Source organism: Struthio camelus, chromosome 12 (assembly GCF_040807025.1).
Source record: "Struthio camelus isolate bStrCam1 chromosome 12, bStrCam1.hap1, whole genome shotgun sequence".
NCBI lineage: Eukaryota > Metazoa > Chordata > Aves > Struthioniformes > Struthionidae > Struthio > Struthio camelus.
This window is the reverse complement of record NC_090953.1, coordinates 25,708,419-25,775,720: the sequence shown is the minus strand read 5'-3', so window position 1 is coordinate 25,775,720 and position 67,302 is coordinate 25,708,419. Positions and strand designations below refer to the sequence as shown.

General features: G+C 51.8%; 1 protein-coding gene across 3 annotated transcripts; it reads right to left on the bottom strand.

Annotated features, from left to right (window-relative positions):
• Positions 1-26,731: 26,731 nt before the first annotated feature.
• RBPMS2 (RNA binding protein, mRNA processing factor 2) lies at positions 26,732-60,114 on the bottom strand. 3 transcript variants are annotated; one of them, XR_011143751.1, is made up of 9 exons: positions 59,775-60,100; positions 43,450-43,527; positions 41,743-41,781; positions 41,073-41,135; positions 39,816-39,966; positions 38,959-39,107; positions 35,834-35,996; positions 27,302-27,371; positions 26,732-27,150 (listed from the first exon to the last, which is right to left on the bottom strand). XR_011143751.1 is itself a non-coding variant. In XM_068958605.1 (8 exons), exons 1-7 carry the CDS (start codon positions 59,832-59,834, stop codon positions 27,309-27,311), a joined length of 603 nt encoding a protein of 200 aa, XP_068814706.1. In that variant the 5' UTR covers positions 59,835-60,100; the 3' UTR covers positions 26,732-27,150; positions 27,302-27,308. The 3 variants fall into 3 exon arrangements, 2 of the variants coding, with proteins under 2 accessions (XP_068814706.1, XP_068814707.1); XM_068958605.1 differs by lacking the exon at positions 35,834-35,996; XM_068958606.1 differs by lacking the exons at positions 35,834-35,996; positions 41,743-41,781 and having other exon boundaries at positions 59,775-60,114.
• Between the last annotated feature and the right edge of the window lie 7,188 nt (positions 60,115-67,302).

Sequence of the window (67,302 nt, the reverse complement as noted above, 5' to 3'; positions counted from 1 at the left end):
AAAAGTCCTTTCTGTTCTGCTATCAGTTTTGCTCCCAAAGTGCATTGCAGGGTGTTGAGGGCTCAGCTGAGAGCAGTCACAAGAGTCGTCTTCAGCTCCTGCAACGCTCAGTCTCACTCTCCTGACTCACTCTGTTGCCTGGTCTGCTCAGCAATATTGCCAGTTTTCAGATAAAACCATGAATAAGCGGAGCAAAATTGCCCAGAGGTAAGCATGTCTGGGAATGCCTGGGAAGCTGGCAATTTGCATGCTGCCTAATCCCTCCCTTTGTTGAGGGAAATTTCTTTTAGGCTGAATGTAGGCCCCCAATAATTTCTCTCCGTTTGAAGCTGCCTCTGTTTCTTGCGGACAAGATACAGACTGCCATTGGGAAACTCAGTTGCAAAAGCAGCACTTGCTCTTTACGCGCTGTGGCGCACACTGAGATTTCCTCTGTGTGGAACAAGCAGGCCATGAGCTACGGGCCAGGCCAACAGCAGGTGCGTTGTGCAAGCCAAAAAATGTGTATTTAAATCACCAGCGGTCTTATCCTGCAGTGAAAGCGGCTTTTCTGCTGCTTTTGAAATGCTGTTGCGCAGCTAGGGATATTTTGAAGAATCCAGGCTCAGTCTGCTCCTGTGCCAGGGTGTCCTGCCTCAGCGCAGTGGGGAAGCAGCTTTTCAAGAGATTTGGTTCTGTATTCTCCGAGGAGGAATCGATGTCGCTGTCTTTTCTTCTTAAGGTGCAGTGATGCCCTCAGCTGACATGTCCCCATGGCCAGACAGCCTCTGCTCGCTGCCCTGCAGCAAAATGGGAAGGTGGGTCCTTGCCAGTGTTTGTGGCAGACAAGTGGCTTTTTTGTTGGGGTAGGAGAACTGGTTTCTTCAGCTGTTCTGCTCCTCCCTGTCATGACTGTCTGCATTGGGGCTTCGGTTTACTCCCCTTCGCCTTCCTGCTTTCCTTTTGGATCAGATCCACTTCACATTTTCCATCTGTATTTTCTTCACCACTATTTGCTGCCAGGCAGCTAGCTGCAGCAAGCCAACTGGGCCTGCTCTTGCTTCAAGATCACAAGGACTTTGCCAGCCTCTGCAAGTCCTCTGAGATCCTGATTTCAAAGCACTTTTGACACTCTTGCCCTGGTCTATTTTTCTTTGCCTTTAACACTGCCTTGCAAGCTCTTTTGACTGTGACCCAACGAAAACTCTAAACAAAACGGACTTAGGACTTACCTACATATTTCTTTCTTTCTCTCTTTGGTTAGTGCTTATGTGTATCCAACTTCCTGCTGACCACACAGAGATCATTCACATTTACCTCAAGCATGCATTAGCAGTGCCATAAAGATCATGTCATAATCTTATTACCAAAATATTTCACATTGCATTAACTCAACGAAAATAAATCTTTTTCCCTTTTTAATCAATGATCGGGATCCCTGTTGCCTCTCTAGGTAAGAATGCAGGTTCCTTGTTGACATGCCTAGAGGTCAGTTCAGTTGTATCAGTCAAACTTTGCATATATTTTCCTGTGCAACCTATAAGACACAGTGATGAGTTCTAGGTCTTTGCTGTACTTGGGTCAGCTCTGACATACCCAGTTTCAGCCCTGCAGCGTGAGCTTGTCCTGTGTCTGACTAGCAGAGTGGTCTATAGCATCATGTTGGTGTGCCCTACCTTACCGCAGAACCGGAGTCCTAAGCGTGAGTGTTAGTTCAGGCCTGCGCCAAATGCTTCCTGGTCAGCAGGAAGGCCTACGAGTATGCTCTTGGACGTAGAGGGAACTGGAGAGGACGTGTTGGTGGGTCCCACAACAAGACCTTGAAGATGGCTCCTGTGGATTGTCTCAGGTGCGGAAAGCAGTGGCATGACCTCAGAGGGAATTATCTCCAAGTCCCCAAGCAAGAGCTCCCCGATGTCTGTGACGGAGCAAGGGGAAGGAAAGGGCAGTATTTCAGGTCACAGACGTGCTGGCTGTCCATGCTGGGGGTGAGGATGTTGCCTCTGACTCCAGGATCTCTGCGATGATCCTTCAGCAGAGTCCCAGGTGGCAGGACAGCCTGGAGGGTAGTGTTGGCTGGCAGATCCTGGTGGAGCAATCTAAATAGCTGCTGCAAACTTGGATTTCACTGCAAGCCACTACCTGCTCCTAAACATAGCCGAGGGACTGAATTCGCTGTAGCCTGAGCCTGATTTCCCCATCTTCTTAAGTCCTCTAGCACAGTTGTCTTGAGTAGGACTCACGCTGGAGGTAGCTGTTTCTATTTCCTCCCCTATTTTACCCCAGAAGGGAGTTCTGTGTTTCCCTGGGAGGTACTGTCTCACTCAACAGATTCCCTGACATTTATCACCCACGCCCCCCCCCCCAGCATAACAATACTATTTCTGACAAACTAGAGCAATATTTCTCTTCCAAATTTAAAAATGCCAAGACACCTGTCCAGATCTACCAGCACCTTTGTCAACAATTAGAAAAAGAAATCAATTAAAAATACAGTAATAACTTCTGTCTTCCAAATAAAGGAAATGCTATACTCAGCATCTCAGCAGAAAGTTGTTGTCCTGTGACACCCTTGTGTCACCTCTGAATCAAAGTAATACATGAGTGTTAGGGCTGTGTGTGGTAAGTCGTGGGCCTAGATTCAGGTTAAGGTCTGCCTGGAAAGTTCAGTAACCCTCCCTGAATAAATCCAAGTGGCGGCAATTATTTTCTGAAATAATACCCTGGGTTCTCATTTCAGATGTTAACTCCCTGCCTAGACAAGCCCTCAGATTATTTTATCTCAAGAGGATTTGTTCCAAAAATAAGAACCTCTCTTGCTGAACGTACCAACAGGGCTTCAGCTTAAAATATCTATAAACAATCACTTTTTAAAAAAATTTACACCTCCTTTGCTTGCTTAAATTGCTTTTAGAAGCAATTCCATTGCTGTGTTTGGATTTCTAGTGTTTTATCACATGGCTTGTCCATGCCCTTTGTCCGCTGATCAGTTCGCAAAATGCTCCATTGGGAAGATATACAGAGAAACATAGAAGGGTCTAACATATCCAGCCTCCCCGTCAGCTAAGGACCAGAGAAGATCCTGGGAGTCCTTCTGCCTGTTAGTTTATAAATTTTTACAACATCTTTCTGTTTTGGGTCAAGACCTTTAACCAGCCCTGCACGTACGTGGCAGTCACGCCACCACTCCCTCTGCCTTTTCCATGGATGCCGTGATTTGATAAGTCAGAAATCTCCTAAGCACGCAGTAATTTGCATAGCTCTGATTTATGATTTTCTCAAAACCACTCACCAATTACTTGCTTCCTTGTTTACACACATTCATGTTTACTGACATTGTGTACTGACAAGCCCTCACGCTTCTAATGTCCTATCAATCAATATTGAACATCATTTTGCCCAGAATAGTACTGCACAGGAAATCATTTTCATAAATATTCTTGTGAGATAATGCCTTAGAAATCTTCTGTCAACTTCAGAAAGTGTGAAGGGATGTGATTTTCCTCCTCCCGGGAAAGGTAGCTGTACCCTTCCCGTCACATATCCAGGGCCATCCCATCCCCCAGCCTGAGGCAGGGCCAGACCTCCAGTGGCAGAACAGCCCATATGTGCAGCAAGTTTTATTCTCACAAATACAGATCTTACGAACAGCCTCTGTTGCAAATGACTTTTGATTGATGGCAGTAGCGGGTCTGGGACATGGGCTGTGTGGCTGGTACGAGGCATCTGTCCACCTCACATTTTTGCGTTCTTCAGTAGAGTATCCTGAGCCCACATACACAGCCATATCAGTCATCCAAGAGGCTTGCACTGTGCACTGAGGGCAGGGTGCAAACAGCCATATAGTCACCCAAGACAATTTGCTGGAGTTTAGGGGTTCAAGGCCAGGGCAGCAAGCTAGAGAAGCTCTACTTTACTCCCATGGGTACCTCACAGTTCCCATGCCCAGAAACACCCCTCTTCAGCCAGATTTGCCAAGCCAGCAGATGGTGGCAAAACCCTCTCTCTTTATGCAAGTGTCTAGTGTTTAAAGCACTGGCTCAAGTACAAGGCACTGCTTAGCCTGAGGGGTTTGAACCTATGGTGCATGGGAGCAGAGAGTCCCAGGCTCTGGTCCTGCTCCCAAGAGCTTAGACGGGCAAACTGCTTTCCCAGGCACTTGCTGTCATAGAACAGCTTTACAAGCAGCGAGAGCTGCTTGCTAATGTATGTAGACAAGTCATACTGCTTCCTTCTTTGCTCCGACATTGTCATCCCAAGGGCAGATAAATCCCATGCTAACATGCCCATGCGACACCATCACTTTGTTAACAACGTTGCTGAGATTGTGTCTGCTTGCCCCAATCCCCTTCTGCTTGAAGTACAATTTTACTGACTTGATGGCCACTTCTCACTCAAGAGACTGTCAGATCTCCTCTAGCAACTGCCTTCCCAAACTTATTACTGTACATGGGAGCCAAACACATCCATTCCCCTAGGCTAGTTGCCATGTGTGTGCTCCTGTTGCACGCTGATGGACGACAATCAGATTTGCTTCTTGGTCAAAACCAGCAGAATGCGACATTTGGACAGCAAGTGTTTAGTCCAGGAGAGTAGCCTATCTATTTAATCCATTATCCGCCCCATGCCACAGCCATGCAATATCCTACTGAAAATCCTTTCAGACTTCAAATCTGATATTAACCGTGCACAGGTCAGCAAGAGACACCAGTGGAAAAGTTTGTAATGCCCCTAAGAGCTCGCTGTCCTTTGCCCATATCCTCTCTCAAGCTATGGCTAATCTGCAAGGCACCAAAGCAGCAAAATAAAACCCAGTTACCCAGTCCGTTCGGGCCCCACTGGCACTTTATGCTTGGAATTAACATGAGATAAGAGGAGCAAAGAAACATAACCATCTCATCCTAGCATCATGCAATCACAGAAAGGTTTAGCCTTGGAGAACCCTCGGGGGGGGTGGGGGGGGAGGTCTCTCTTCTAGCTCCTGGCCAGAGCAGGGTTAACTTCAAAGCCACATTGGGTTGTGCAGGGCCTTTTCCAGCCTGATTGTGACGCACTCATAGGTGGCAATCACTTTCCAACTCTTTGGGCCTGTCCCACAGCTGCACCATGCTTACAGAGCACAATTTTTTCATTATGTCCAACTGGAATGTTCCTCCTGCAGCTTGTGCCTTTTGTCCTTTCAGTGGGCACCTCTGAGAAAAGTCTGATTCCATCTTCTCTATATCCACCCTCTAGTAAGGAAAGTAGCAATTACATCCCCCCAGAAGCCTTCTCTTCTCCAGGCGAAACAAGCTCAGCTTCTTCAGCTTCTCCTCATATGCCATGTGCTCCAGCCACAACCATCTTAGTGACCCTCCACTGGACTGTGCAGTCAACCAACTGTGATTCCCTTCCAACCCCCCTCTGGAAAGATACCATCCAAGTCCAGCTTCCACGAACACAGGGGAAATCAAGCAGTCAGTGATGTTACTTCCCCGCCATTGCTGCATCCCTTTCTTCAGGTACCACCCTGAAACTACCTGCCTAAATGAGTTTGATTACTTTGCTCATCTCTTTGGCTTTTTTCTGGTTCTTCGGATTCTCTTCTCACACCATCAACTCCAGAATGGATTAGGCTGCAGTCAAATGGTACCCGTATTCGCTCCCAGAGAAATGCCTGGGGCCAGACTCTTCAGCAGTGCAGCCAGCACCATGTGTTTTGGGCTCCTAGTATTTCACCATCTCTTTCCATAAGAAAAGACCATTACTTTACACTTATGATGAAGGAAGGACAGAGAAGATACCTGGATGCCTTTCAGAGCTTTTTCCAGGCTCACGGCATAGCCCTTTCTGAAATCACCATTAAATGATTGTGGCATCTGAGCTCTGGTAGACAGAACCATGTAGGATGGATGATGAGCTATAGGCCAGTTTGGGGGGAGATGTTTCATACTTGTGGGGCAGGCTGAAAGAGCAGAAGGCTCCATGCGAGCCAAGCAAAAAAATGGGACAACAGAGCACAAAACAAATGGGAGTCGGTGAGAAACACAAATTGGCAACCAGAGAATGAATAGTTGCAAGGAGGCTTAAAGGGAGAGAAAGGACACTGGTCCATGCTGTGGAGCAGCAGGAAGGTGGTGAGGAGCAGCAGTGAAACTTGCATAATGCATGAGGAAGCTACTACATTCTCTGTACAGGAATTGGACTGCACAGAAAGTCCAGCTACTTCTCAGCAGGAATCAATACCCCTGATAAGGTACTAGGTGGGATGAAACTTTGTGCTTTGTCTTTCCCTTGTGCTGGGCCATTCCCATGGGTGTATTTCCTGGAAAAGCCTAATATGTTGAGCATTAGCAGCACCTGGCTGGAGGCAGTTGTTTACTTTGGTTTATAGTCATATCTTTTCCGTGCCTGTGCCATCCACCAGTAAGTTCAACATCACCAATCCGAAGGTTTCCTATGAAAGAAACAACACGTCTTTAAACACATCTCAAATAACTAAGTGTTGCAGAATGAGTCACAAGCCACACCCCCTCGACAGATGAGGAAACAGGGAAACAAAAACATCAAGCACAGCAATGAAGCTAGGTACTAATTTTTTGCCCTGCTCTTTATGGTTTGCTTAGAATTTAAAAAAAAATGTGTTGACCTTCTTTCTTGTTAACCAAGGTGACCTGTTTGCCGTTAAATCAGCCACGCAGGGCTAGAAATGAACGCTGGATCTCGCAGGGAACTGAAAAGCTTCCTCTTCGCAGCAGTGAAGCTCTCATTTCTAATCCAATGTGAACTCAGTTTCACAGACTGCTATGTGCAGGAGGGCAGGTATTGGACCTAGTGGAATATCCCCATCTTGGTGCTTGGATAGCATTAACAGCCCATATGGGTGAAAGAGATACTCTAGAGGTTGAGACTTTAACAAAAGCATGTTAGACTATCTGGGCAAATCCCCAGGGGGAAGGTGCTCAGAAAGGAAACAAGCTCTGCACCATGAGCAGATGAAATGAATGTAAGTGGTCCATGCTCTGAACCACTCCCCCCGACCCCAACCGCTGTCCCCAGGAGCAGGGAAATGGATACTGCTCAGCATTGGGACCTGGAGGGCTCCTGACTGCCTCTTGGCGTCCAGGGGAGACTGGACTTCGGTGGGGGAAGGATGCCACTGGCAGAAAATTCTGTCTAAGACAGCAGGAGCCCTACTTGGAGAGTAAACCCAAAGACAGAGAAAAGTCATGTTACAAGTCCAGTGATAACCTGGAGAGCTGCAGCCTTCCAGGTTTCTCCTTCCTCCTGCAGCACAGGTGCCTGGAGAGCTTGCCACTAAAGAGTGTCTTCGGCAGCACAGCAGCTCCCCATTCACTGGTCACGTAGCCGTGAGGGAAAGGTCACCCAGGGGAGCTTTCCTCCTTGTTTATTCTGATCCTGTATATAGGTGTAACAATCTTGTCCTTCTCTATTCTCCTCCTAGGGAGAGATGTCACGTACAGTAACTGTCTGGGTGGATCATGATAGTGATAGTCTTCTCCAAGCCAGACTGATGTCAAGAGCAAAGTGCACTTCATGACACACATTTCTCCAGAAAGCAGCTAGAGGTTACTCCAAAATCAAACAAACATGGACAAATCCTGGTGTCACCTTATGTCTGCACAAATGTCTGGTTCCCAAAGCATCAGAAGAACTTTGAGAAACTTCTCTTACTGATGGCAGCAGCATGATTTGGAGACAAATAAACTCCTTTCCAAAGGCTGTGTATCTGCTAACAACAGATATTTCCTTGGCTCTTGTGTACTGGCAGAACTTCCAAGGACTTGAGGAGCACTCCTGCCAAAGGGGAAGAGCAGCCTGGGGAGAGGACAGAAGGACTATCCACCTTGAAATCTTCAGCCACAGAGGAAACTGTTCCTATCCAGTCCCTCTCTAGCCTACTGCTAAATGGTCGTTCCCATTTTTTTCCCTGGGATATCATCCTACCCTTACAGATATTACCCTTTGAGAAATTCTTCCCCTTTCCAGTTAACCCCAAATGTCCTTCGTTGCATCCTCCTCTTGTCCTGCAAGCCCCCCTCCTCTTCCTCCTCTCAGCTCTCTTGGCCCTTTGGGGTCTTGTACAGCATGACAGAGAGCCCTGTGTCCTTGGCCTCAATGCTAACACATCTCAGTCAAGCCGTAAACATGTCTGCTTGCAATCACCCACTTAGCCTCTCAGTCCCCACCACTGTGACTTCCTCTGGCTTCCCTTTTTGGTTCCTCCTGATCTTGTCACCCACAAGCATGGGACAGGCTGCCTGTCCCCTCTGCAAGAGGTAGGGAGACCCCAGACCTCTGTGTCTGCTCTATGCTAACTAACATGGCTGAGAGTGACAAAAAAACTCTGCCACCCTAGTCTCAGGTAGCTCTTCACCAGTCTGTAGGGATCATCAATTAGATTTTCCCCATCCAAGTGTTGTTCAACAGTGTGATTTCAGACAGCCTGGGAGTATCTCTAGCATCTGGAAGCTACCATGACGAGGTGTTCTAATGTTCCTGGTTTTCCCACATTCTTCTCTGAATGCCTCCGGAGACCAGAAGCTGCTAAACTCTCACACATTGGCTTCATTATGCATTTGTTCCACCTAATGCCTACTATTTTTCTAAGGTATTTGCATTAGGAGGCAGCGGAGCCTATGCATTACTTTTATGAAAGGTATGTAGGATTTTTCATACTCACCCTCATGCTGTGAGCATCAAGAACGATCTGGAACATCCTTTCTGGGCCAAATGACTAAGAGCCAGGTGGGGCTGGAAGGGCATGCTAGGCATAGTGTGGTTGACCTACTGTCTGCACACAAATGTCTTTTTTTTTTTTTTCAGCGACGCAATGGAAGAGCAATAGCTGAAGGAGGAGGCTGGCTGTGGAAAACTGGCATGAGTTGAATTGGGGAGGAAAGCCTATCACACCAGGATGTGAGAGTGGGAGGTCTCTCAAGGCAGTGAATGGGCTGGAGCCCAGTGAGTCACAGGCCAGAGAAGATGTCGGGCTGCTAGCTGGAATACAGCTGTAGCTGTAATATGGTATAGCTCTTCTGCACCCGCCTGCAGCCCAGCAGCCACAAATTTTCTCCCAGTGGCAGAAGATTACTCATGGGCTGTGGCTCCTCTGCAGCTGCATGGCTGAACTGAGCTTCAGATGCATAGTAATACATCCTGCTCTAAAGCTTACTCTGGGGACCATCTAACAGTACAAGCGAAGCTTTTCCCAGACAACTTTCAGCACTGGTGTGGTTTGCGTGTTCTAGTTTTGCCCATTATGCTCCTTTTGGAAGGCAGTGATGGGTTGGCTCCTTCCCCAGGGAGCAGCTGAGCCTGTTCAGGGAGAAAGCCTCCAGGGGCAGCACAGCAGAGCAGGTAGAAGAGACAGAAGTAATAACCACAACAAGCAGATGGGAAGCTGTCGCTCCAAAAAGGCTGTAAGGACCAGGGAGTGGGCAACAGGGTGATGGGAAAGGACTGATGGCCCAAGGCATGGTTGAACTCAGTGCCATGGAATTGACTAAAACCAAGCCTGGAAGCAAGGATTCCTGCAGGGACACAATGCTGGAGGAAAATTTTTATAGACCTCTTATTTCTATTCCAACATTGCCACTCTGAGTGCCCTTTAGCTGAAGACTGATCTATTCTAGTTTATTCCAGGATTTGCTATGCTAGAAGTCTTTGTGGGGTGTTGGGAAAAGTCTGAGATCCACCTCAAAGATTTGGCTGACTTATGGTCACATCACACCCTGGCAAGAAGCAGAAACTCACAGCCTAGAAAGAAATGGGATGATGCCTCAAGAAACTGTGTAAAGACTATATCAGACTTGTTTGGTGGATTGGTGACACAGGATGGAGACTACTCTTTTAACCCTTGGCGGATTGCCATCTTTCACATCCCAGGCTAGGATGGAAAGAGCCCGGGAAGATGGGCTTTAACTCGCAGACTGTTGAAAACTAATGGGAGCTTTAGTTGCTGAGTTTGGCCAGTTCATTCCCTTCTTCTTTCCAGCATGCCAGTTGGAGATTTCACATTAGGAGACACATTAGGAGATTTCAGAACTGACTCACTCCTGTATTTTCTTGTCTTTTAAAACAGTGATTGAGCTGGAAGTTGCTGGACTCCTTAGTGAAGCTATTCCATAATTGAATACTAGGCCCACCTTCTTGCAAGACTATGCACTACCGCGGCTGAGTCCATCTCGTTTGCTTATCTCCATCACATCTGCATGCTCCAGCAAAATAACTAGAGACCTTTACATATTTCTGACATACATATTGGTGGACACAGCTCTTAAAAAGCTAATCATCACTAACACATTGGCAGCCTCCCATAGATGGTTGCTGAGCCACAGAGCGTCTGTGTTTACCTGTTCACCACTCACTCCACAGAACAAACTCAACAGAGCACTGCATCTCTGGCTTACAGTTTGCATTGCCAACCCTTTTTGGCAGGGCCAAACAACTCTTTCCCAAGACCTGCTCATTTCTGCACACAAGTATTCTTGCAACATTGGCCGTTTAGGGGGAAAAAAAACTCTGTAAACAATTCAGGGAGAGAGAATTTATTTTTCTGATAGTCTGACATTATGGTTGTCAGGGTTTTTGAAAGACTAGTTAAAAGTACACTTTCAGTTTCTTTGAAATGAATATTTGCAAGTGGCTTTTCTCATTTCCTGGGGGCTTTGTGCAACTAGCACAGTGCCAAGTAACCTCAGAGGCAGAGGAACAAAGGGGATAGCATTACATTAAAAACTTTTTAATGCAGTTAGCTCCATAGAGAAATGGAACAGCAAATATTGCATCACTGATTTTCTTTTTTTCAGATGCAAATCTGTTTCTTTTGGTTATGCATTTCTCTGTGAGTTGTTTTAGAACTGCACAAATGCCATAATGTATTGGTCATAGAGAAAATGTAGCTTTAGACTTGAGTACAGTAGGATTAAAATCTCAGTCAAAATGAGCACATGCCTAGATTTCAGCTCTTCTCCAGAGCCTTCATGATCTTTGCAATGTCTCCTCCCATGCAGTGCTTTTGGTCATTAGGTCCCTTCAGCCAAGGGATGGCAGAAGACTTCAACAGGATGATAAAGGGCATTTCAGAGACACTGATGATGCACGATCTGGCATTCAATAGGACAATCCCTTGTTTCCTGCCCAGGACTTTAGCAAAGTCTTTTATAGATAGATAGATGCTTCTTGCCTGAGCCTTGGGGCAATTCTCTACCTTAGCAAACTGAGTTTGCTATAGCAAATTCCTCCAGCAAAAAGGCCTGCAGGACTAGTGTGCCTAGCACATGTGGCGACCCCATGTCCCATGTGCAGCCTGGAGCTCTGCTGACAGCCACGATAGCTCATATGCCATCAGTATGGCTGCAGCTTTGCAAGAGGCAAAGATCCCATTCACATGGACACGTCCGCAACTGTGTTTCTTAGCTGGGAAACATCTGATGGGAAAGGGGAACCTTGTGTGCTTTGCGGGGAGCAAGGCCAGAGGGGGGGCTTTAAGGATGTGAAAGAGTTACTGGGCTGGAAGAAAACGAGGCCTAGGAGCTGTGAATCAGCCCAGGGGCCTCCCCTCACTGCTGCAATAATCCAACAGACTTCAGCCAAGGAAGATGAGAGGATCCTTGTCTTGCTGCAGGCAGGGATGACTCAAAGGGAAAGGCATGGTGTGGCTGCATGGGTGGAGGAGGGTGCTCCCCTCCAAAAAAGTGGCAGGCATTTTTTGTTGTTGTTTCTGTGAGTTGGGCTGAATTACCCTTTGTTTTCATTGGACTGAAACCGAAAGGTTGATTTAAGACATCTAATGAGCAAGGCAGTGGCTGGGAGGCCATGATAACCTAAAAAATATCTGCCGTTCCCCATCACTATTCTGTCAGTTCCCACCTCCACCAGTCCCCGCAGGTCCTCTCAAGCCTCCTACTCTGGCCGCTCACCACGATGGGCCTGGGATGAGCATTTCTGGAGCAGAGCTTTTACAGTGGGGCTCGAACCTCACACAGGAGGTTCAGTTCTGGTCTGCCGGGACAAGCAAGGAGCGATGAGAGCAAGATCAGGGTACCTGCGAAGCAGGAGCTATGATGCAATGGGTCAGGGGTGTTGGCTACGGGAGATGTCGGCTATACATGTGCAAAAGGGACTATCTGAAGTCCAAGCATGGTCTGCATGTAGGAGTCTATAGGAGAGACAACACAAGTAACAGAGAAATACTGAACTGCCTAGAGCAGTCTGAGAGTGCTCATTTGAAACAAATGAAACCCACTCCTACAGCCCTGTATTTTTTCACACTGGAAAATATCTAGAGCTGCCACTTCTGTGTATGTCAGACATGACCTAGGTCCTGCGTAATGTGCCTGACTCAACAGTTTGGCTTTTCCTCTCTGCTGGAGATCTTTGTGCAATTATTAGGATAAATTTCATTTAAACATATAATGGCACAGAGAGGTTATTTTGTCCTAAAAATGAGGAAAATGCGTTCTGTGCGTTTACTTTTACTTTTCTACATTCATCTTCTTGTTTAGAACTAAATTGTACGTGTAGCGTTTCTTTATGAAAATATATGTTTTCCTACTCAACACTAGTCGTTCTTCAGCCCAAGCGTTGCTCCTAATGGCATCAGTCACACAAGCAGCAATAATGGCATAAAGTCTGTGTTTACTGTTTCCTAAAGGAACATTTTCAAATGTTTTAAAACAGCTGACATCGTTTTTCCCCACAAAAAAGTTAACAAATGCATGTTTTAATAGTGCCCAGAAGTACCCACGGTAGCAAAAGATCCTGGGAAAAGAATAAAAGGGTAGGATGCAAGTGATGGGGAGAGCGGGTAGGAAATCTTTCCAAAATCTGTGGGAAGGAGAGGTACGTAGTAAGAAGTACATAACAGCTCGTTCAAATGCTGGAGGTGAGCATGTACTTTTCTCTGGCCCTATTATCTGCCCAGAGCAGGGAGTTTTTTGCCCTTGTTTGCTCTAAGGCCATATCTTAAGCCAAAATGGGATTTCTATGGGCAGGCTGAGACAACTCAAGGCACATCTCAGTAAATAGCCACAAAGACTGTCAAATGCTTTCTCGACACCCATCCCATTTCTGAGGAGTGTCTGCCATGGACTTCAGGTACTGGAGTAAAAACTGGGCCGTGCACGCTTACTGGGTTGATGTGGAGCTGACTTCTCCCCGATCGCTTCCTCTGTTCTGCTTAGGATGGTGTTGTGGGAGGCTTTCTCTCTCATCCTAGGAACGGCATGCATCCCTGCATTATGAGCTCAGGAAGGCAGGTGTCTTCTGTCCCAGTATCTCTCCCTTATCACAGGCTCTGGATAATGTATCCTCACTTGGTTTTGGTAGACCTCTATCATTTGGCTTTTTCCTACCACTGCCCTGAAAAGTTTCTTCACATTCTGCCTTGTCCTTGCCAAAGGATTATACTGGGAGGAGCTAAGGTGAATTTAAATGGATGTATTTTTCCTCTGTATTATTTTCCACAATATTATTTTCCACAGTCTGCTACGAAGAGCATTAGACATGGTGGCTTGGGGATGGTTTTACCCTCAACATCTCGACCCAACTCCCCCCTTTTTCATCTTGATTTTGATTTTGGCCATTTCCTTTCTGTCGTTTGGTGCTACCCCTGCAAATGCTTCACATCTAATGTTCACGCTTAGGACTTTGCCCAGATACAAAAGGCCTGCAGTTTTGACTATCTCCACTCAGAGGATGTGAGAAAACCCATCTCGCGGGACACTGCACAGCACTTGATCTGTCAGGAAGCCAGTTAGTACTTGCCTGGGTCAAACTTCCTGTGTTTCTTAACCAGGGGCTAACATTTCCATGCACCCACTGTTTTTCCCAAGGCTCACCCCCCCCCCAACACTGTGCTCTGTAAGTATCACCGCTCTGTCTGCTTTCTGGTTCAGGATTGTGCATCCCAGCTTTGCCCTGATCAGCTATGCAAACACACACCTCTTAATGACAAAATGTTTTCCTTAGACACCCAAGGCTTTTACTGGTTTCAGCTTTTTTTTGGTGTAATCTTTTTTTCTTTTAGGAATAGAAACCATTCAAAAAGCCATTAGCTTCCAATTTTCTTTTATATAGTGCCTTTTTAAGGGAACGTACAATGAGAAACAAATACTAAGAAGTACTTAAACACTAAGAAGTGCTTAAGCCCTTTGGAAAACGTAGGCTGCATTCAGTGGGTAAGATAAATAAATTTAATCCCTGAAATGATAGATATTTGTTGTTTTGAGTTAGAAACTTCTCTTAAGCAAAAATCTGTTTAAAAGCATTTCATCCACATGTATTAAGTGATGAATGACTTCCTACTGAATGTGGTCAGAAAGGGCTGCTTAGCCCGGATTATCTTTTCTCCCACACAGCAGCTTCATAAATTGCAAGAATTAGAGAAAGGTTCAGGGTTGAAGGGATCTCTGGAGGTCTTGGTCCACACTCCTGCTCCAAGCCAGGGCAGAGGGCCCAAGGTCTTGTCCAGGCATGTTTTGAAGGTCTCCAACAACTGAGATCCCCCCTCCACCTGCCTATCCCCCTGTCCTGCAGCTGCACTATTCTCCGTGTGAAATTTTTTCCCTAGATCTGCCTGGAAATTCCCCCGCCCCCATTCTCAAGGATGCACAGTCAAGCTGCTACCCACCCAGCCATCCAGGTCTTTTCCTGCAGATCTTCTGCCCAGCCTATGCTGTTGGTTATTCCCCAGCTGCAGAACCTCTCCATCAGAAGTAAAAAATAATCATTTTAAATTGCAGCAGGGCCATTTAAGTCAAATGTTAAGAAAGGCTTTTTAGCCATAAGTTTGTTCAATATTAAAATAGCTTTTAAAGTTCCACCACCAAAGATTTTTACATGTATTGGATATGAGAATTCCTGGGTCTAATTAAGCAAAGTCCATCATGTGAACTCAATGCCTCTTCCCAAGTTGCTAGCTTTCTCTAAGGAATGGCAATTTTTTCAGAACTAGTGTTTTTTTTTTTTCTTAGAAAAGAAATGAAGGCAACAGGCCAGTGATCACAGGGATTTCCTGGTAAGGAAAGAGGTCCATGTAAACGTGAGAAAAATGTACTCAGTTCAGGCCAACAAAGCCTAGGTCATTTTAAGATGCATTTGTGGAAAATCTAGTTGCTGCAGTTCAGAAAGATGCTGGCATAGCCAGACTGATCTGCAAAAGATAAATATTTCCCTCCAATGCCCACTGGACTGCCCTGAAACCTCCATCACCATCGAAAGGCAGAATGTACTTACAAGTGGCAATTTACCTGGAGAAACAGTATTTCCTTATTGATTCCCAGCCCATGTCTAAGAGCCCAAACCAGATGAGTAACTCAAAAAGGTAGGTATTTAATCAAAATTTATTCAAATGTTGCCTCATTCAGTCCTCATCAGTATTTGGATGTGCTTGGGACGCAAACACAAGGAATAGTTCAGGAACAGGATAGTCATGACTCATAGTCAGCATTTTGTGTGGGACTAGGGGTTTTTTTTTGCAGAAACAAGCCCCTGGGTTTGGAGATGCTTTCATCAATTAAGTTCTTCCTAGAGACTCAATTGTGAGGCAAATCACAAGAGCCAGGTGGTGGTAGTGAGGCTGGTAAATGCATTCAGTCGTAGGGAAACTTCTTGCACTTCAACCTGCTGCTCTCTCTAACAATGAGAAGGGTTGACTTATGCCAGACTGACCCGCCTAAGCATTCCTCTCCACATCTCTAGGCCCTACAGCTCTGGTGAAATATGGTTACTCGAGCTCCCTATTTGTCAAAGACAAGTCACAGTTGTTATGTAAAGGCAAACAGACCAGTTGGCATAGCTGGAAAAAATAAACCATTACAGCTACAGCAGCACAGCCATATATTATGAGTTGTAGCTGGCCCCCATTCTGAGCCAGGGGTGCATTCCTGAAAACATGGCAGCAAGTTTTCCCATACGAATTAGTGTAATAGAAGGGGAATGTGTGCATGGATTTACAAAATAATTTAAATACACAGAGGCAGCGTATGTAGCATAGAGGATGAAGAAGCGGGAACAGGATTAGCAGGATCATCACCTGGAGGAGATGCTGGCTTGTCAGAGCAGAAGCGGGAACAGGATTAGCAGGATCATCACCTGGAGGAGATGCTGGCTTGTCAGAGCACATCACTGTTCCCAAAGGTCTCAGCTGCGGTCTCTAGTCCGTTAAGGAAAGGATGACACTCGCTTCCCAAACCCCCAAGCATCTCTTGAGCAGCACAAGGGCTGAGTGTTCAAACCTCCATGCTGCAACATCTCAGATGCTGTTTCCACCTGGGTCTGGCTGCTGACCGTTTTTCCAGAAGCATTCCTCTAGCACAGAAGCCGTATTTCCACATGGCAGTCAGGCCTGTGATTGCAAGCTGAAAACCCTCGCTGCAGGTGTCTGGCAGGAGGCTGGTGAAGCCACAAAGCCTTCTGCAATGTAGGGAACGTGCTTATCAGGCTATCAACCCATCAGGCACCCTACCAAGCCATGCATGAGGAAGCAATGCACATTGCTGTTGACTTTGGCCAACGATGGCACCTGTGGCTCAGACTGTCTGCACTAGCAGGCGAACTTGCTCCCAAGGCAAGGGCCTGGGATGAACTGCTCGGTATTCACCTACGCTAGCAGGCACCTTGAAAGATGTGCCCCATAGCCGTCCTCCAGCGCAGAGAGCTTCTGGAAGCATTGGCGGAGCTGTACCAGCCCCAGGCCCCTGGCAGGTAGGAGACTGCAGCCACTTTGTCCTCCTGGAGCTGTGCAGTTGTCCCAGGAGGCCCGGGAGGGGTGGCCGAGCCAACCACAGAGCATCCTCATGCTCTCGTCCCCACAGCACTCCACGCTACGAGAAAGGTTTGGGTGGCGATATAGATGTCCCTGTCACTTATGAATGGGTTCACAATTAACAGCCAGAAACAAATAACAAAGTTTAATATGTATCACTGGTAGCAATAACAATTAAAAACTAGTAATAACAACAACAATAGTAGCAATATACAGCTAATTAATCAGTAACTATACATTCGACTCCCCACACAACACAGAACAGGAACAGTTACAGTGTTTACAAATATATACATGAGCTCAAACCAGGAAGGGGAAAGATACCTGGTGGTTTCACCGGAAGGTGGCGGCAAGGGTGAGGGGGAAGGTGCCACGTCAAGTGTGAGGGTTCCTCAGCAGGCCACAGCGGGCACAGTGTGCCGCCGCCACGCGCGCTCTAAAAGGCCAGCAGGCCACAGCCAAGCTGGTGTGCTGCTTCGGTTACTGCTCCCCGGGGTTGGAGGGGGGGGATGCACTCATGTAGCAGTGCCGGGGCGGGGGGGGGATCCCTAGCTGCCTGACCCAGCGTCCCAGATCAGGGGGCACGGTGGCGCTGGCTGCCTGCAGCCTGCCGGAGCAGAGATTTTCCCTCGGGGTTGGGGGGGGGTGGGGGGGGGAGGCCAAGAGAGCCTTGAAGAAGCCATTCGCATGGTTTCAGGTTCTTTGGCCAAAAGGCTCTAAGCTCACTCGCTTCTAGCAACCCCCTTCTCCCAGAAGGCCATGTACAACCTATGGCAACTGCTGTGGCCGCAACGAACTTATGTTAATGTGAAAGTCAATAAAGGCCCTCACATCTAAGGCCTTTCTCCACGGAGGGCAACTCTGTCACTTCAAGAGAGGCAGCACTAAGTAGCGTGGTCCAGACCTGTGTCCCCAGCCATTTCCCCTCCTGCCTTGGGGGAACAACCATAAAAGCCAATTGCAGAAGGCCTTCCAGCAGGCCATTTCCCGCCTATATGTATGATTTCCAAAATGGAAACACACAACAGGCAATACTGTGCAGCAGTTGGACAATGCCTGGACACATCAAGGCATCACTGCTGGGGGCTGCATAAGTGAGGCCAACATATACAGACCACCAGGCACCTCCAAGGGCTCAGTTGTGCCCACTATGCATCCTATATGTAAAGAGGGTGAAAAACACATTGCACAGGACACAAACCTTTTAGCGTCGTTACACAGGAAATACATTGGTACCTGCATGCCAACAAACACCCTGCAGTACTACCCTGAAAGTCAGTCACCTTTGTACCCACAATTTGGCTCTTCTTGATATGCTGGCCTAAGCTAACACCTCACTTTGCCCAGTGAAATCCCTTTCCAGGGTAAGTGGTGTGGAGATTTGGTCCCTGATGGAGGTTCAGGGGTTCCTCCTCACTCCCATGACCAAGAGGCAGATGAAAGGAGTGTGTCAATCACAGTGAGGCCCAGCAGATGAAGCTCAGTGGATGAAACCCAGCAGATAAAGCCTGCTTGGTCTGACAAGCCTAGAGAGCGCAGGAAATGAAGGGGGATTTCCACAGCAGGACAAACACGTAGGATTTCCATAGCAGGACAACACGCATTTGTCCACATCATAGAGGGAAAGCTGGGATTTCTCCCATATTATGGGCCCAGACCAAGGGAGCAGGGCATTTTGGAGGTGTTTGGAGACACTTTTAGGCTTGTGCCAGGGACCGGCGTCCCCATGATCTGTTTCTGGCCCAGAGGCTTTGGTTTCTGCAGCAGTTTCTTGCCTCTTGGTCTCCCATCCAGCAGCTCCATGTGGAGCTCTGAGGTATGTTCTGCAAGTTCAGAGGTAGTCTCTGCTGCCTCCAGGCATCTCCTACTTGCTCAAAGAGCTTCCTGATCTAATCTCCTAGTGCCATCTGCCGACTTACCCCAACACCATAGTAGGATGGTGGTGACTCACCTGGCCCTCGTCATCTCACTCCTCAGCCTCACATACAGAAAGACTCTGCCCAAGGACCCCACTGCCAAGCCCATGCTGGCTCTCTCTGCCTCATGCCTTTTTCCCTCCTAGTCTACAGGGAAAAGGACTTTAATGAAATCCATGGGATAAGAGGACCGTGTGGCCTCTACTCCGCAGTTTCTAATGTAGACCTGAAGACAGTGATGTGATCACTGGATTTCTCTAAAGCTGTTATATTTTACTTTCTTTTTGATTTGAATGAGGAATATCTGAAGCCACACACAGGGACAGGCATCCAGAGAGTAGAGGGATCTCCATCATCAGGGCATTCCCAGGCTCAGCTAGACAGAGCTGGGACTGACCTGAGCTGGTGACAGTTCTGCTGCCAGTGGGTGGTTGGACGAGGGAACTCTGCAGTCCCTTTTGCAAACACTGCTGTGATTTGGTATGTCTTGGTAAAGGTGCTGTGGCTGACCAAAGAAATAGCAAGAGTTTCCTCTGTTAACTTAATACAGATTTTCTTCATCTAAAATAGCTACAGTTTCCTCATCCTAAGGGGGAGAGGGAGGCACAGGACAAAAAACAAGAGCCCTTTCTCTGCCTTTCCAAGCTGCAACCTCCTGGTGTTGTTAAGCTCCTGCTTGGTAAAGTGTCCTGGTTTCATGTGCTCAGGTCTTGGATGCCACCTCCTGGCTTTTCCACTGTACTGTGTATCTCAGTTAACACTGTGGCTCGAGGCTGCTTGTCTCAGACGCACACTGCAAGGAACTTACCTACTACATCATCAGACGTAACAAATCCACAGTCTTCTTACTGATTCAGAGTAGCTTTTATTCTTTGAGCCTATAAAGACCTGATGGGATCACACGTATTGTGGAAAAAGAATGAAGGAATTTTCTCTAAGTAATAACCCCCACCCCACCAGCTGCCTGCTCACCATTATGCTATGACAGTCTCTTCTGCGGGATCCCACCACACCATCCTCAGCAGGACCTTGATTCCTGAAGCCTCTCTGGGCTGTGGCTGTCTTGCTTTGCGTTTAGATCCTGGTACCTCTTGCCTTTCACCAGCAGTTGTTGCGCAGGGTGCATTTTGTCCCAACATACTTCACAACCTCGTGGTCATTCTCCTAGGTATCAGCTGTGTCTTTCTGTGCTCGTTGTATGGGGGTATCAGGATGTCATTTTCAAGTTTCTAAAGAGTTCCTGCTTGGTTGGTGAATAATTTAACAAATAGGTAGTTTAGGGGGCACTAGCAAAGGAAAGCTATTTTCAGAGCTGTAGACAATGTGACAACATCCCAACCTGGCAGGTAAGCAAAATTGATGAAAGAGGACACTATGCAATAAGGGAATGCAAGATAAGGAGCACACAACATACTCTCTCCTTCCTGCTTTTCCTCTTGTCTTCTATCATTTCTGCGGTTCTTCTGCGCTCCCAGAGACATCTCTGGCCTGAGTAGCCTACTTGTACATCTGCCAGTCAAGCCTGCCTCTTCCAGAGGTATGCTACCAAGTTTACCCACCCTCAAGCAGCTTGGCCATTTGTTTTACATGTCTATATGTACAGCAGCTGGGCTGGGGCTCGTCAGAGCTGGTGCATGCCCCACTCGTCCTGCTGCTCCCCAGACATGGCAGACCCGCTCCATATCCCTACAGAGCTGCTCAGCAACATTACGTGGGCTGCAACTTCTTGGAGATCAGCTGGGATCTGTAGCTGCTAAAGCCAGAAGTTTCAGCAATGCCTGATGGAGCTCGAGTCTGGGGCCATCTGAAACATCCCCTCGTGGCTGTGGTAGTTGGTGTCTGCCCAGTGTATGAACAACTGGAAGGACATGGAAGGCATGGTGTCTGCCCAGTGTATGAACAACTGGAGGAGGATCGGGTTAGAGATCTTTTGTCCAGACTTGACCTCCATAAATCCATGGGCCCTGATGGGATGCACCCACGAGTGCTGAGGCAGCTGGCGGATGTTATCGCTAGGCCACTCTCCATCATCTTGGCAAGGTCCTGGAGATCAGGAGAGGTGCCTGAGGACTGGAAGAAAGCCAATGTCACGCCAGTCTTCCAAAAGGGCAAGAAGGAGGAGCCAGGGAACTCCAGGCCTGTCAGCCTCCCCTCCATCCCGGGAAAGGTGATGGAACAGCTCATCCTGGAGGTCATCACTAAGCATGTGGAGGACAAGAAGGTGATCAGGAGTAGTCAGCATGGATTCCCCAAAGGGAAATCATGCTTGACCCCTCTGAGAGCCTTCTCTGGTGGAATGACTGGCTGGGTAGATGAGGGCAGAGCAGTGGATGTTGTCTTTCTGGACTTCAGCAAGGCTTTTGACACTGTCTCCCATCACATCCTCCTAGGTAAGCTCAGGAAGTGTGGGCTAGACAAGTGGACGGTGAGGTGGCTTGAGAACTGGCTGCATGGCCGAGCTCGGAGGGTTGTGGTGAATGGCGCAGAGTCAAGTTGGAGGCCTGTGGCTAGTGGTGTCCCCCAGGGGTCAGTCCTGGGGCCAGTCTTGTTCAATATATTCCTCAATGACCTGGAGGAAGGCACAGAGTGCACCCTCAGCAAGTTTGCTGATGATACTAAACTGGGGGGAGAGGCTAACACACCAGAAGACTGTGCTGCCATTCCGAGGGACCTGGCCAGGCTGGAGAGGTGGGCGGAGAGGAACCTCCTGAAGTTCAACAAAGGCAAGTGCAGGGTCCTGCACCGAGGCAGGAATAATTCCATGCACCAGGACAGGCTGGGGGTTGACCTGCTGGAAAGTAGCTCTGCCGAGAAGGACCTGGGAGTGCTGGTGGACAACAAGTTAAGCATGAGGCAGCAGTGTGCCCTTGTGGCCAAGAAGGCCAATGGTCTCCTGGGGTGCATGAGGCAGAGTGTTGCCAGCAGGTGGAGGGAGGTGATCCTGCCGCTCTCCTCAGCCCTGGGGAGGCCTCACCTGGAGTACTGTGTCCAGTTCTGGGCTCCCCAGGACAAGAGAGACACGGCACTCCTGGAGAGAGTCCAGCGGAGGGCTACCAAGATGATTAGAGGGCTGGAGCATCTCTCCTAGGAAGAAAGACTGCAAGAGCTGGGCCTGTTCAGCCTGGAGAAGAGAAGATTGAGAGGGGATCTCATCAACGTGTACAAGTATCTGCAGGGGGAGTGTCAAGAGGATGAGGCCAGCCTCTTCTCCGTGGTGCCCAGCAACGGGACAAGAGGCAATGGGCAGAAATTGAACCACAGGAAGTTCCATCTGAACCTGAGAAAAAACTTCTTCCCTGTGAGGGTGACAGAGCATTGGAACAGGTTGCCCACAGAGGTGGTGGAGTCTCCTTCGCTGGAGATATTCAAAACCCGTCTGGATGCGATCCTGGGCAATCTGCTCTAGGTGACCCTGCTTGAGCAGGGAGGTTGGACTAGATCTCCAGAGGTCCCATCCAACCTAAACGATTCTGTGATTCTGTGATTCTGTGACATCACTGATCCCAAGGAGTTTGGCTCCCCAGCCAGCTGAGCCACTCGAGTAGTTTTCCTGCAGGAAAGAAGTTGCCAGCAGGCCTGGAAATAATGATGGAGATACAGCATTTGGAGGCACTCCTGCCCCTTTTGTTGGAAGCCCACAAGGGTTATCCTCTAGCCTGAGGTCAAAAAGGACGTCAGCCCGAGTGAAGAGGGATGCCTCAGGGAAAGGAGACTGGGACAGAGGGTCCCAGTTCTCACGGGGGTGCTGCCAGTGCAGACCAGCAGATGGAAGTTGCTGGGGTTTGCAAAAGCCATTCTAATCATTTGTAGAAGCTCTTTTTAATTGCTCTAATCAGTAGCTGCCACAGAAATGGTTTGAAGGCACCAGATCATGCAATCGGCATGACTGAGTGGCATCTGAGCACCCTCACGAGTCAGCAAAGATATGCAGGACCAAGAGGAGATCATCAGATCTGCAAGACTCTTCTGACCACTGAGCCAAGCCACAGCCAGCTTACGCTGTGCCAGTGCCTGCCCCAAGTACTGGAGCTCTGCGGTCCCTTGCGACCAGCAGGTCCCCAGATGAATGCGGGTGCTAAATGACCCGTCTCCTTCCCTAGTTCTCCAGTGGCAAGCAGGGGCCTGATTTTTTTTTGTCTGGGCTTCCCACTGCCTTCCCTGAAGATGCTCTGGCCTGCTGCAAGCATGTCTGATCCGTTCAGCTGGGGGCCTGGGCCAATTAGAGGCAGGTTGTTCCAAAGCAGCTATGCCAAGAAGTATTTTGTGTATGAGCAGGTAGATTTTCTGTTTTCAAAGTGTTCCTTGCTGTAGTACCTGGGCCATGCACTGTGGTGGAGTGTAGAGCTTTTGAAAGAAAATGATTTGTAAGCTCCCAAACAGATTTTTTTTTTCCACCTGCAAAATGAAGAAAAGAGAGGGGGAGTTCCTAGGGAGCAGCATCTCCTGTGAGATGAAACCATGCTGAAACCAGCCTCCTCCCTTGCCCAGTCCCTGTGCTTCCATCCCTACTACACCCACTCCTTTACCCTCTGGCAGTTTTCTCCTACGGCCACTATCTGACAGGTCCAGGCAGCGCCAGAGAGCAAAGCACCTGGGTAACAGCCACTTGCACCCATTCCCCTGAGATGCCATCAGAAAGAGATGTAGCTGTGGTCCACCTGTGCCCGGTCCGGGGCCTGCTCTCCAGTGGTGCCATCTGGGAGCTTCATCTCATCCACGGACACTCCCCATCCCCCAAATCACTGCCCAGAGAGTGTCCCCTTTTATAGAACATGGGTTGGAGAGAGGAGACCACCAGCCCAGCTTCTCGCTGTACAGCAGACATGGGCTAGAGGACAGTGCTGGGGACAAGCACTGGGTTGAGGGACTCCAGAGACCCAATCTGGGCAGCCACTACATCTCATCTCATGAGCCTAGTTCATGGGCTCTGGTCCTTGGCAGAGCTCAGGCATCCCCTTTCCCACTGAAAAGTGAGATGATCCTACACACAATCCTATTTGGGTCTGATGAAGTGGTTTTTTGAGGTGAGAAATTATTTGAGCAACCTTTTTTCAACCAGCCCCACTCCTCCTCACTGTGACAGCCCAGACCCAGCACGGCAAGGAAGGAGACGAAACTATGCACCGGTTTGTCATCATGAGGAGTGACCAGGGCAGACATGGGAGGGCATGCGTACCAAGTGCCCTTCTCTTTGGGGAACAGACCAGACTGGCCTTTGCAGAGTGCTTCCTCTAAGGATGGTTTTCCATGGTTGGTTTGAGCAAGGACATTGCACACATGTGCACGCACACACACACACCCCCGCACACACTCACACCTCCCTCCGGCTGGGATATGCTCCACAGCCAGCCCCACAGCAAGGGGTGCTTGTGTTCCCACATGGTCATGGACACAGAGGGACTGAGGCAGCAAATGCATGCACACGTGCGCACACCATGCATTTGCTGCCTCGCTTGCACATGGTTACACCAGGCAGGGAGAGGGATGCCCAGGGACCCTTGGAGCAGACGTGACCTACTTTAGCTCCAAGGCGAGTTGTGCTGTGCGTGTCCCAGTGTAAAAGCTTAATAGAGACAGACATAAATTATTCATTGCCTGGCCATGTTAATGCATGTGCTAAAGGGTTTTTTTTTTTTTTTAATCTCCTTTATAATTTAAAGCCCTGCACGTTCCCATTGCCGGGCCCCGGCTGCTCTCCAGGGGTGTTTCCGCTTAGGTGAGCAAAGCTGTGAGATGCAGCTGGAGCTGGCAGGCAGCGTGTGGGAGACCCACCTCACGGCCGACTCACCCCAACAGGATCCCAGGTTTGGTCAGGGGCAAGGAGAGGGCCTGGCACGGGAGCTGGGTGATGGGGAAGCATCATGGCAAGCAAACCCCAGCCCTCTGCCAGCTCCCCTTTCCCAGCACGCATCCCCACTGCCTTTCAGGCAGCCCGCAGCCCTGCTGCGAGACAGTTCCCTGAGCAGCAGACCTCACGAGTCCGTTCCCAGGCACATTGGCCTGCAGGGCTATTTTTAGAACTTTTTTTTCTTTTCTCCTCTCTTTTTGCTCCTCGCCTCTGCTAAGCAACCCTGCACTGCCCACGAAGTGCTGGGGAGAGAGGAAAACACTAAACCCCGAGGGTGGGAAGCCGTGCAGGCGGGTTGAAGACGTCAGCAGGCACAGCCCAAAGCAAGGAGCAAGGCCAGTCCACAGAGGGCAGCTGCACTCACAACCAGCACCAGCACCCACTGAAGTCATGAGTTCTCCAGGTCTCAGCTGAGAGCTATGCTGGCTGTCAGCACAAGCCCCTGGGAACAGTACACCACCTCACCTGAGAGCAAGCAGCAGAGGGCCCCAATCATGAGCTGCAACACAACCGCAGCAGAAAGACCATTCTACATCTGTTTATGAAGGGAAGGGGGCAGGCTGTACCCAAGGATGGCACCAGGTCTTAGAGGGCCCCAGGGCACCTCCCCTCACCACACTTGAGGCAAGTCATCGTTTGGCATGGATGGGGGAGGGAAAGAGCTGCTCTGACACAGCCAGACAAGGGGACAACCATGGGCCACCCCTCAAGCAATTTTAACAAGCTGCCAGTAGTGTAACAGCCCCGGGCTGGAAGCTCCTGCTGTAACATATGGCCCTGGTTTCATCCCATCTGATTTCAGGACCAGTAGTAGGATGGTCCCTCAGCCCCAGGGCCCTAGTTCCCACAGCTGTTTTAAGTAGGTATAGCTAAGGCTACAAAACAAGGCAGCAGCCAGGGACCTCCCCCCCCACCCCCGGGCTCATCAGGAGCCAGGGCTGCTTCCTTTCCGCACCCCGGGGCACTCACCCTGAGCTGGAGGAGGAGCTCAGCAGTGAGGCACGATGCTTGGGCTGCAAAGGATGTTTCCCTTCTATGGGCATCGCCTTACTCTGCTGCGCACTGGGAGGAACAGTCCTGGCCTTGAGGAGAGGCCCTCAGCTTCTACCGCAGCCACCCAAGGAAAACAAGAAGGGGGGGGGGGGGGGGGGGGACACAACAAACCCCCACACACCCCTGCCTGCCATTGCAGCCTCCCCACCGCATCCTACTGCCTCTCCTTCAGTGGCAAACCTAGCAGCACCGTCTGCAGGAAAGGACTCCCCATGCCTCCTGGGGGGAAGGTGCCCCAACATGGCACTGTACATGCAAGGGTCAAGGGCTGCAGCATCCCAAAACCCAGCCCTGGAAGAAGAGACTACAGAAAAGAGTCACAGCAGCCTCTGGGTATATATATATTGGTTTTTTTTTTTTTTTTTTTTGCATTTCATATATTATCCAGTTTCACATTCTCATAGGATCAGCAATTATAGCAACTTATTCTCAACTCTTTTAATACAAGCGAGACAGCCATGGTCGTATAATACTTAAAGCATTTCAATACCAAGCAATAAGATGCTAAAACAAAAATTGCACAATTTCTTGTTTACTATGCCTGTCTGAATCATTGTTACAGAAGACAATCCTTCTCTTTCAAGCTTTTTAAACTAAACATTAACTTATCTTACAGGATTACAATTTCTCTTTAATAATAATAATTAATTGCACACAAACACACAAGAAATTCTTTATGATGCATAAATATTTCCTTATTACACATGGTACAAAAATACTCGTACTTTTTTTTGTTCGGTATTCCCATAAGGATGGCTGATTATTTGGCAGGACTGGATTCTCTCCAATCAGAGGGATGTGAAAAAAAAAAAAGGAAAAAAGTTAGATATCTTACAGCCGTTCTATATATAGAAGTCTGAAGAAAAATAATATAATAACCCTGACTTTAAAACCGGAGAAGAATGGATGAGAACAGAAACCCAGTGCATCGTACTTGAAGAAAAAAAAAAAAAGAAAAAAACATTTTTCAAATTCTTCTGGTCGAACTGGAAAGGGGGAGGGCAGCGGAGGTGGAAGAAGGGGTGAGACAAGGACAGTTAGTATTTCTCAAAAGCCAAGTCTTCACCGAAGCAAGATGAAAACCTTGATGGATCAATCATTGGGCCAAGACCTGTTGCTACGGTTACACAAACGCTAGAACAAACAAACTTACACTCACACATACACAAGTTAAGTGTTTTAATTCATGCCAGAAAACATGCAAAACCAATTGCCTTTCGTTTCCTTCAGCCGAGCTGCACGAGGGGTCGGGGCAAGGCAGGCCCAGGGGAGGCGGCAAGGCCTCGCTCGGCACCAGGCTCTCGCCGGGGAGCCCAGGAGCAAGCCCTCCGGCTGGGTTTTGGCTCGGCTGGACAGCGAAGCCGAGTCGGGGAAGCCGTCCTGGGCATGGAGCAGGAAGGGGAGGGGGAAAAACCAGAGGCAGCGCGGGCGGCCCCGCCACGGCTTCGCAGTCCGGGGAGGGGGAGCCCCGCGGGCGCCTCGTCCGCTGGCCGCAAACCAAACCGAAAGGAGTCTGAGCGATCGTCCCTGGCACATCCCTCCGTGGAGAGGCAGGAAGGAGGAACACGAGCCTAGGAGAGACTCTGCAGGAGAGGAGCGGTGGTGAGTGGGGCCACATCCTCGAGCGAGCATGTCCTTGGCAGCCATGCTCCCCTCCCTCCTCCCCACAGGAGCTCCAGAAACCCAAGGACCAGCCAGACAAGGACCTGGCTCCAAGGGCAGTTAATTACTTACTAACGAACTAACAAAACTGACGAGACTTCCATCCTTGCTGGGTAGCTTCAGAGGGAGGATACCAGCGCATCTGGAAAAGAAAGCCACACCGGAGATCCGTGAGCGGGGGTCACGCCGGCCAGAGCCCAGCCCTTCGGCTCCCCTGTGCCATACAGGTATAGGTATGTAGGGCAGAGACTTCTTTGATGCAGGGAAGGAGGAACCAGGGTTTTCTAGGGCAGCACTCAACCCCAGGCCACATCGCTCTGGCACCGCTCTGCATGCTTTGGCCTGCTCCAGGCACTGGGACACTGGGAGACTCAGGCTCCCCGCACACCAAGACGTGGCCAAATGCTCCCTTGAGGAGCACTGTGGGATCACACAAGCCGTAGGGCTTGCCTCAACATCCCAGGTACTTTCTGCCTGTTGGCATAACCAGAACGCAGTCCCCCGCTTCAAACCTGGCTGCCACTGGTACGACAGCACTGAGCTACCCCTGGGAGTTTGGAGAGGTGAAAGGGGAAGTCACAGGCCTGGCCATAGGAGATGGAGGAGAAAATCCCCATTCCCAAGGGCCCTACCAAGACTGATGCCAGAGCACCTGCGCAGAAAGCACGTGTGACTGGCCACAGCCTCAAAACAAATGCAGAATGACAACATTCAGGCTAGAAAAACTCCTCACCACCAAGCCATATATGAAGTTTATCACGTCAAAGGCATGGGCTGTTTCCCAGCATGGTCCCTATCCCCCATACATCCCAAGTTCACAGCTTTCCCCCATTCAGGCTCAGGCAGGATGAAGGATGCTCATGGGAGGCACGCATCACCCTGAGGTGGTGGCTGCCCTGCCCTTGGTCAATATGGGAAGCACCACAAGACACCACACTTAGGCCAGACAACTTCCCCATGACACACAAAAGGTAGGAACTGGCTCATCTGCCCCAAGAGAAGCCCATGAAGTTTTCTAAGCCACAACCCAGCCATCAGAAGGGGACCCAAGCAAACCTCTACTCGGCTAGATGACAGGGACATTTGGAAGAGCTGAAAACCTGCAAGACTCAGAGGCTTCCCTGGCAGGTCTTTGCTGCAGCATCTACTGCTCAGGCCTGCTCCTTGCTGAGGAAGGACTGCTAGTTGGGACCCTGAAGAGCAGACATGAGAACAGTAACTGAACAGACACTCTCCAGCCTGTCAGTAGATGCAGCAGTAGGCAACATCCAGTTGAATAGCATCAGACATCCAGATGCTCCTGTTCAGTCCACAAGATTGGTATGTCAGGCTGGGCTGAGTTAGCAGCTTCATATCTCAGAGCAGCGGGAGATGAATTTGTGCCACTTGACTGAGCACATATCCAACAGCAGAAGCAGATAGTGGAGCTCAGTCCTGCTGCTGTTTGCACAGAGAGCAGAAACAGCTGCCCTCCCCTTCTCCTCCCTCCCCAGCTGGTGGGAAGAGAATATAGCCTCAGAGCAGGCAGACATCAAGAACAGCAGGTACATTTGGGGGGAGACCAGCAGAAGGGAGAAGTTTGTCCCAAGATGAGTAGGGAAGAGGCAGAAAAACCCCTTAGAGCTCACTATGAACTCTTCCCCTTACCAGACCACCCTGGACAATCCTGGCTAGAATGCTCCCTTTCCAAGCATACGTACCACTCCAGGGTCAGAGAAGAGGGGATTAAAAACAAAACACACCTACAGTCTTTCCAAACCCCAGTGTATTGTATTCTCCCATTGAGGAAGGACGCCCAGCTGGGGACAGATAGACTTTGAGACAAGATCCCAGGTCAGTTTGAGGAATGGGAGAGTTACAGTCACAGGCCAGGCATCTAGCGTGGCACCAACTTTAGAGTTCATCTAACCCCTACATGGCTGTGCAATACTGTAACACCAGCAAGAGTGATCCTGCCAGCCTCCTCCTTGCCAGTCAGGTCTCCCATGCAAGCTGTAAGTGTGCAAAAAAACATCAAGAAACCCACCACAGGTTGAGAGGACAGGAACATGAGCTGACTGTTCAACTACTTAGCAGCCAGTGAGCTGCCAGACAGATAGACTGGATGGTACACGCAACATGAGTCTTGATGCGGAACACCACCACTGGATGCTGGCAGGGAAGTTCAGTAGTGGAGAGACAGACCCAGGCCACAGAGACCACAGCTGCACAAGACCTTCCAAAGCTGGGGCATAGGTCTTCAGAGGAGCCAGAACTAAACACAGAACACTCCAAGGCTCCATATTAGCCCTTGGATTACTCTCCAAGCCAGATGTATCCTCAAGGGTCCCCTCAAACCCTACTCTCCTTACCCCTTGAAGCAGAGGTGATCTATCACCTAATGGAGAAGCTGGAGGCTTTGCACTTGCTCCTGTAACAGAGATGCAGTAATTGTTGAGATCTTGATACCACAGCCTCCTTGCAGGAGGAGGGGGATTGGGGAGGGGGAGGGGGAACAAAAAGCATTGCCTCCCAGAAGACACAGATGCTTTCAACAACCAGCCAAGTCCTCTATCCACTGGCCATGCCAGCACAAGGGCTGTGATGCTCACAGCTGGTGACACTTTCAAGAGGGAAAAAAGCCCAGAATGGACCTTACATTTCCACAGGCTCTGCCCTCATAGGAGTCTCTCATCAGGTAGATGAGATTTACTAGATCCCAGGCTCCAGGCTGTTGTAGAGGCACCCACTCCACGCAAGGCAGCTGTCTAACCAGGCACACTGGATCAGCTGGACTCCCTGCCTGACATCTTCACAAGGTAAGCACATGCCACCAAGTCACCTCCTAGCTGGCCCCGCTCCCCAGTCAGCCCCACAAGCAAGAGTTGGTTCCATGACAAAACAGCTAGGTAGATCCCAGACAGTTTTAACCTTGGATGGAGGAAAGCTGAGACATGGATATTAAGTCCCTCCTCCCCAGTGACAGGTGCAGGTTCTACTGAGTGCCATGACTACAAAGCACTATCTTGGTGCCATGTACACCACCCCTTCACTTCTCCATTAGCTACTGCCTACCTGCAAGAGGGACCCAGCTCAGCTGCAGCCTCACTCCCCTGCCTGGGAATACCACACTGCTCTCCAGCATGGTATCTCCTTGCAGTGATACAGGCCAGAAAGGCTCACAGCCTTCTCCAGGCAGTAGTATCACTGATATACCTTGGGGGGGGGGGGGGGCCACCACAGCAGCAGCCAGTGCCAGGACAGGGGTTGCTTTTCCCCCCAACTCTATCACCAGGGAGGATGCTTGCTCAGCCGAGCCATATATCCTCAGCAGCCAGTGGGCTGCAGCCCTCCTCCCTGGCCGACATCTCCCTCTCTGACACCCCTCCTCTTGACAGCTGGAATTAGTTTCCTCCTGCCCAGCAGCAACAGGAAACTCCCTATTCATTCACTAGGCTGTGAGTGCTTAACCCTGAGAGCAGCCTGTCCCACGCCGTCCGCCCTGGGCTCAGTGCAAGCAGCATAGCTTATATAAGCAGGCACAGCAGCTGTTCACAGCACATCTGCAAGACAACAATTCCCCACACCCCACTCCAAGCCTAGCAGCTCTTACTGGCCTAACTCAGGAGGTCTCAGTTGGGTGAGCCAGCTGCTGCCCCACATGCACCCCTTACCCCAAGCCTAGCCAGAGCCTCCAGCACCTCCACTTTCAACCACAGTCTTGCTTTTCTCCTAAGCCACATATTCTCAACTCTGGCACTAATAGACCTCCACTGCTGCTGGACCACTTCTCCTTGCCTTCCTCCCATAGGTCTCTGATGCTTGCACACACAACCCTGCCAGCCCGACTTACGATAACCCCACCCACCATGCTCCCTGCTTCCACTCTGCTGTGCAGAGGCAACAGCAGCCAGGTGCTCCTCCCAGCACAAGCCCAGCAGCAGCCAGAGGAGTTCAGTGTAGAGGCTGTCAGGAATGCATGCAGATGCAGTGATCTTGGGTACAGGCCAAAGCTTTGAAAGGCTTGCAGGGTGAGGAATAACCTGCCAGGTCTTTCAACCCATAAAAAGATTATGGGCTTGAAGGGTTAAGACAGGAATGTCCCCTCACTAGGAGAGTTGCTTTAGAAGCCAGTATAAAGCACTGGAGGAACCAGATTAGAGGCAGCACCTGGCCAAGAGGAACTTAGAGGACATGTTTCAGACAGTGGGGGCCTGCCAAGACAGTATTCTCTGCATGACCTTCAAAGTGTCTTAAGCACCTTGCTTTAGCCAAGGAGTAGAGAAGCACTGATGAGAGGGCTCCTGGTGCCATTTGCAAGAGGAAACCAGATGCACAAGAGGCCATTGAGGGTTGCCTCAGAGGACTGTAACCCAACAGGTCAAGTCAAAGCACTCTCCACAAGAGGGAGCCACTTTTTCTGGAGAAAAAAAATGTCACCTCTCAAAAACAGTACAACTTCTGCCGAGGCCACTGAGAAAGAGGGAATGGAGACACCGAGACATCCAACACTGGGCTAGAAAAGCAGAGCAAGGGAGGCTTTTACTGGAAGACACACAGTTGTTTCTAGAGCCACATTAGCTCACAGTTGGAAAGGAGTCTAGCCACACCACTACAAACATCTCCTGCCCATAGGGACAAGACAGATACCACCAGCTGACTTCAGCCAGCCTCACACTGCAACATTCAACATCTGTCCCAGAAAATAGCTAGAGAGGAGTAATTTGTGCCTCCATCTGCCATATTCAGGCCACAAACAAGATGCCAGGAAAAACATCCAGAAATTGGAGCTCATCCCTTGCTGTAACACAGGATCAGCACTACCTAAACTACAAAAGAAGTGATAAACAGGTCACAAAAATGCCCCATCGGGGCTTCACTCCCCTTGAGAAGTCCTTCAACACCTCTTAAAATTACACTCAGAGTTCAAGCTTCTGCTTATCTTACCACCACACATATGGAAAGCAATTCTTTCTGCAGAAAAGGCTGTGGGGAGGGAGGGGTGGGAAGGGACACACAGAGTACACACATCCATCCTCAAGCCATAGAGAGCCTGTCTTTCCTCCTTAGTCACTTCTAGGCCTGGTCATCTTTGCTCTCCAGTCAACTCCTCCATCTTGAGGAGATATTCTTGGAGCTATGCCTAACACTGGAACAGATGCAGCCACAGCTTGGCTCAAATGTCTCCCCACATACCAGAAAGGCCTCCCTCTGCAGGCAGGGACAAGCCAGTCCCCTTTGTTGTGCTCCTGGCAGCTGGTAGGACCCCAACCAGCATGTTCAAGAACTGCATCTAGTCACTGCTGACCTGCAGGGAGGTATCTTCAGATTACCTTGCTGAGACAGTCTCACCTTGGCAAGCTGCAAGCACTTCATAGCAGACAGGAATTTGCTGTTCACCCCACTAAGCAAACACAGGCTATGCCATCAGTCACCACTTCCCCCAGGCCATAGGTCACCAGGTGCAGGCCTTCAGCAGATTACAGAGGTGGCCAGCAAGAGCAGCTCTGCTCCAGCTAGTAACACAGCCAGTGGGAACATACAGTCTGCCATCTGACCCATGGCAAGCAAGGACAGCCTGCAAAGGTGCATCCACAGGGAACTAACATTATCCATTAGCACTCTCTAGCCAGGTCCTTCTAGCCTCAGCAGCAGGTGCTTCATTCAAGCCATCTGCCTCCAGGGTCCTTGAGAGGGCTGGGATTTTAGGAGGATGAGGAGACAAGCATCTAATGCTTGCACGCTGTGCAAGACCCAAGCAGCTCAGCCTAGAGCAGGAAAACCTCGCTGCAGTTGAACCAAGCACAAACTGCATGTACATCTCTTTAGGCAGCTGTGGTCAGGGAGAGCTGGAGGATCAGCACACCTTGCACCCTGCTGAGGAGCAGGCAGGAAAGGACAGGCACTGACCCTCCCTGTTGCTCAGAAGGGGCATTTCAACAGACAAGTCATTTCAACATGTAATGCCCTGTACTCCCCTGGGTCTCAAGGCAGCCTATGCTACAGCTTGTGATGACATACCTAGCTAGCAGACCTCAACAAACAAGCATTTCTCCTTTTTCCAGGATGGCAGTGGGTTGTACGACTTTGCTCATTTGGTTTGAGCTAGCTAGGGCAAGTTAGTGCTGACCAGTTTGCAAAGTCACTTCTGACAGCATCTTGGTCCAGTTCACCCATCAGGTGTTTTAGATATAATGGCTACTCAGCAGGTACCTGGAGGAGCCAAGAGCAGCTCCCACCTGCTTTTTTCTGTTTAGAAGAACACACTGGCTTGGGGAGAGCCTGTCAGTGCTGCTTGCCCAGTCAGTGCCACCCCAAAGTCACTGGAGTTTAGGAGAACGCCACAGTCAGGAAGGCCTTGCAGAGTGCATCATGCCTGTCTGAGGCATAGAGATTGCCCTGAACAGTTATGCTGGTGAATCCTATGTAACAGCCCCAATAAACAGGCAACAAGTTATTAGGCACAGAAAGCTTGTCATCATTTCCAGCCTCCCATCCCAAGGTGGGGGTCTAATAGAGCTTAGCTGCCACAACATGAAGTCCAGGAGACTACACAGAGGAGACCCTAAATGGCAGGCGAGGACTCAGCAGCATGCAAGAGCAGGATCTCTGCACTCCAGGGGGTCACACTGGTGCCCACTGCTCAGTGCTCCTGGGCTCAGTCAGGCTGGTGGCACCCACACACTCACACAGCCCAGCTAACAGCAGCATCCTGGCAGGAGCCAGGTACTCAAGGGGGAGCACATCACCTGAGCCCACCCCCTAGAGGAACTACCCCATGTTCCCCGCTCTCTAGGGCCAGTGCCAGGTCACAGCCACTGGGACCAGCCACACGTCAATCCACAACAGCAGCCACTGCTCAGGAGAAGCATTTTCTCCTGAACCAGCCAGGGCAGCAGTCAGGAGGGAAAGGTTGGAGAATTACTCAGGGCACTGACCTCCCCTTCCATCGATGTGCTCTGCCTCCATTCAGTGCTGGGATGCCTTAAGGTTCTGCTGGACTCCTCACCACCACATAGACACAGAGCAGAGCTGGGACTGCACCTTCCTTCCACTCCTCACTTGGGCAGATCCCAGTTTCAGAGGGCTATCTCCACAGTCTACTCACAGCCTCCAGAGAAGGCCACTACCAGGGGCAGCAATGCAGAGGCTGAGGGCACCTAGGGCACCCCATCTCCAATGGCATAGACAGCTTTGAACTTTCACTCCATGATCTGCTCCCTGCCTTAGAAACGTCTACCACAGGCAGGCTCCAGCTACCCAACATGTTAACTTGATCTCCTACAAGCAGCCAGTGGTGGCCACCACCAGCCTCATCCATGTACTTGATCCAGGCACCCACGGATCAGACACTCCCATGTTTAATGCCCTGCTCTGCAGGGCAAGTCCTGCCCATAGCAGAGTCCTGCCTCCAGAGGTGTTGCCATAGCTAGAAGTATCTCTTTGCTCAGAAGAGCTCCAGGAGTGCTGAGGGCCCCTTGTATCTCATCTCCTACTGCCTGCTCAGAGGCTGGGTTAGAGGCACTCCAAAACAAGCAGTTTTACATCAGAAACAACATAACTTGACTCCATCACATAGGCACTACATGCAGGTCTAAGGACAACAAGACAAGCTGTATCCTTGCCTCTATCCTTGTGTCAAGCCCACCCCTTCTCCCAGGGGACCAGCTCAGCATGCGTGCATCCCAGTCTTGCACATCCTCCAAGGACAAAGGCAGCCCTGGGCCCCATCTTTGATGACTCCCCTTGCCTGACATCACTACTATGCAGCAAAAAAGCCTATCCAGAACCACTGCAGGAGAAATACGAGTCTGAGACCAGAAGCATAAAAAAAAAAAAAAAAACACACATTAACCCTAAGACTTCAGTTAGGGTTGGCCACAAAAACTATCCTCCCAGCCAGCTATTGCCAGGCAAGGCCATTTCCATCCCTCCCCAAGATCCCAAGTTCCTACACAACTCCCATCCCTCCCAGGCTGCAGATTCCCTTCGTTATGGCTCACAAGAGCTGCGTCCTGCCTGTGATTTCAGGCTGCAAAGAGAAGCCAAGCTCAAGGTAGAAACTGGCTTCGTTTCCAGTAACTGGAGAAGAAAGAGGTGAGATTAGACCAATCATTAAGGTCAGGTCTGTCCCGGTATGCAATCCTGGAATGAAGTGACCGGCAAGTGCTGTTGTCTAACGTGCCCAGTAGAATTTAGTTGTGTGCTTCAGCTATCACATCACTCACCTCCCCCACCGGGTGCCAGGAGTGAGGTCAGAGTGTATTTCTGGTTGCCCTTGAAGGGTTGTGTTTGGGGAGAGACAAGGTTTCTTTTGCACCAAGCGGCAGGTTGTCTCTGCCCCAGCTCAACCAGGCTACTCCCCTCCCACAGGTGGGACCTGGCTGAGCCTGGCTCAGCTGGGAGGAGCTGATGTAAGATGGTGCCATGCTGTGTGCGCCATGTTGTGTGCTGCCAAGTCGGAGATGTGGGTTAGAAAGAACGCCTGGCATCTCATTCCCCAGGCTCTGGTGGGTGGGTAGCGTGAGGCCCATGCACTGGGTTGCCAAGGAGATATGGGCTACAGAGATGGGCAGAAGCTTGCAAATCCCATGGTGCACCTTGGAGGAGAGATGGTTACCTTACCAGTCTTTCCAGACGTGGCTGCCATCATGCTTAACACTTCTAGGAATGGAGCTGTAGCACAGCCACTCCACTAGCTGTAATAAGGCATCACTAGGGTGTCCCATCTCCAGGGACAGCTCTGAGCTTCAGGGCTAGCCTGCGATGGCATCATGGCTGAAGTTCACTAGGGACATCAAAGGAGGGATTTGAGAGAGGGTGGGAGGAAGGGAAGGCAAATGGGACAATCTTAAAAATCAGTAGAGTCCCCATGGGCTGAAGCTTTTAAATGGGCAGGCTCGGGTCATAGTCATAGCTACATCAGCCTGTTGCCTGGAAGGAGCACTGCCATGATACAGCAACACAGCAGTACCAGGAGTAGCAGTCGTCAGTCTAGTCTGCAAGCAGCCTACCGAGGGCTCCTTGGTAGGCAAACCGAGGCCAGGCCAGCCTCACGCCATCTCCTGCCCCTTGTCACTCACACCAGCCCTCCAAGCAGCTCTTGCTTGGAGGTCGCACGAGCAGATGACAAAAGGCAGCCACCTCCTCTCATGCTCACTACCAGACTTGAGCATGGAGCAGCGAGAGGATGAGCATCCAGGTACTTGAAGCTTAAATCCTTTGCTACAAGCTCTCAGCTCAGCTACTGCCTCTTACTGTGCGCTCTCCCTAGGACTGATGGTTACAGAGCTTCTACGGCTCCAGCCATCCCTCGAACTTCCTCCAGCCAACATTGATCCCAGCAGGATGAGGAGCTGCTGCCCTGGAGTACAGTACACATCCCCCATGCCACTGTAGCGAGGTGAGCAGGCCCCTAAAAGCAAGGGCAGAGGGCTCAGCACACCAAAACCAAGGTTAAAGCTTTTAGCCCAGTTCATGAACAAAAGTCAGCTCACTGACTCACTCCACCCTGCCTCAGCTCTGCAAGGGAAAGGACTCCAGCCTACAGATCAGGCAGCTCAAAACTGCCAGCCTGAGTAATGTTTAACTCCATAAAATTTTATGGGTAACATATACCACGCCAGAACGTCTCCCTGAGAGGTCACCGCCAGCTCAAGTACAGCACGGTGAGGAGCAGCTGTAACTGCTCAGCCAGCCTGGCTGCTCTTCTTCAGGAGAGCACTAGGTCCAGCCATGGCCACAGTCTGGAGGGGCTACTCTGGCTCCCTAGGGCCATGGGGCACATCACTTGTTACAGACTGTTCAGGCCTCAGGATCTCTCTTCAGGCCAGAAAATCTAGATAGTAAAGCTGTCTGTCCTGAATGAGTAACCTGTCAGCTGGATAGCAGGAACTAAAACCCAGATCCCAAGGGGAGAAGATCTGGCTGAAGGCCTCCTTGATACCTCACCATTTCAGTAAAGCAGGACTGTTCCTTCCCCACCATACTCCATAAAGTCTCTGGTAAGGGTCTAACCCTCGCACTCAGGGTCTCTGCATGACATGATCATCCTTGAAGGATCCACAGTAATGGCTTCACCTCCCTCAACTATCTCAGCCAGTCCAGAAAGGGCTTTTCCAGCCCTTTCTGACTGCGGCAATTCAACCACCAACAGCCCCCTTAGCTCTGCTGTCCCACACGAAGGGGCAGGGAAGGAAAGACAGAAGAAAAGCCTGCTCTCCTGGGCTACCCTGGAACAGAGCATACACAGAGGTGCTCCAGTAGCCACAGGCACCATTGATAACTGTTAGACAAGGCCAGCAAGCACAACTCTTCACTAGGTGTTGGCCACTCCCAGCTGAAGGACCAGCTTACCTGGAAGAGCAGTCTGGCACTGGAGGCCCTTGGAACAGCAAGCCAGTACCTGGTCCTGCCCTGGGCCCCACATACTTCTCACCTACCCTGTAGGAGCTTCAGCCCAACGCTAGCTCACTGGCAGAAGGACAAAAGCAGCAGAGGCCTGCAAGTGAATGAGGGGCAGGACAGACAAGCCTAGGCTGGCCAGCAGTTTGCATCCCCTCCGGTTTCTCCATGTTACATCCAGGAAACATGTTTGGGTTGAAGCCAGATAGTAACACAGTCAAGAGGCTTGCAGGAGCAGGAGGATGCTGACTGAACTGTCAGCCAGGTGGACAAGGTGAGGGGATACAGCTCCTCTTCCTTTCAAGCTAAGCAGGGAAAAGTCAAGCTAAACAAACACCCTGCTTAGCACAATGGACAGAGGAAAGGTTAAACCCTGATGCTCTGTAAACTAAGCCCAGAGTCACCACTGCCCTGGCTCCCCATGACACTATTAAAGGAGCAGAGACCAAATCGTACAGAGCGCAGCTGGTGGATATCACCAAGCAAGGTAGGGACAGGATTGACAAGTTCGCCTATTCCAAGTGCTCCAAACCAAGCATCTTAACCTGGAATTAGGACACATCTCAGTCTGGGCTTTCTCCTTGCGTTTCTGGTTTCAGGGTCTTATGTTCAGCAGGGGTGTTCGTCTCAGTACATTAAAGCACAGACATCCCTACACCTCAGCTGTCAGCAAGCAGATCCTCTGGGATACCAGGCAGCCAGATGCACAACTGCTAGCATCTCCGTAGGCCCATACACAAATCAACTCTAGCTTGCATCCAGAGCAGCTAACATACCCCCCTCCCCCCATGAACAGACCTCAGTTCTTTGCTGTGGCAGGGCTCTGCTAAATCATGTCCCCCTTAGCTTCAAAAGTATGTCCAAGTCACTTAGCCCAAGTGGGTTCCAAGCGAGCCTCAGCTTCAGCAGCCCACTGCAACTTCCACTTTCAAAGAGGACATTTCATAGCTATGTTATTCACTGGTATGTAGCATTTCCTCACAGCAGTCCCACAACACGGTTCTTTGGCCACAGAGACCAGCAGAGCTAGCCAAAGTTGAGCATTGACTTCCCCCAGCTGCCTGCCTATAGCAGGGAAGCAGGCTGGACCTGCAGGGCCAGAAATCAGTGCTGAGCTCCGACTGCATTCAGGCTGCCCATTTACTCGGTAGCCAGTGCTTTAATGTTTCCCCTGTGGTTTGTTCAGGGCTGGGGGGCTCATCCACTTCAGCCAGAGTTTTGGCCCAGGAGTCAAGGCGCAGATGCCAGAATCGAACCAGCCAAAGAGAGACCCAAGGGAGCAAGCACCAGGGGACAGTGAGAGAGGAGAGCACAGTTCTCAGCAAGGGAGGCCAGAAGCAACTCACCTGAGCGTGAAGAGCAGCAGCTGCAGCAGCAGCTGCCGGGTATGTGAACGCAGCATGGGGGATGGCAGGGGTTAGCTCCGTGGTGTACAGTGGGTAGGGAGCCCATGCTTCTGGGGATGCTGGAATGAGAGCCGCTCCAGTCAGGTCATCTAGACAGGAGGACACAAGGTGATAGCATTTTAGTAGCTTGCCCCAACAGCCTACTTGAGACACTCTGGATTTTCAGCTCAAAACCAAGATTCTGCACTGCTGTCCCAGGGAGGTTTAAAATATAGCACTGAGATATATAGTACTCCTGCAGTGTCACTGCGACCAACTGCTCCTCCAGCTTCCCAGCCTTGCCAGGAGAGCCCAGGAAGACAGCTCCATCCCCAAGGGACCTACAACAGGTGGCATGGGGTCTTAGGCAGTCTGGTACAAGCACACAGCACAGGGCTGGTGCTGCGGGACAACAGAAAAGATGAGGCTCAGTGCCATGCTGTGGGCTGCCTGACAAGCTGCAGCAGAGCTGTTTGCCTCACTGCACTATGCTGAGTGTGCAGGGGACAGGACCGGCCCTTGCTGCTTTGCACCTAGAGGTGGTTTAAGCACTTGAGTGGCATCACTTCGTCTACAAGAAACAGCTCTGCTTTCCCAATGTTTGCAGCATTGGCCAGAAGCTTTACTGTATGCCGGTTGTTCTCCTGCAACCAGTGTGCTGGCCTTACTGTACTGGGCAGGCTTCAACCAGATTGTATGTGGCTAAGAGGCATCTTTTCCATCCTGGCTATGCCAAGTCCCAACACTAGCACACCCGGTGCTAGGCATCTCCTGGGTTGGACCAGGCACTACCTCAAACTGCCTCCCAGCATACTCACAGGGGTCTCGTGCAATGAAGTGTGCGCCCAGGGCAGGGTGGATATTGGTGGGGTTTGGTGTGGCCATCAGCTTGCTCTTGGCCATCTTTGTGTTGGCTTTAGCAAACTCTAACCGCAAGGTCTGGGGGTTCTCTGGGTCGAAGCGGATGCCCTGCGGCAGGAGAAAGCATAGAGTCTCTCAGCAGGGAGGTTTCCAGTCCAAGAAAAGGCTCCGTCTACTCATGGAGCAAAGCCTAACTGGGGAATGGAGGCCATTGCACTGTAGTTGCATGTCCACTGCAACACTAAAGCTCCCACAGGCTTGTGTTTCCACATTCAGCTGGCCTAGGACCATACAACCAGAAAAGGGCCTACTACTACCACCAAGATGTGGCATACAGCATTGCTCTTTACGTGCAGTTCCCCAGCAGGCATAATAGCAACTGCCACCAGTGGTGGTCAGGGAAGATTTCACTTTGCTGGAGCTGGGATAGGAAGCTCCAATAAAGATTGGGCTATCTGTGGCGCTCCTACACCCACTGCCAGCCTAGGCAGAGGCATAGCCACATGCCCAGCTGCCTGAGGCAGGGTCATGCAGCAGGGCAGGCCTATCTCAGCAGGTTTTGCTGCCTAGATCCCACTACATTCTGCAGGGCCACATGGGATGCAGATAGCTTGGGCCATACCTGCCACATTCCTCATGCCCTTTTTTGAGCTGTAGCAGTTTGGGAATGTGGTGAACACGCTAAGCAATCCTGTACCAGCCAGCTTTGGTCCTGCCATGGAAACAGGCACACGGGAAGGCATGTTTCCTTATTCTATGCCCTCCTGAAGCAGGTACATTCTAGCTGCAGAGGTCCTGGCAGGCCAAAGTCCAGAGCAATGCCCTGCTCTACTGAACTGCCACACGCTTTTCATTAGGGCATTTGGCAAGCAAAGCTTTAACAAGCCAGCACCAAGCAAGTCTTATGGCCATAAGACAGATGAACGTTGCCACAAAATGTTTCACTACCAGACTAATCTGGTGAGCTCACCCTAGAGCCTCAAAAGCTGAGGCTAGATACAAGTTGGCCTCAGTATAGCATTACAGGCTGTCAGTGACATATTGCCCTATGCCTGCAGGTACCTAGGAGCCAGCCTGGCCTTTCCTATATTACAGACAAGGCCAGTGTCAGTCTAGCCCACAGCTGGCTTAGAAGTGGCTCTAGGTCTAGCTACAGCATGGCATACAGCTAACCTCAGCCCTCCCTGGGGCCTCCTGACACATCAGGTACTCACGTTTAAGGCGTTCTTTGCTGCTTCAGCACCAGCCCGGCTGTCAAAGGTCACAAAACCAACTGGCTAGAAGAAATAATGCTGATTTCAGTTTGGGAGTCTCTTCCAACTCTTCAGACTACCCTGCCAACCTCTCTGCCCCGGACAGCAGTCAAAAAGAGACCATCTGAGCTTACAGAGGGCCCTTGCGCAGAGCTAGAGGTCCAAGACTCCTGCTCTCCATCTGTTTCCACTACACCAAATGCTTCAATGTTCCTACGTGTGGGGAAACTTCACATCCCAGCAGCCACCAGCAGCAGTCCCCCTTGCCCACAAGAGTTTCAGTTCTGACCATGGTTATCTTGTCAGAACCACAGCCTTAGTTAGGATGGGATAGGGGAAGCTTTCTGCCAGCACAGGGTTTGAGGCTGAAGCATCAGGTTTCACCCAGCTGAAGACTGAGCACAAGCAGCAGCCCATACAACTCATAGCTACAGAAGATACAGATACATTCAGAACATGCAGAGTGCTCAGGGCCACCAGGACAGGGTGTGTGAACAGAGCCCAGCTGTGTACACGACACTGAACACAATGCTCCACACAGCGAAATAGAGTCTGTTCCACCTCTCCTCTCAGCAAGTTTAGTTTTCTTCTAGCAGAAGCCAAAAATACCCAGGCAGGAGGAAGGAGGTACCTGCTTTGATGTTAGCTTGATCAGTGACCCTTCATAACCCTAAGGAAGGGAAGAAAACAAGTCAGTGTCAGGTTCCTGAAGGAGCAGAGCTGCAAGCAAGACATGATATGAGAGCTTCAGGAGTTCCTGCAGCACCAAGCCCTTTGCAAGGCAGGGTTTGTAGCAGGGGGAGGTACATGAACCCTTCTCCAGAGGAGCTAGCCTTCTCTTCCCCACCAAAAAGAGGCCATTGAAGTTAATCCAGGAGCAGAGCAAGTATCTCAGCTAGTCTGTTCTGCCCCTTTGGGAAGAAATCTGTTTTCCAGCTCTTCCTGAAGCTTCTAAGATAAGTGCCCCCCCAGCTACTGCCTAGGGAGCACAGAGCACCCTGTACTAGAGGGGTGCTAACAACAAGGACTTCAAGTCTTCACTGGCCATGCATCTGGCTTCCCATGTCTCGCATAGGAACAAGCTGGAGGCAACAGCAGGTCAACTTACACCCAATGGGCACATTACTTAATTGGCACAACATGGGTCCTTGCCCAGGTACAGCCTACACAAGCCACTCAGTGAAACACCAAGACAGGCTGTGGCCCTGACCGGGCAGACTGGAAGAGTCGTCCCAGGACATTACCATAGCTCTGGGCACAGACTCGCTCATGGGTCCCAGCACTTGTCAGGCAATGAGCCACCCACTTCCCCCAAGGACAGCCCACGTGCTGCAATACCATGGTGGGTGTCCCAGATCAGACAAGACCCCGAGTTGAAGCATCCCAAAGCAGCACCCTGAGCAAACTGCACTGCCTTCACACCCCAGGTCCACATTTGCAGGGTAAGGGATAACTCGCAGAGCGATCGATATTCACCTCCCCTTACCCAAAGCAGACAGGTACCCTCCAACTAGTACCGCCCAGCTGAAGGTCAGCTGGTGCAGGGTAAAGGACCCTCAGCACAGGCCTTGTTCCTCAAGTGTCCTTTCTGCAGCTTATTGTGCTATCATATGGATTAAGTCCATGTATTCAAGAAGTTGATTCACTGGACCCTCAGCAGCCTCCATGCACCCACACAGGCTGCTTTGAGTGGCTGTGTGGAGCCACAACTACTCTCTGACAACTGGAAGCACCAGCACATGGAAGGAGAAGTGCTACTCCAGTCCTTGGTGTGGCAAGAGGGAAAGATCCAGTAAAGGATGGACAGTTATGCAACTAGAACCTGGTCCATCAGGACACATCCAAGAGCCAAGGAAGTACCCAGGGCTGGCCCAGTTGGGTAGCAGGGCACACCAAGCAGCCTTCACTGAACTTGGAGATGGGATGATTGCACCAACAGGCTCCAAGGGAGGTTACCCAGCTGAGTGCAGTCTGTGAGATACCATTCTGGCTTCCTATCAGATTCCTAAAGCTTTCACAAAAGGTCCAGTTTCCCATTTCATCCTTGCTGCTCTCTCCAATAGGCTTCCTTGGCTGCAAGGCTGGCCACAAGACAGCATCTTTCCCACTAAAGGCCAGGCTTGAATGCACCTAAGCCAAGCCACAGATCTTATTTTCCTCACAGTCTGGCAGAAGAGCAGAGGGAGAAGGAAAGAGCAGGCCACTCCTCCTAGAGCTGCAGGCCTCCAGTTCACAGCCACCGCACTGAATGCGGCCCTGCAGAGGCTGCTCACCCGGCACCCCAGACACTGCTCAGAGCTGGAAGTCCTTGGAACGGCATAGGCAAGATAAACGTTACCTTGAATGGTCGGAAGAGCAGGTAGAGCTCTCTGGGTTTGATGTCCACAGGAAGGCCACTGACAAATAGCGTCCGTACCTAGGAGAAAGGTCAACAAGGTCTAATGAAAGGAGATGTTTAGTTCCAGAGGAAGAATACAGCGCTTCAGAAGCCAGGTCCAATGGAGGTAGGTTACCTCGCATGAAATGCGGCCTTGCAGGCACTAGCTCTCCCCTACATTAGAGGAGTGTTTTCCTCTGTCAGGGGCATCAAGTCCTCTCCTTATTTCTAGGAAAGAATTTAGACCTTTACAAGTCAGATTCAGGACCCTAGGAGAGTAAGTTTGGGTTGAATAGGGTGTGGACAGCAGCCCCATAGTCCTTGAAGTGGACCTTAATGCATGCTAAAACTTGAAGACTACTAGAAGACCATACACTGCCAAATGCACTAAAGCAGAGGTTGACACATATCAAAAAGCTCCAGAAGAGACTGATAAAAGCCCCAGCTACCTTTCTAGCCCTATCTACAGGGATAAAACACAGCCATATGCTAGACCTCCTTTCTTTAGTCCATCCTAGAACCTCATTTCAGCCACTGATTGAAAGTCACCTCACCACCATATACGTACATCTTGGACTTCCACAAAAGCCACAGGACATTGTTGCAAGGATGATTTGGGGCCCATCCCTGCTCCTTCCCCAACAGGAAACAGACCCTTTAGATGTTGCTTCCAAGCCACCTCTTATGGTACATTGCTGTGCCCAACCAGAAGTTGGCTGTGCTGCAGCAAGTCCAAGGAGGTCATTCCTCTTTCCAAGCTGTAGAGGTCATGTATCACCCCCAAACGCACTTGGCATGCAAAAGCACAAACATAGTACCAGAGGAAAACTTTAATAGACAGCTTTATAGCTCACATGAACAGCCAGAAAGAAGGAGGCACATGGCCTAGGAGCATTGTTTGACAGTCAGACCATCACAGCCACCTTCTCCCTGCACTGGGAAATGTTGGCTGCCAGCCTATTTTCATAGGAAGCAGCATGATGCATCTGCTAAGATTTCCTGTAAGTCAGCACAGAGCTGGAAAGGGAAGCTATGCACTATACTTGTGTCTTGGTGATTTCTGTAGTCATTATGGACCAGGAGACTGCATCACAGCTTGGCCAGCACTGACAGAGAAGAGAAGGAAGAGAGAAAACCATGGGAAGATGGTGCTCTATGTTCCTTGCTTTTCGTTACATGGGGATGACACCCACTCAGGCAGTCCCAAACAAGTCAGTGAGAGGTCATGGGATAACACTGATGCCTAAATGCTCAGAATGGCACTAACAGCACCAGACCCTTCCAGGCTGTAGAACATCACAGCCATCAGCTGGGAACATAACCAAACCAGGAGCACAGTGCCAAAGCTCATCTCTTGGCCTGCTTCTAGTCTGAAGTGACCCGCTCACAATTCCAGGGCAAAAGCATTCTGCTCCCACATTTTAGTTTTTGCTCAGCCATTTCCCCTTCCCCAGAGGGACTGGGTTGTATTTGACACCTCATTAAACCTCTTTTCCCACAAAAGCAAGCAGCACACACTTGCCCTGCTCCTACGCTGCAGCCTGAGAACATCAGAACATGCAGCAGAGCTTCTGCCCCCTCTTTGGGGGCAGCCAAACCTCACACAACTACAGGATGCTTTGGGGAGCCTGATTGCCCAAAGCAGGAAAGTTTCTCCTGCTTCCAGGAGGAAACAGGAAGATGAGTACCTCCCCCAAGCTCCTGTACCTAGGACAGTCCTGCCAGGGCAGAGTTACACCCTTCACATCAGCTCAGAAAGCAGCTTAAGCCTGCAGGATAGACACTGATCATGAATCTTGAGATCTGCAGTCCCTCTTTTTCCCCATGCCTGCTGAGACTGAGGGCTGCTACCTCCCCCCACTCACAAAATGCTTTGCATGTCCAGATGCTGTCCTACAATCCCCCCACCCAGCCCCTCATCGGGGACATCACTCCAGGGCCAGCTGTGCCCAGGTGGAGTGGGCAGCAGCAGCAAGCAAGCCAAGAGACTGCACCGCAAAGATTTTGGTGCTTGTAGCTTGGCATGAGCAATGCAGAGGCAGAGTGCCTGCTGCACATTCTCAGAAGGCACCAGGCCATCTCTTGCAGGGGAAGAGTGTGCCACCATCCTCCACACATGTGCCTCAGCCATGTGAAAGTACTGTTCCTTTTCAATATTTCAGGATTTGAGTGTGCTTAGACCTCAGAATGGATGTTTCTTCCAAGCAGATAGAAATCTGCATCCCTGTTGGGTCTCTAAATGGTCCTGTGATGCATCGCTCAGTAAGTCTTTGCGACAGGCGTGATAGAACGGAAGACGTGCAGTTGCTTGGGGAAGGAGAAAGTCAGTTACTCGGAGCCCCTACAAGAGCTTGAACAGAGCAGTGCAGGTGCCTAGGAAAGCTCTTTGTCAGAGGTAACAAGCTCCTAAAGCTGTCTCTAAGTCACTGCCAAGGAAAAGAGAAGGTGTCCTGCTCCTATAGGTGTCCTGAAGAGGCCTGGACACCTGGAAGGCTGGAGGAGGACATCCTTCAGGCCTGGTCTCTCACTATTGAGAGCTTTGGAGAAGGGATGCCAGGCTACCCACAGCACCCACCAAGGACTAGTGTTGCCCTGAAGAAAGTCTGAGGAATCCCAAGACAGCCATTCCCCAAACATTACCAGCTAAGATATTCAAAGAAGGTTTCCCCAGGCATATCAGGACAAATTAAGGAAGGTCCCTGCTCAGAAGAGCTTGTTAAGAGAAGAGATGAGAGTAAGTGGTTGGTTTTGAGACTTCTGCAATTCAGCACATCCATGACCAACCTGGAAAAGGGTAAGTGACAAGCTAAATAAAGTTGTTCACAGAGGTGAGGCTAAGAGAGAGCTGGGTTATACGTTCAAGGGACATGAACAGAGCAAGATAAGTCAGAGAGAGAAGAGATCACCACTCAGACCAGGACCAGGTATAGACATGCGACCAGCAGCAGCAAGAAAAGGAGGCATCTTGCCAGTCTAAGCCTTTGGTGTACCCACATCCTGGGCACTGTAGGCAGTCCTGATTCCTGCCCTCCCCCCAAAAAGAAAACCAAACAAGCAACAATCAGGGGTCTGACCAGCATCTTCCAGAGGAAGAACTGAACAGGGCCTCTCCAGTCACCCCTTTGCAGCCCACAACCCACAGGCTTTGAGAGGTCACTAGGACAACCCAGGGCAGGAGATGAATCCATGGTCCAAGCTCTTGCACACATGCCAAGACAGACAAGGTTTCTGCTTAAACATACTCATCCTGCTTCAGCTCCCTGCCACCAAACACAGATATCCAGCCACCCCATAGAGCAAGTCACAGGACAAATAAATAAATAAAAACCCTTCCAGATCTAGACTAGAAATTGTCCAGGCCAAAGCTCACGTTTAATAGAAGCTTGGAGATACTGCAAAAATAGCTTTCCAGGAATACCTTGTTCATACACCCTTCCTTAGACTTTGCTACTGGCCACTTGAGATGGGATACCAGGTCAGAACAACCCCCTCCCACCCAGAACGGCTGCTCCCAGCTGCCTTCTCCTGTCCCCAGGAGGAGGAGGGCAGCAAAGCAGGGAGCAGCTCTGCCCAAGGACAGCCCAGCAGGGTCGCCGCTGCCAGAGGCCCTGCAGAGAACGCTTTCCTTCCCTGTCCCTGCCCCCTCGGGGGATGTCCCCAGTCCAAACACTCAGAGATGGAGCAGAGCCATGGAAAACAGGATCTGTGCCAAAAGGGACAAGACCAACTAGGCCATCTCTTAAAGGGGGAGGATCCTAGCATAGCTCCCACACAGGAGCAGGGAAGGGCAAGGACACTGGCTCAAATCAATGGCTCTAAAGCAGTCCTTACACAACCATCTCCCCCATAACAGACATAGGACATATGTAGAGCTATCTAGTGCAAGCACAGCCTGGTACTAAGCGCTAAGACTCTAAAAAGTCAAGTGGCTGTGCCTGCCTCTTCCTACTGCAGCTCCATTCCAGCCTGGAGGTCAGTGCAAGTCTTGCCCTGTCCACCACTCCCAGAATGGCCAGATGCTCTCCTTTAAATAAAAGCTCTCAACACAAAGTCCCAAGGAGAGCCAGGCACTGCCCTGCAGCCCAGCAAGGGTCAAGTTATGCCAGAAACGTTGGATGCAAAGGCACAAGTACCTATCTCCTGCAAGGCTGCTCTGGTAGTTTTCTAGCACTGGGATTTAGTTAAAGATCCCTCCAAATCCTCTCAGAAGGAAGTGAGGCAGAATCTCCCCTTCTGCAAGATTAATCTGTTATCTGCATTACCTCCAGCCATGCTTTTGCACAGCTGTGGCCACTCCACCCCCTCCCCAGCTAACCAGGTCCTGGGGCCACTCTCCCAGCACCTGGAGCACACAAGCCTTTACAGCCAGAGATTAGCAGATGCCCAAGGGCAGCTAGCTCATCAGGATTTCAGAAGCAGGACTGTGCCTTACCTATCCCTGTGCCACCAGACAGCCACCCTCTCCAAGTGAGCTACCCCCAGCTGCAGATAGGTACCTGCTGGTTTGCCTGGAACACTCCACTCAGGAACACCAGCATTTCCATGGGAATGGCACCAAGCTCTGCACTGAGCCTCTTGCCTGTACCACCAGAGCTCAGCACATCAAGGGAGCCCAGTACCACCCCACCAAGAGCAGGGACAAGCTCCCACACAGCACCCTAAAGGCAGCCCTTCCCTGGCAGGCGATTCCCTGACCCACACACTGGGTCCCTGAGGGCTCAGCCTCTGACCCAGGCTGCCCAATAGCCCCAGCCTCCTTGTTCAGAGGCACAGGCACCACAGCTATTCCCATGGGAGGGCCTACTTTTGGAAGTGCCACTGCAAGCACTGATACTCCAACACTAACAACAAAGAGAGGCTTTTCAGAAGGCTGCTCTGGTGATCGAGACCTACATGGCTACAATCGTAACTGTACCACCTCACACACTGCTTGCAGCACAGAGCATCCCACTCCACCACACATCCTGGGAGGAACGTGGGGCTCCACTCTGGCACCCAGCTCCCCAGGAGCAGGGCAGCAGTCCTGGGGTTGTTAGCAGAGCCACAACAGCACTGCCAAACCCTAGTCCTGGATGCAACGCAGCTGGGGCCACTTGACACGAGGCTGCTGGAATGCGGCAAGCCTGCAGGCTGCTCTAGGAGCCGAGACTTATAAGGCACAGCTGCAAAACACAGGGAACCAAGCTTGCAAAACAAGGCTGCAGAGAGGGAAACATTTGGGAACCCAACCATGGAGATTAAGGACTTCACAGCAGCTGGCACTCTAATCTCACCACACCAGATCAGCCCAGGGCCTAAAGAGTTCCTGCCACTGCTTTAGGAAGACCTGGTGCTAGGCAGTTTTGCTCCTCAGCATGTAAAACCCCCAGCAAACATAGGGGAGAGGGCAACTGGTGGAGAGAGGCTGATTTGCTGCCAGCTGCAGCTTAGCAGGAAGGCAGAGCAGTCCCAATGTTATGGAGCATACCTCCTCAGAAGGAAACAGGTTCCTTTGCCACCCTGTGCCTCACTTTCCCCCCCACCACCAGCACTTGACAGTAGATAGGCTGCACAAGCTGGCTGCCTGCTTGCAGCTCCAGCACTGGCAGAGTTATAACATCCTTGGGCAGCTCAAAGGGCCAGCAGGCAGGCTACTGCTGCGCCCGGGTGCAGGATCAGTCCAGGAGCTGCTCCAGCCAGGAAGCACAGAACAGCGACAGCCCCAGCAGCTGGGGCAGTGGGAAGATGTTCACCTAGGCCATATCCCTAGAGGAAAGCAGCCTTGAACCACAGTCCTCTCCCAGCACTCAAAGCAAGGAGGGCTTCAAGCATGTTCCTCTCAAATTAGCCTTTCACATGAGACACACTCAAGAGACAACATCCTGTTAGCCTGGGGACAGGGACACAAGGGGCAGACTGCAAGAAAGTGCAACCTAGCTGAGCACTGGTATTGGGCCCGAGGCTGTGGTGTTCTATACAACTCAGCTTATAGCTGGATCATGTTCCCCCCCCCCCCCCCCCCCCCCCAAAATGAACATTTGCTCTTCCTCCACATTGAGGGGGAAATCTTAACAGGGCTCAGCCCAGCCACTGTGGTCAGGGCAGGAAAGCGTTTAAGTGAGGAGGGAAGGAGGGACGGGCGCTGGTTTCTGCTCAACTGAGCCGGAAGCACATGGCTGAAGATAAGTCCAGACATAACGGGAGAGCACCCAAGATTAGGCCATGGCCTGAGCAGAGGAAGCACTGCTGGTCTGACTCTGTGTTGGAGACTTCCTCCTGCTCACCATACCAAGTCTTGTCCCCTGTCTTCACAGTACATCACAGGGGGGTGGGGGGAGGCACATCACCCATAGGTGCTAGGGACACAGCAACAGGTTCAAAGCTGTTGAAGCATTTGGGGAGGCCAGGAAGGGTTTGCCCCTGCTCCCATTGAATTACTCTCCCAACTAGGCACATCAGGCAGAGCTTCCCCAGCTCACGGAGTGGTTGGCACAGCACCCTTCCCAGTCTGCCACCACAGCCCCCAGCTTTCCACCTTGCTGAGAAATGTGCTAAGGTAGAGTCTCACAGCCAACATGCCAGAAGACGCTCACATTCATACTTGCACTACACAGCCCATCACACTGAATTCATGGGGGATAGCTCATGATAGCACACCACAGAAGTCTGCTTCAGACCATCTCCTCCTGCCCACACCTAGGAATTCATTCTCCAGCCAGTAGATGCAGAAGTGAGATCACAGAATCATTTAGGTTGGAAGGGACCTCTGGAGATCATCTAGTCCAACCTCCCTGCTCAAGCAGGGTCACCTAGAGCAGATTGCCCAGGATCACATCCAGACGGGTTTTGAATATCTCCAGGGAAGGAGACTCCACTACCTCTGTGGGCAACCTGTTCCAATGCTCTGTCACCCTCACAGGGAAGAAGTTTTTCCTCAGGTTCAGGTGGAACTTCCTGTGGTTCAGTTTGTGCCCATTGCCTCTTGGCCTGTTGCTGGGCACCACGGAGATGAGGCTGGCCTCATCCTCTTGACACTCCCCCTGCAGATACTTGTACACGTTGATGAGATCCCCTCTCAATCTTCTCTTCTCCAGGCTGAACAGGCCCAGCTCTTGCAGTCTTTCTTCCTAGGAGAGGTGCTCCAGCCCTCTAATCATCTTGGTAGCCCTCCGCTGGACTCTCTCCAGGAGTGCCGTGTCTCTCTTGTACTGGGGAGCCCAGAACTGGACACAGTGCTCCAGGTGAGGCCTCCCCAGGCCTGAGGAGAGGGGCAGGATCACCTCCCTCCACCTGCTGGCAACACTCTGCCTCATGCACCCCAGGAGACCATTGGCCTTCTTGGCCACAAGGGCACACTGCTGCCTCATGCTTAACTTGTTGTCCACCAGCACTCCCAGGTCCTTCTCTGCAGAGCTACTTTCCAGCAGGTCAACCCCCAGCCCGTACTGGTGCAGGGGATTATTCCTGCCTAGGTGCAGGACCCTGCACTTGCCTTTGTTGAACTTCAGGAGGTTCCTCTCCGCCCACCTCTCCAGCCTGTCCAGGTCCCTCTGAATGGCAGCACAGTCTTCTGGGGTGTTAGCCTCTCCCCCCAGTTTAGTATCCTCAGCAAACTTGCTGAGGGTGCACTCTGTGCCTTCCTCCAGGTCATTGAGGAATATATTGAACAAGACTGGACCCAGGACTGACCCCTGGGGGACACCACTAGCCACAGGCCTCCAACTTGACTCTGCGCCATTCACCACAACCCTCCGAGCTCGGCCATCCAGCCAGTTCTCAAGCCACCTCACCGTCCACTCGTCTAGCCCACACTTCCTGAGCTTACCTAGGAGGATGTGATGGGAGACAGTGTCAAAAGCCTTGCTCAAGTCCAGGTAGACAGCATCCACTGCTCTGCCCTCATCTACCCAGCCAGTCATTCCACCAGAGAAGGCTCTCAGAGGGGTCAAGCATGATTTCCCTTTGGGGAATCCATGCTGACTACTCCTGATCACCTTCTTGTCCTCCACATGCTTAGTGAGGACCTCCAGGAGGAGCTGTTCCATCACCTTTCCAGGGATGGAGGGGAGGCTGACAGGCCTGGAGTTCCCTGGCTCCTCCTTCTTGCCCTTTTGGAAGACTGGCGTGACATTGGCTTTCTTCCAGTCCTCAGGCACCTCTCCTGATCTCCAGGACCTTGCCAAGATGATGGAGAGTGGCCTAGCGATAACATCCGCCAGCTGCCTCAGCACTCGTGGGTGCATCCCATCAGGGCCCATGGATTTATGGAGGTCAAGTTTGGACAAAAGATCTCTAACCTGATCCTCCTCCACCAAGGGAGAGTCTTCCTTTCTCCAGACTTCCTCCCTGGTCTCCAAGGTCTGGAATTCCTGAAGGCTGGCCTTAGCAGTGAAGACTGAAACAAAGGCAGCATTCAATAACTCTGCCTTCTCTGTATCCTTCGTCACCAGGGCACCCGCCCCATTCAGCAGCGGGCCCACGTTTTCCCTAGTCTTCCTTTTGCTAGTGATGTATTTGAAGAAGGCCTTCTTGTTGTCCTTGACATCCCTTGCCAGATTTAATTCCAACCGGGCCTTAGCCTTCCTTGTCACATCCCTGCACGCTCTGACAACGTCCCTGTATTCCTCCCAAGTGGCCTGTCCCCTTTTCCACATTCTGTGCACTTCCTTCTTCTGCTGGAGCTTTGCCAGGAGTTCCTTGCTCCTGGCAGATGAGATGAGGAGTTCCTGCCAGCCTCTGCCCCAAACAGGAGACACCAGCCCGGATGCAGGACCCTCACAAGATATACTCTCTCCTTGGGTCCTCAAGGAAGTCATCCATGTCCAAGCAGCTGGTCTCTGCTTCACCCAACCAGAAACTAAATACCCAGGTACCTTTCAGTCCTATGTCTGCCTCCTCTGCTCGTGTAGCCAGAGCCAGGACATGACCACAGAGCTGCACAAACTTCTTGACTCACCCTGATCTGGGGTGGCATGCTGCTGGCCACAGCATGGCCCCACAGAGCATGCCTGACAGTTTCACAGCCCAGCACCAAGCAAGTCTTCCACAAACCCCAAGCACTGATGAGCTGAGAGGTTGTGGCAGTTCTCAGAGGTTACAGTAGTTATGGCAGTGTCACGCCAGATGCAGGGAGCCCCTTTGGGGGGGGGGGGGGTAGGGAGGACAGCACCAGTAGGCAGCCAAGCACCCCTAGGACTGGGGCACTACTGAGTCAGCCCAGCTCTGGGCAAGACATGGCTACTCCTCAGTGGGGAGCAGCTATGCTACCCAAAGGGCACCAGGGATGCCAAGCCTGACCAGCAACATGCCTTGACCTCCCTCCACACCACAGGGCACTCTTCCCCACAAGACCTCAAGTGGGTAACCAGTGCATATGATGTAGCAGGCAAAGCAGATATGAGACAATCGGCCCAGAAGGACAGCCTGGGGAGCAGGGCAGAGTGCATAATAAGAATGGATACAGCACACAGCATAAGCTATAAGGCCCCAGCTAGAAACAGAACATGTCACAGCCAGTCCTCCACCAACTCACATCCCACTGTGAGAGACCAGGAGGTGATGCTTCCTCCCCTCTTCTAGTACATCCCCGAGGAGGCGGGTGCTTGCTCTGCACTTCAAGCCACAGCTGTAAGAGCTGGCCCACAGGAACCACAGCTCAATCCACTTTCAGACAGACCCTGGCCTGCTGCCCTTCAAAGTAGATTACACGCGTCCCCAGGCCAACAGCTTCTGACATAGAGCTGAGGACCAGGACCTGAGCTAACATTAATGCAAGAACCCACCACTACATCCTCAGGTGCATGGTAAGGCAGGAGGGAACATCTCAATTAAGAGGTGCAACACTTCCATAATCACTTCTGGGCTATGCAGCAGGGCTAGAGATCCTGTGTGTGGGCAGACTGTCCCACAGGTCCCTGGTTTCCACCAGCTAGAGCCCGTGTCTGGGTAAGCTTGGGCAGAGTGATCAAGGAGAGCATTGTACAAAGTCAGCACATGCTGTCTCATGTGACTGTCATCTAGAGAACCCCCCCTCTCCCAGCAGCCAATGGGGCACATCAAGGTAAGGCAGGATCTCATACCTATGTTCTGTCTCTCCTGCCCTACTGCACTGGCCAGTTGGGCTCAAGACTGTTCCTTCCCATAGGACACACAGAAGAGGTCAACATCTTATCCCTGTCCACAGGGCTAGATGCAGGAGATGATCTTCACTAGACGGAGCAAACCTCAGCAGCATCCATGCTCCTGCCTCCAAGCAGCAGAGCCCTGGGAACAAGGAAACCCTGACTACCCCAGAGCTCTACCTGGGACATGGCAAGCAGAGCCCAGAGCTCATGCAAGTGCTCTGCCTCCACATTCCTCTACCATCCAGCCATTACCCAAAACACCACCCCTCTCTGGTGGGACTGACTCAAGAGACAGCAGGCCCAGGGACAGGCAGCTTTCAGGCCTCCCATCCAGCCACGGCCCCACATGCAGTGGGCAAAATGTTGCATCCAGCATTTGTTCTTGCCATGCCAACGCAAGGGTCACTTGGCACACAACCTCTCACGGCACCAGCACTATTGCCTGCAGCACTCCAGGGTCCCTCATCCCCAGAGACACTGCATTGGCTCAGGATTACAGCTACCCTGACACACTTCGGTGTATCCCAGATTCAGCCTGTCCAGCACAGGGGCTGCATCCCACTGCCCTGCTCCCTCATCAGGTCCAACTACACAGCATTCAGCACACAGGAGGAATTCAGTTTCAGCCATCCCATGTGGCATGCAGATGGTTTTTTTGCAGCACACCTGAATTCTTCATGCTTGTGGCCTCTGCCACACAAAGCATTCTCACATAATGGTGGCTGTTGCTATGGGAGGCACTTTCCTATTCTGGGGATGGCCTGTGATATAAGCATACCTCTGGGCTTCCTCAGGGAACAAGCTTTTGAGATGACTTGCCTCCAGATCCGATAGGGCTGCCAGGTCTTGGCTAGTGGCTTGAACTCCAAGAGAGAAGGTGCAGGCTGACTTCTCCCAGAAGAAGAAAAGGGATCAAGCCACTAGGGAGATGACCAGCTGCCATTCAATTCACCACATTTACAGCCACTCCAAGGAGTTCAGACAGTCTCTAACCAGAAGGCACCACTGCACGGGGATGGCCAGAGCTCTCTGGGACTCAGGGCCATTCAGCTATGTAACAGGCAGCCCAAAGTCTGCCTCACAACAGATGCCTCAGTGGGGTTAGCAAGAAGGTCTGAGATTTTGCTGCAGGAGCTCTTGCTCCTTCCTCTGAAGCATCTGGTCCTCAGCAGGGCTGGTGGGAAGAGCTAGCCAGATCTAGCACAGCCAACACTGCCCTGCCTCTCACTTGCTTTGGGCAGAGCTACATTATCCTACTTGCTCTTCTGAAGAAGGGGGCACTGTCACCAAGGTAAATCACCAGGGTAAGATTCTCAGCACCACAGATGAGGTGCTGACCATCTTACTTCCACATTCACCTCCTGGTAAGGCTTTAAAGCTTTCATTTCAGGCACTTGGGAGGCCTGGACAGGCACAAGCAGCACTTCATGATCCAAGTAGCTCAGCCTTCATTACTTGGCAGAGCTCAACACTGCCAAGAGCAGCAAGCCAAGAAGAGCTTTTGGCTCCTCCAAGAGCTTCCTGCACCAGTTCTGGCAAAAGTCATAGCCGACTTCAGTGCCGATTCCTCTAGCAGAGCCATGAGGGAGGACAGCAAAGCCTGAATCCCTCTCAGCTACCCTCCAGACATCATCTAGGGCATCCTTCCTGCTTTGCCCATCTTGAGGGGGGGAAGGCACAGTCCCTTGCTGGTTTCCAATTTTGATGGTAGCATGGCCCTTCATAACTGCTGCAGGCTACTGCAACACCAGAAACTCCTTCCTTAGGAGGCCACATAGGGAAAGCTCTACTCAGCACCTCCTCAGACTAGCCAAGGAGGAAGATTCATTTCTGAAACAAGGTGTCGTTTACTAGACTAGCTACACAGCCAGGCAGCAGAAGGAAGAACAGTTACCCTGTCAGAGACTACTTGGGATATCAATACTCAAAGCTACTTAAGAGACCAGTCAACCTTGTAACTCAAAGGGCAAGAAAGGAAAAGGAAGCTATCCTGCAAGGGGTATTTACAGAGGCACCAGGACAAGGAGATTCCCACATCCCTCCCCCAGTAAGAATGGCTCATTGATAGACTAAGAAGAGGTCTGGGAACACACCAGTTCCCAGAACCTCTGCCTACATGGTGACTTCAGGGTATTGCTCAGCCAACAATCTGTCACTAACATAAAGCTGCATTTAACATGGAAGATACTTTTATGATGCATGAAAACAGCTCTAAGACACCACTCTGGTTTAGCCAGATTGAACACAAGAAGATTAACAAGTGGTGACCATAACTACTACACCCTCGAGCTCTGCATAGCAAAGAGTAGCATCAGAGTCATTTGACTTCAGAAATTACGTTAACCTTATTTGTTTCAAGTCCGAGAATTACAATCCATGCATGCAAGAGGTATCTAGGTCCACTCAAGCAGAGATTACAAAAATCAAGAGATGTCTGGCACCAGTCCATGAAGCGCTAAAGAGACCCAGCATCTAACACATGCCAGCTCACCAGTGGCATTTCTGGATGGTTCTGGCAGCTCCAGCATGCAACAGCTAAGAAAGGCCAGGAATGTAGTACTCGCTCTCCTAGCCCAGCCAAAGCTCAGCCCATTCTCCCAGTGGAAGCAGTCTGGGAGCTAAGAGCTTTCTGCCTCCTCTAACGGGGCATTTTCTAACTCTAATCAATGTCATCTACAGCCCTTGCCATGGGCCAACAGGGAACATGATCCTTTCCCAGCAGGGTATGACCAGGTAGCTTTGCCTGGTCCTTACCTGTGCTTAGCCCAACTTCCTCGCTCAGATCTCCAGCACAGCTTCACGTTTGAAGTTCTCCACATTTAGCAGCCCCTGATGTCCAAGCTCTACTGTGACAGCAACCCCCACCACAAGGAGGCCTTTGAGACTTGGCCCCTTCCCTTGAAGGGACAAAGCAACAAGATGACACATGGGATAACAATGCACTCCAGCCACCTGCTTTGGGACCCTAAACAAGGCTCCGAATTTCCCCTGCTCCCCAGGTACCTGTAACTTTCCAGGGACCTCCTGAGGAACAAGGATTAACTTCAGGCTTCCAAATCAGTTATGAGCCACAGGACCAGAATAGAAGTGACACATCCACACTGAACACTCAAGACTGTGGTGGCAATGGGGGTAAACACAAGAGGTCCTTATTACAATACAACCATATAAAAACAGCATGCAGCGTCCACAGCAAGCAAGCAAGCTCGCTCCTCTGGCTGCCGGAGGAAGCACTGCCTGCAATGAGTATGTGGCATCTAGACAGCTGACAGTCTCGCACTACCCCTCAGGAGGGCAGGGATGTATGCTGTCACACAGATTGGCGGCTGCCTGGAAAACTAAACAGAAGATAGCAGTAAGTGGCGAGGTATCGAATTTGGGGAGGTGTCTGGTGAGGAACAGCAGGGACTGACATTAGGCCCTGTTTGTTTAACATTCCCATTAACGACCTAGAGAGGAGCAAGAGACATTCCTGTCCTCCCCATGTCACTGGGCAGGAAGGGGCTGCGAGATCCAGGGACTGTCAGATTAGATAAAGGGAACGGCTGAATTTGGGAGCTTCGCCCTGCTGTAGCTGGGGCACACGTCTCCCTTCTGCAACTGCTCTGGAAAGTACCAACAGAGACTCATGGTGAGAAAGAGTTGTGTCCCCAGCACCAGGATCCAGCAGCATCATCCACACAGCTCAGGAAGATATTCCAACACACCCTCCTGCTTATGCTGGCCTGGAAGGATTCAACTTGGCATTAAAAGTAAACATTGCTACAGGACTGTTCGCTCCCTTCTATCAGGGGAGCACTCCTGGCCACATCCTAGGCTAGCCCAAATTCTGGCCAAGCCAGGACCCTGAACCCAAGATCTCTCCTAGTCCAGCATTAGCTTCTGCCATGAGAAAGAGCCCCTGGTCAGCCAGGGAGGAAAAGCAAGCATTCAGAGGGCTCCCACAGGATCAGAGCAGCCACCGCAGAGCCCAACCCACAGCAAGTCACCCACAGCATTATTTGTGGCGACAGCGGGATCCCAAAGGAGAGAGGGTTTTCCAACAGCAATCCCACCAGGGATGGGGGCTGGTTCCCAGCTGGACCAATAGAGCACTGCACCGCTGAAAAACAGGAATGAAGTGCAAGGCACTCTTTGGATGACAGCTCACACCAATTGCAGCATATTGCCACCACCTCCCGAGCACTCTCTGCTGCCTCTGGGTTGGTCTTCTGCTACACCCCTGCTCCACCGGGGTGCCCAGCAAGGCAGTAGACCATCTAGCAGGCTGGGCTGAACCATCCTGCTCCCTGCAAACACCCAGGAGGTGGATGATGGAGGGCAAGGGACATTTCTGTTCAACTGCCATCACAAGGCCAGCCCCATTCCCCAGGGGTGCTTTAAGACTAGGTTTTCCAGCCAAGCTTCACCCTGGGGAGGGCTAGGTTCCCTTCTTCCTCCCAAAGGGACAGGATTTTCATGCTCACAGGTGCAATAAAGACACCAGTTCCAGCACCCACTTTGCCCAACCATAAACCTAGGCAGCCCTCAGCAGCAGCAGGGGAGCAAGCAAACTCTCCCCCAGCTCACAGAGCTCACCTAGCCACCACCCACAAGGTCCCAGCCAAGGCAAAGCAACATCAGCGAGGACGCACCAAGCGGCATTGATCCCAGGGAGTTTTGCAGGCCAGTGAATAATCGGATCAAGGATCCGCATTGAGTCTTCTGCGCGTGCACGCAGTCCATGAAACCCCTGGTACAGAGCCTTCCCACACTACGAAAGCCTCACAGGACCCCAAACAACCCAAACACTTTCTCTGCCCACCCATACCAGTGCCACCCAGTGAAGCTGGGACATGCCACCAGCCGTACTGCAGCCGCATCCTCCTGCATCGCCTAAGCCCTGCTCTGCACAGGGAATAAAAAAAGCTACAGCCACCACATCATTGTCACCTGCCGATCCATCCCACCCTCTTCCCCCCACACCAGGGCCAGAGGTGAGGGGGCACAACAGCCCCAGAGCAGCCAGCATACAGGACCGTCCAGCCCTCTTGGTGGGTGGCGGAGCAACCCGGGCGCCATGTTGCGGCGGCAAGAGCGCACGGCGCACTCGAGGAGAGCTGGGGGAGGGGGCAGAGCACCTCCCCAGTCCCGAGGGCCAGGCGCGGACGACTGCAGCAAAACACTACCATGACCAGGCTTTTCCCGGAGCCATCTTTAAGATGGAGGGCAGCACGCGACCCACTGCACCAACACCTCCCCGAGGAGCAGGACAAGCTGAACAATGCGGTACTAGCAATGCCAGCGCCTAGCCAGCGGCTCTGGCAGCTGGAGGGCAAGCAAACGGCACTGCACACTCAGCTCCAGATGCTTCGGCACATGGCTGGAGAAAAATAAGCCCCACAAGCCCTCCCAGGATGGGGCCCAGCAGTATCCAGGCTCCTGCTTGCAACGGTCATCTAGGGGAACGAGGCTTACAGGCAAGGTGCTTCCCAGTCCTCCATTCCCACCAGGCTGCTGGTGCACAGGAAGCGGGACGAGGTCTCCACCATGGCGGACCAAATTTGTCCCTAGCAGCTCACACGGGCAGAGCAGCCTCCAACTGCAGAAGCCCAGTCCCTCCAGCCACAGGGGCTTGGTGACAGGGCACCCTGCACCCAGGGCACCCTCTACCCACAGCAGCCTCCACCTGGGGAGCAGCCATCATGCCAAGCTGAAGGGAGCAGGGGTCTGCCAGGCCCCCTGCCCCAGGGGCCACCAAGTGGGTGAGGGTGCTCTCAGCCAGGAGCTAGGACTCACCCTGCCCCAGGCTGCCACCAGCCTGGCCCCCATCCCCAATCCAACCCCCACCAACAGTTCCCCCTTTCCCAGGCAGCCCCTGCACCCACGGTGCTCCAGCCCCAACACCTCAGTGCCCAGGTCCCTACCAGGGGTCCAGCTCACCGCACCACCGCGCTCCCCCAGCCCCGGATCAGCCCCGACGCCCTGTCTCCAGTCCTCCGGCGCCCCAGTACTGCTGTCCCACCACCTTGTCCTTGGTCCCCGACGCCGGCTCCGGTACGGCAGCCCCGACGCCCCGTCCTCGGGTGCCCCGCCGCGGCCGGGGCCGCCGCCCGGGGACTCTGCCCCGCCGCCCCGTGCCGAGCTCGCCGCGGCCCGGCAGGAGCGGCAGCCCCGCGCCCGGTGCCGAGCGCGCCGTCCTACCTCCTCCTCGACGTTGCCGCTGCCGTTGGTGTGCTCGGTGTCCTTGTTGAGGTTGCTCATGGTGGGGTGCCGGGGGCGGGGGGTGCCGGCTGCTCCGGAGCTCCGCGGGGCTGGGAGCGGGTGCCGGTGCGGGGCCGGTGCGCGGGGGCGGTGCGGGGCGGTGCGGGGCGGTTCCGGTGCCTTCCCGGCTCACATGCGGCGCCCCGGGACCGCGGCGCTGTTAAGGGCCGGGCCGGGCCGGGCTGGGCCGGGCCGGGCGGAGCGGGGCCGAGTGGAGCGCAACGAGCCGCAGCTGCGGGGCCGACGCGCCCCAGCCCCAGCCCCCGCCGCCGCCGCTCCCGGTGCCGCCGCCGCCGCCGCGCACCGAGCAGCGGGGCCGGGACCCGCCCGCAGCCGCCCCGCCCGCCCGGGGCCGCCCCCGGGCCGCCCGCCGCCAATCCCGGCCCGGCCCGCCCCCGGGAGGGGGGTGCGGGCTTTTTTTTTTGTTGTTGGCTTTTTTTCCCCTTTCCACGAAAAACTTTCTCAACTTTGATGAACTTTCGGGCTGCAACTTTCTTAAAGGGCCCGCCGGCCCCTGGCACACCCCCGTCCTGTACCGGCCCCCGCTGGCACCGGCCCGGGCTGCTCCTTCCCCGGCGCTCCTGGGATGGGGCGGGGAAGGGGCTGAACCCCGTAGAGGTCCAAGCTCCCCGGGACGGCGGCCCCGGGCTCTGTGGACAGTGGCACATGGGCCCAGGAGAGTAGCCCCGTTACCCTGGGACAGCAGCCCTGTAACCCCCTGACAGCAGCCCCAGGTCCTAGGGGCAGCAGCCCCATGAGCCCAGGACATGGACCCCGTAACCCCTGGGAGAGTGGTCCCATATCCCCTAGGACAGCAGCCCCATAACACCAGGACAGTGGCCCCGGGTCCCCTCCAGGCAGCCGGTGTGCGCTGGAAGCACAGCCCTGCTGTCCGGGCTGCTACCAGGGGCACGCTTGAGGCACGTCTATCCTTCGCCCTTCTGCAGCCTAAGGGCCTCATCCGAACAAAGTGGGGCAGAGAGGTTGGCACGGGTTGGGACCAGGCTCTGGAGGGGTCACCAGCTCCCTTGTGCAGAGGTGATGGTGGTGTGCCAGATCCCCACTGTGCCCAGGGAGCAGCTGGTCCCATTTCTATCTCTGCTGTGGCAGTCGGAGAGGATGAAGAGGGTCCTGCCTTCCCACGGGCTTTCATGCAGGAGGGCAGCCCCTGGTTGGAGGGCAGGGACGCGTAACAGGGTGCCCCGTGAGTAAACAACATTGCAGGTGCCTCATCCCCACATGACACATCCCCACTGCTCGGTCCCGACGTGAGGTGGACGTGTAACATGAACATCAGGCACCAGCGCCTTGCTCTATGTGCAGGGTGACTGCAACAGGACAGGAAGCTTTTCTCAAGGTGATTTTGTGTCTCAAACTTGCCCAAGGGTTGGTGTTTGGAGTCAACCTGCCAAGCGGGAGATCTTCAAGGGATCTGAGCCGCATTAGCTTAACCAGCGCTGCTTGCTGCAAATATGCCCAGTCCTCACCGCTTCCTCACCTCCAAGGCTGGGTGAAACAGAGAGGAAACACCAGCCCTGCTCTCCCCCAGTGCTCCCATCAAGCTCACTAAGCTGCAAAAGGAGTGTGTGATCCCGCTCCCCAACTTGCCAGGGTTAGCCCTGGCCAGAAACGCCCTTGCAGCACGTCCGCTCTGGTATCACCCCTTTCACCCTCCAGCTTGCAGCCTGCCCTCGTTCAGGCTTCAGCTGGGGATGCCGGACAGCCTGCGAGCTTGATGTCTTAGTATGGCACCACTTTGGTTGTTCCCTGCAGTCACTGGATTTAGCCCTCCTTTCCTCCTGCTCTGAAGCGGACCTCGCTTGGAAGACCCAACTTTGGGCCCTGGCCAGTGTCTCCTCCTTCATCTAGCCCCGCTGCAGCAGCACGCATGGCCCCGGCCCCCCCCCTCCCCCCCCCCACCGCCTTGCTGCACTCCTTTTCCTGCCAGGCAGGGAAGTGCCAGGGTCACTGTGGAGGAGAAGGTGAGCGAGGGCTGTGCGTTGGGAACCGGGCGGAGGCCATCTGCCTGCAGCAGCCCCAGCAGAGATATGCACACTGTGACAGTGATAGCAGCAGCACTGGGCTGCGTCATCATGAACAGGAACGCGCGAGGAGTTTGTTATAAAAGCCTCACCCAAAAATCAGAGAGCCCCCTCCTAAATCCCAAGCATTCATCTCCCTTCCATGACTATGCGTCTGCCTCTTTATCACCTCCTTCCCGTGCTGCCCCAACCGAGTCAAATTTCAATTCAAAATTAGACTTATTCCACAATTAAGTGACTCTGACAGACATGCCTAACATTTGCTTGCAGCAATAGCTCCAGGATGAAGTTTTGGTCATATGGATGTTGTGAAGGGGTGTGAAAGTGGCTGGGTGAAATTACGGCTGATTTCTCTGCTGACACCTGGGTTTGCTGCTGTGTTAAAGCCTCAGCCTTGTCTGCAACTTGCTTTTCCACCTGGTTATGCAGAGGCTCGTTATCAGAGGCTCTCCAGGAAAATTTCACCCTCAGTTCAACCTTCTCCAGACCACCCCCCAGTGCACTAACGTCCTTCAGCTCTGGTTCCCAGCATCGCAAAGGAGATGCTGGAGAGGCTGCACCATCACCGAGGCCGTTCCCCTTGTTGAGCGAGCACTCACTGGGCCGGGGGATTTCATTGCAGGAGGTGAGTCTGGGGGAGAAAAATGTGTGTGTCCTCCTGGGAGCATTGGCTTTGCATTTCCTTGCTTTCTAGGCTAGGGCTTTTAACAGCCGCAGCTGTTTGCATGCAGCACAGTGGATTTGTATGTTAAGTTCTTGGTTACTTTGTATAGACAGTGGCAAGACGACTATTTCTTTTTGTAAGGCTCTCTATGTAATGAGCTGCTAAGTCAGAAAGCCCAAGCCCCATGAAGCTACCCAGCTGCTGCCAATCGACCACACACAAAATGCTTTGTGCAGAAGGTATCTTCCAGCCAAAAACCAACCGTGCTTTTTAATTAAGAAAACCAATTTTCCTGTTTAGAACATTGTTTTACAGGTTTTGTTTGGAAACATTTTGTACAAAGAATACACCCAGCACTGCCGAACCAGGAGCAGAGCTGCCAATTCACCTGTGATGCTTAGCACAGCTGGATCCCGAGCAGAGCAAGGCAGAACAAGGTCTCTTGTCGATGCAGCATGAGAGCCTGTGCTTCATGAGAGCTTCACCCCCGATGTCAGGCTGCACAGAAGTGACGCGCGCCCAGGAATAGGTTCCCTGTGGTGTCAAAAAAGACTCAGAGAAGTCCACTCTGATGAAGACCAGGAATATTTGCTTCCAGCACTAATGAAGCTAAAAATAACCTAACCTCACCAAGCCCATTGAGTTTTCTCCATGTTCACAGTTTTTACTTTCTACGGACTCTGGGTTTGAAGTTGGAAGGGCTGAAACCGCAGCAGATGCAGAACCTGCAGCAAGAGGAGGGAGATATTAATGGCTAGAAGTGAAAAAAGAAACAGTGGGTTTCTCACCAGACCCTGAAGGAAACTGTACTGAGAGCATATGCTAACGTTGGGAGGAAATGCGCCGTCTCTTCCACAGCAGGAAAAACACCCACCGCAAGCGGAAGTGCTGCTACAGCTGTGACACTGGAGCAATGAAAGCGGATCCACTGTGCCGCTATGAGACTTGCTCCCTCCCTGCGCTAAAATGAGATCTGCTGATGGTTTCTGTGCCTGGTTCCTGCTGTGCCCCTGACAGCCTACCTTCACAAAGCCCATTTCTTCTTGGTACTGGCCAACCCCAGGGTATGGCATTCAGACTCGGCCTTTCAAAGCCACAGCTACCCAGCAACGGCCCTGCTTCAAGCAGGTGATAGACTACAGACCTCCCAGGTCCTTGCAGCCAGCACATCTGTGACTTACTCTGGGCACCAATGCCAGCCTAAATTTGAATTTCCAAAGAGCCCCTGGTCCATTTTGCAGGAAGGTTTGCTTTGTTGCTGTTGGGCATGAGAAAAGCGTCCTGCTTGTACAGCCGCCCTCAGGGGCGGCGCAAGCTGTATTCAGTGGCAGCATCCCCGTATCCCAGTGCACTGGGATTCACAAGCCCCATCGATGTCCCTGGCAACATCAGACCCAGACAGCCTTTACACTTATAAAGTATGGTGGCAAAACAGCATGCAGTAGCCCCCAACAGTCCGACCAACCACGCTGGTGGGAGACAGATGTTCCCTGCTGCAGCAAGAATGGGGTAGGCAGAAGGTGGGATAAGTGAAGCAGTCACTGTTACCAATCCCCACAGGTGAGTGCGTCCACCAAGAAGTGTAATGTCTCTGCAGTGATTTTGCCCAACAATTTTTCCTTCAGGTCATTCTCTATGTGGAGTTGCTGAACGTAACTGGGGGCGATCCAAGATCAGATCAGCGGAACCAGCATAGAACTGGGGTGATGTTCTGGTTCATTCAGGCAAAGCTTATCTGAGTTTTACAGCAATACACTCTTACACCAACGCTTTTCACTCCAAGGCAGCGGAGGCCAAGTGTAACACCATGTAGTATTTACCTCTGGGATCTAGCCAAGGTCTACACTGGAGGCCCTGTACTTGCCATGCTATGTCCACTGAGACGCACTGGGGAGGAGAGCAGAGGTGATGCTACGCATATCCAGTCTGCCCCCACCAGCCTCTCCCATATCCCTTCCCATTTGGGGTAGATGAGCTGGCAATAAAGCCAAATCCACACCGATTCGAAACATCTAAGTGAAACCAAAAAGTTGCTCCTAGACCCAAGACCACATGGTCTTCTGCAGTCATTTGGAAATGCCCCTTTAGGTACAGCCTTGTGACCTTCTTAGTTGAAAAAGGTGCCAAAGTGGCCATACAGCTTAATGGTTAGTCCAGAGGGCTGGCTCTTGGCTCTTCTCTCAAAATCCTAGTATGGAGTTGTCCATAGGCCAAGTCTCTCTGCCCTCATACTATATTAGCAAATGCCTCTAGGGAACATAGGGATCATTTGGCAGCAATGCCCATCTAAAACCACACCAGGCTGCCACAAGCACAGAGGAGAGCTAGGAGCAGGCAGGCAATGCAAAAACCAGCTTGCTGGGGAGACCTTGGCACTGCGGGCCCTGGGCAGCAGCAAGAGGAGCCAGCCCAGAGCCCCAAGCACTTACTATCAGCTGGAAAACAGCATCTTCATCTCCAGAGCATCTTGCATCTTCCACTTCACGTGTGGAGACAGGCAACACATGCAGGGTTATATCTGGCCCTTGGAGGTTGGCATTTACCAGGCTGCCAAGCATCACTATCACCTTCTCAGGCTGCTGCCCTGCCGCAGTGTCCAATATGAGCGTCTCTAGCCTGCACCATCCCATCTGCGAATGGGGAAAGAAAACTACTCTGTCTCACAGGGAAAGGGGGGGGGGGGGTAAAAGCTGCCAGGTGCTTGCAACCATTAAGTAGGTCATGGAGAAGGTGTATTTAAGTGATTTATAGAGAAGCAGGTTGTAATCAGCTGAGAAATCAGGGTGGAACTTGAACCTACAGCCACCTGTAGACAATCTGCTGTTTTACACTGTCCCAGCTTAACTAAAGCAGCATTTTCAAAGGGCTCTTTCTTACCTCTGTCCTCTGAGTTTGCTGAGGCCATTGGCAGAGCAAGGAGGTCACCAGTACAGAGACAGGCTAGATGTGAGCAGGGTCCACTAAGGTGCTGGTTACAGGCAACAGTGGAGAGAGGTATCTCTGCGGTTGGGCTCCTGCTGTCTGCTCGTTTTGTGATCCTGGGCACGTGGCTTAGCCAGGACTTGTTCACACATCTGCAGAGGAGGCAGGAATTTCATTCTGGGGATAATGGGCGTTGTCTTGGGTGATACCTCAGGTCCCCACTAGCCCCAGGCCTATTGCAGGTTGCACGGCTGTGTCATGCTTTGGACAAGGTGCCACAGCCAGAGGGAGGCAGGGCACCCGCTGTTGTTTCACTCTTTCTCTGGACTTATCTGGGACAACGGCTGAGCCTGGCACTTATCCTGGGACAGAGAGGAGGCTCCTGTGCCGTTTCCAGTCTGTCTGAGGTACAGTGTATGGAAAGGGGCTGAGAGTACACCCTCCAGACATGAAGCGGGGGATTTCCTCTGCTCATTGCTCACCCTAGCTATTCCCCCTCTCATCCTTGCCCTCGCCTCATGCTTGCAGGACCACTCCGCCAGGACTGCTCTCTCCTTCACCCCACCCTGGAGATCCCCCTGCTCACCCCTCTCTCTGGCCCAGCTGCTCTTGCCTCGTGCCCTATTAGTCTTTCTGCTTGATTATTCTTGACTGCAATTTGCAGTGCTGGCTGGGAAGAGGCCACTAAACATGGGAGACAGTGAAACCCTGATTTCCAAGTGTGCAGTGCGCACCAGCCCCGCTGTGCCATGAGGCTGGCTGACACAGCCACGGTGAGTGATGGGCACATGCAAACTGGGTGCTGAAAGTCGCCAAAGACTCTTTACAGAACCTTAAATTAGTTTTCACAGACCTCTCTGGCCACAGGTAGGAGGAAGCTTCAGGCCTGAGATGCTGCTTTTGGTACAGATTGACATACAAATGTTTGGAGACTTTCGTTATAGCATCATCTCTGTTGGAGGGAAGGGATCTCTGGAGTTTCCAGTCCAACAGCCTGTTCACAGCAGGGTGGTCACGAGCACTGGATGAGGTTGCTCGTGGCTTGAAGACCCCCAAGGATGGAGCTCCCCACCTCTCTGGGTGCCCATCGCAGGGCTGCACCAGGCTCTGGGCAAGAAATTTTCCCTTACATCCAACCTGACCCTCCCAAGCCACAATTTGTGGCTTTTGCCCGATGTTATACCATCTGCCACTACTAAGGAAAAGTGTAGCTCCATCACCTTTGTAATTATCCCTCCAGGAGCTGTAGGCTGCAGTAAAACACCTTTCGACCTCCTTTTGGCCAGACTGACCCAGCCCAGCTCCTTGGTGACACTCTACTGGTGCCCCTCCGGGTCCTCCATCTCCCAGGCCCCATCTCTGCCCCATGCAGAGCGCAGCCATTCCTCACAGCCCTGTCACCCCGTTTCACCCATCTGGCCCCAAACTAACCTGAGATGGCAATGGGGATGGCAGTCAGCCAACCCCTTGAATGTAGGGGGCCGATTGCCACGTGGCTGCGCCATCCCAAAATGCCGTGGAGGATCTGGTTTCAGAGGGCTGGCCTGTAAAACCATTTGGGCTCCTGCTGATCCTAGTTCTTTTGCTGCTATTTAATAGCTGCAGGACATGCCATTCCTCCTGGGAGAGGGGATGGGCAGCCCTGGAGCGTGGCCGTGGCATGGCAGTCCTGCAGCCTGCTCGCTGCAAGGCCCACGTGGGCCGTTTATTGGCCTTACCCGTCCACACCTATGTGTAAACCTCAGACAGACACTTTACACCTTTGAGCTGCGACTGTGGGAACGCAGAGAGTTTCATTTTTGAGAGTGCTCCACGTTTGTTAATAATGATCCTGTGTTCC

Coding starts and splice junctions, on each gene's coding strand:
- RBPMS2 (XM_068958605.1), bottom strand. CDS start 59,834: ATGAGCAACCTCAACAAGGACACCGAGCACACCAACGGCAGCGGCAAC. Junction 41,136..41,742: donor TCAAGCTAACATCAAAGCAG/GTACCTCCTTCC, acceptor TATTTCTTCTAG/CCAGTTGGTTTTGTGACCTT. Junction 27,372..38,958: donor CTGCTGCTCTTCACGCTCAG/GTGAGTTGCTTC, acceptor TTTCTTTTCCAG/ATGCGCTGGTATCCTCCCTC.